The following is a 72089-nucleotide window of genomic DNA, read 5'->3' on the forward strand; positions in this document are numbered from 1 at the left end:
CAGAGCCTACCTTCATGTTTGATATTTACCAAACGTCAATAATGCATGTCTTAAAAATGTGTTCATCTCTAAAAGCTGTCCTTTTTTTGTTTGGTCTCGGTAAAATGTTATCCTGTTTCCTGAGTCGGTGAATGGCTTTGATCAGAAAGGAAGCATCTTGTACATACTGGTATTAAAATGATGAAATTCTTCAAAGACAGATAAGAGCTTGTTGCACCACTAAAATAAGTATATGTTCTAAATAAAAGACTCAAAAAAAATATTGAATGAATAAAAAAAAAGGCTTTTTCGTGACCAGCATGACAGTATTATGTATAGAGGAGTTTTGTACAGAGAAATTGATTTAGTTTTATTATTAAGGATGGAGCAGGGAAGGGAATTCGTAGAAAATATTACACATCATATCTGGAAATAAATCTGTCAGAAATTTGAAACGGTGCAGGATTTAAAAGAAGAATACCACTTATGCACCTTTATACTTGCATGTCATCCGGTTTTCTCTCACAGTACAAAATAGGTGTGTTATATTAATTGGCCACTCTAAATTGGGCAGTTCGGCTTGTCACTGTAATTGGTGAAAGCTTAGATGGTTTGAGTTTCTGTGTTGCATTAAATGAACTTGAGACCTGTCCGTGAGGTGGATAGGCATCAGCCCAAATTTAACCCTGCAAGGATTGAGATACTGATAATAGAAGGAATGCACTGCAATGTTTAACGCAAACAGATACATCATTTAAGCAGCTTATATCATGATCCTTAAAAAAAAAGAGCTTTTATGATTATTCTATTTTTATGCTCTTCAAACCATTGAAAATGTAATTTCTTGGTGGGATTAGGGTGGAGATGATATTTAAGGAACACAGATTAAGGGAAAGTGTGTGAGACTGTGATGTGTATTATATACACTGGCAAAACTACAGGTGAGATTTTCAATCAAATCAAGATATATAGCCTATAAATAAAGGCAAAAAAACAAAATTTTGGGTTTTCAGGCCCTACTTTCTGTTCTTTGACAAGGCATTTGACAAGCATTTTTTGAACAATAAAAACACTCATTGCACATTCCTTTTCAAAACTATTACTCTTAATACACAGGATACTCTTCTTCATCAAGGTCATGACCATAGGCTTTATTTTATGCATCTGTTGGTCCTATTTTATCTCTCAGAACATAGCAGCCCCAGTTGGCAGTATGATTGATGTGAAATCTCCTGATACAAAATGTATGTGACAATTGCCTATACCTCTGCAAGGGTGCCGGAAAAATGGAAAGACTTATAGTGGAACCAGGTAAAACCATAAACCAGGGGACCAGGGGCCAAAGGCGCACTAATGACCAAAGTACTTACTGTAACTCAGGTCTAAAAAAAGAAACACTTCTAAGGTGGAGGACACCAGAATCGGTTATTTCTTCGTATGCCAACATAATTTTTTACATTTTACATTTTATTGAAAAGAAGCTTTGTCTTAGCTGTGCTCCTCTAACCTACATCACAGCAACATCTAGTCACTGACTGGCTGTTGCTATGTGACTTGACAAAAAAGTTTAGATTATTTTAAATCAGTTGTTGCTCATGGACGTAGGTGTCACTGTCACTTTGCTGCAATTGTCATAATCGTGCAACTAACATCACTAAAAGTGTGTATGTTACATCCCATGACATTATTGCACTTTTGAACACCCCTCCACATAGCGATAACATGTACATCTCTCCATTCGGTCGCTGGAGTCCCATTTGGTGTGAACCATTATGACATATGTCCACAAAGTGTTGGTCTTGAGATGTTCTGAAAACAGATGGGGTAAAAAAAAATCACCTTTAACAGGAAGAAAACCTCCAGCAGAACCAGCGTCAGTGTAAGCGGCCATCTGGTGAGGCCGACTGGGGTTCAAGGAGACAGAAGCAGACATACAGAAAGAAGCAGAGATACAAAAGCTAACCGTTTACCAGCTCCACAGGCGGCCCCATCCAAGAAGGACATAGCCAGGCAGGCGAGCTCCAAGCCAGCTCCAATGTCACAGAGACAGAGGGACACTAATCAAGGGGAAGGTTCTGTTGAGGTGTGAGAGGATTAATGACTTTGTCTTTTTCAATGACATCATGGAGCTGTTTCCATTACACCAAAATGCAAACTGTTTGTTGATGTTGCAATCGATCAGCAGCGCTGTGATGTCTGTGTCAACTTAGTACTTGTGGAATGACAGGCGGTGAAGCAATGATGCACTAACTGCTTTATAGTTTGTATAAAAAAGGACAAGCACGAATCCTTGCGGTGCCCTGTTGATGCTGTTAAACGCAGGGGACATCGCTGGACCCTCCTGCCTATAGCTGAAATATGTTTGCTGTGACCATTGGATGTTGCATATTGTGAATGACACATAATGAAGCCTTGAGATAATGTCAGTTTGAATCAGTAGATGCATTTTGGTTTAAAGTAAGACCAGTTTTGCTATGTGAAATAAATCAATTTACCTTGGACTTTTTGACTTTTATAAACACTGTGTCTCTTAATTAAACAAGTTTTTAGAGTAGAGATTTTGTTCTTATGTTGTCTGTCTTACAAGTTTGATTTTTTGCATTTCTTGTTTTGCTAGAGCTGTTATTTTCAGTATTTTCTCTCTTTTCTCCATATGAGAGTGTGTTTTTTGCTAAATAAATGTGTTCTTCACTTTTACAACTTTGTTTTTTTTAGGAGGTATTGCAATATATCAGTAAGATGAACCACAGTTATGGTCTATCTCTGTAATTATCATGCGATTCGTACCATAGTCTATTATTAATCATTTTTGAAGCACAGTAGTCCATGTTGATTAGAGTGGGGACTCCTATTCTGACTAGTAACTCAAATCTAATTATTACAGGTGCTGTGAACACCTCAAAGAGAAACATTTTAAGCCTTTGATTTTAAAAATTAAATATGCATAGAAGAAAGTTGGGAGTCAAGATAAATACTACCGTTGATTCTAATTTTCCTTTTCCTTTCATCATTTCTACTTTACACTGACTAACATTCTGATCACATATTTGCCTCAAAGTTGAAGCTACAGCCATCTACCCCACTGAACTGAGGTTTGAAAAACATTGGAAGACATAGGAGTAAAACCTCTTAGGGATTCAATATATGCTTTCTGTTACGTGGAAAGCATTTTCAGAACAAAATTTTGAGCTTCTGACTTTACTTCACAAAACCAACTGTGACAATTTAAATGCTCTTTCTTTTTTGTCATGATTATCATTTCCAACATTCACTTTATCATAACATCTAAAGCATTTTTCTCTTTTGTCTCCTATTAACATGAACTCCTTGCTTATGACCTGGTTTAAAAGCAAAATGTCACTAAACCAGAGGTATCTGCACAAACACAGTCACACTGACATGTTTTATGCATGGGGGTGTCTTATTTCTGTTTGCAAGATCAACTTTAAACATTCTCTGTTTCTTTGTGTCTCTTATATCTTTAGGACATCAGCCGTCTCTCAGTGCACTTGCATTCTCTTCTTGTCATACCAGAGTCAAAACAGTCCCCCAGCAGTGTACAGGGACATGCAGGGTGTCTATATTCTTGCTCTGGGTTGTGTATTCATTTTCTTCTGTTGTACAGATAAAGAGTGGCTGGTATTAGTATAATTAGAGCAAATAACATCTGTGTGGAACATTTTATTGGATTACGTCCCATTACCAGTACTAATTTTAGACTATGAATTAATAGTATTTTCTCTATTCTCCAATATATTTTTTGTGAGCCCTGTCATCTTGGAGCCTTTATTTACGGTACTTTTTTTGCCCTCCCATGGTTTCCTAGGGAACGGTTTGGACTTCAATTAAACTGGGATCTAGATCAAGCTGAACCTTGCCACAACCATTCTGAGAAGGAAGCTCGTAGAAACTAATTTTAAGACATGTTCATGAGTGCTACAGTATTTATGAGTACTTTATGACATCATATAACATTCAGTTTTGAATCAGATCATGAGTCATTGCTGAACTGCACCTCCCAACGGAGGAAATTTGAATACAAAATAGGTTTTATGAAACACCCACTGAACACCTGATGGATAAAAGATGCAGCTTTCTGTTCTGTAGATGTTATTAACCTTTTGTAGTCACTGGCTGTTGATTATATGATAATCTTTGTAAATAAGAGCCGCATACAACCAACCAAAGACAGGAATATAATTAGACTGAATTTTCTCATCTCTTTTTTTTCATGTAATAAATACCCTTTTCTCATACTTTGCATATTAAAAAGTAAAAATAAAATGGATGGGATATTATTATGGGTCATCTGAGTCTATCTCCGCCACAAATGTACAAGTGATCACGTTTTTGTACTTCTTCTATTATTAGATTTACTTTTTTTGTATGGGTAAAATCATGCATGTTTAATAGTGTGCATGTCAATGTCTATCTGCTGTAATTTATCATATTCTAGACTAACTCGCACGCTAAGTGACTTACAAAGCATTCAAAGCCCTGGATCTTTTGGCATGTTGTCTTGGTACTAATAAAGATGTAGCTCGATTTCAATAAGATTTACTTTACAACTCTACTTTAAATATGCTATAACAGTGGAGTGTTGGACAGTAATTGAGTTCATTTACTTGATTACTGTACTTAAGTATATTTTTTTTTTAACTATCTACAGTATACTTTACTTAAGTATCTTTTAAACAGGCTCCTATAACTTTCACTCCCCTATATTTCAAAGTCAGATATCATACTTTCTACTCCACTACATTTCTAGAAAACTAGTTGTTACCTGTGCCTTTTGGCTCNGCAAAGAACAAATGCTGCAAGTTGCAAACACAACTGGATATTAAGAAAAGCTACTAACTATATCTGCATAACACATATGCTTCAGACCACCAGGGGGAGATGATCATCAGGTCATATGCCCAGACCACAGACATTACTATGAATGAATGTCTAGTGACCAGATCCATTGCAAAAACTTAAAGAAAAAAAGGCCAAGTTTTTCTTTGAATACTTTTGAAACTCTTGACCAATCTGAGCATCTTGTTTGTCTTTACTGAGAGTCGGTTCCAATATGAGTTTGAGATCATCTCTGGCTATTATTCTGGAACACTTTCATTATGTGGAGCCAGTTTGCAGCTTTTTTAAATTTATTGTTATTTTTGCAATTAGCAGAATTTTCCCTTTGCATGTAATTGCAGTAGGTTCTGTATTTGTAGTCCATTTGTTCTTTGCTGCTCACTATTTTCTGTGAATGCAGGATTTCTCTTTTGTGACATTTCTCCTTTGCATATATCTTAGTCTAACCTTTGCTAGTCTATTTTTTTCTTAGCTATTCTCTTTTATCTTTCCAACCCTAATCAGATCAGAAATACTTTAATTGTTGTATTTGAAATACTTCTTTAAATTGACTGAACATTCATGTAATTGCAAAGGCATCTTCACTCTGGGACCACTATAGAGATGCAATAAAAATAATTTGTAAACCTCTTCAAGTTATCTTTAATTACTCAGATCTATTTAGCTTAGGATTTTTTCTTTTTACTATTTTTCAAGGCTGGACTTTTAAAAAGATGAAATTGTCCAGAGAGTTGTTCCAAACAAAATTTCTTTTTGTTTTACACTTGTGTAACAAAACGATAAATAAAATCTGTCTAAGTCTAAGATTTAGGTTAGTGTTTTTTTCTTGTGCTGTCATAGGCCGATATGTGCATGCTTTGGCCATTTCGTTAATGAATCCAACATAAATGTTTCTTTTTTGCTTAAATTGAGAATTCTCTACTCCAGCCTCAAGTGTTTTGAAGCTTCTAATAGTTTTTTTTATTTTGGAATTGCCCTGTATTTACCTTCTTCCATCCCCCTGTCCACTCATAAGCTTCTGTACTCCTGCTGAAGATAAACATCCTCATAGCATGGCTCTGCCACCACCATATTCCTTGTTGAAATATTGGGATGTGAGATGCTGTATTTCTATTTTATTTTTATCTAATTTCTTTATTTGATCAGGGACAATGCACAAAAAAACATTAGTCTAAGAAAAAAGAGATCTCATGTGCCAGAGTATAGCAAAAATGCTAATTCCCGCCCGCAGTGTTATATTTACAAAAATTCATACAATATATACAGAATAATACATGTAAGCATCACTTCATTCACATCATAAAAGCACTTTCCACTCTTGCTTACTCACAGTTTACAGCGCTCATATTACAGTTATTCAATGGTTGGTTCTTTCACACAAAGTTTATGCTTTTTAACTAAACCTTTATTTTTGGGTATACCTGTAATCACAGGATATGTATATTTGCTGAATACAATGCTCTGGTATTATAACTTTCTACCATTCACCATTGCTGGGTTCCTTTGTCTTTGTTATTGCTGTATTTTCTCTAGCAAGACCAGCTTTACTGTCTCACACACAAGCATATTCACTAATGAGCAATAATATTCAATAATGAACTTCTGGAGGCACTTGGGGGTGGATTCAAACACACAATGCATTTTTTTTAGATGTGCAAAAACTTTATTCAAGCATTTATCTTTTTTTTTGTTATAAAACAAACCATATTTGTATTGCATGAATATTATTTGATGTAACTGCCACAAAAATAGCTGATAACAGTAAAGCATAGATAATTTTCCATATTTAAGTGTGAGTTCTAAACAGCAGTTTTGAAAAGAACCTGGTAGTTCTCTTTCTGACTTTTATTCTTCTGTTTAAGCATATAAATGATCTTAGCATAAATTATGTTTAGTTATGTCTGTAACAGCTTTGGAACCCTGGAATAAAATGGAAAATTGCCCTATTTTTTGTATTTAGACAAAGAGGAGGAAATTTATAACAACAACAACAAAATCAATACAGGGGATTTGAAGGGGTTCAGAAGAAATGTCAGGCTCAACATGAAGCTGGAGGCAGCAGGATGTATGACTGAGCATGGGATCCTAAATGCATAAGATTGTACCCATGAAGAATGTTTGCTTTTTTCAAAACAGATATATATAACATGAAAAATACATAAGTATATACTGTAGTCTGGAATAAACTTACCAGTAAGAACAAAATATTTTCACTACATTGCATGCAAACATAAACTCTGAGCTCTGCATTTGCATCTCAGTATTTTTAATAGGTTTGAATAAAAAATGAATTAATAAATAAATAAAACTTGTAGCTATTATATATTGTGATATATTTATATATCATAACATTTGGTTATTTGAAATTAGTATTTATTAAAAGGCCAATAAATAAATCCTCATCAAAACTTCACTTCCAATCCTTAAGCATCCTGTTTGATTCTTTTCTGTTTTTTTTTGTTTTTTTGTTTTTCCAGACTTGAAGATCTAGCTTTCCAAATAACACGCTTATTTTACTCTAACCAGAAAATGGGACTTTGGATGACAGAGCCAAGATTTTCTTGGTTTTCTTGTTATTACACTTCTAACAATGTCTCTAATGTCTCTAGTGACTTGACACATGGAATACAACGCTTCTTTAAATATTAGGGGAGCAGAGGTATGGTGAGACTATGAGAATTAATTAGCTTCTCAATCATCTGTAATTGGAGTTTCTCAGTTTTGTGTATCTATAGGTGTGCATTAGGCAGGTTAGATATAAAATTAGTGTTCATAATCTGTATTTTAAAAACAATGAAACAAAAAAAAAATCTATAACACACCCTGGTATATGTCATTGTGTTTTTATAAACTGGTGAATGATTGATTGGACTTGATGAAACCTCACAAAAGTAGAGACCATTTCTCATTTTTTTGTTTATAAAATGTTCTACTGTTTTGATTCTCCCCTCAACAGTCAAAGTTCCCGTTATGGTTTATTATTTTAATAAGTGTTAGATTAAGTCTTTTTATTAATGTTTCTTCTTCCAGTGGTCATTTCTCCTTCCATCTTTTTGATCCTAGGAATCCATCTTATCCTCTTCTCCCATCTAATCATTTCTGTCATTCTTTTTTCAGTTTTTGCTTGATGATGCTTATACTCTCTGGTTTACTTATTATACAGTAAACTCTACAATTCTACCTCAACTGTAACTCCTCGTGTTACCTATTAGGCTACCACAGGTGAAAGGTGAATTGTTCACTTACTCCTGTTACTGTAATTAAGTACAGTTTGTCGGGTTCTTTTACTTATAATTAATCTTGTCTCTTCAGTTATCATGCAGTGTAAACATATTTTGATAAAAAAATATTTTTGAATAAAGACATATAAAAAAAATCATCTTCTAAGATACACAAGAAAGTGAGGGTAAATAAAAAAGGGGGATAATTTTCTTTGACAGTATACTGTAGGTTGACATGTAAATGCACTTTTTTAAATAACTTACAACTTGATAAAAATATTCAAATTAGTGGCAACATGTTGCACATTTAAATACTGCTTGTTGAAATCAACAGGTGATCATTATCTGGTTTAGGTTTGACTTCAACCATATAAACGTGCAAATTATATTTTATTAACGTGTAAATGACATCATACTGTCTCATATAAGACTAACATTTCTTTTTGTTTGCACAGGAGACATTTTGTTCCTCTCAGAAAACAAACAAAAACAATTTTTTACTTTAAGCAACATTTAAACTAATTTAAATGTTGCTTTAAGTAAATGTTAGTTTTTTTTTTTTTTTTTTTACAAGTTACTTCACTTTAAGTTCAATTTTACAATGGTAATTTTTTAATTCAGTACAATTTTATCAGAGTTACTGTACTTTTAGGGGATTTCAGAATTCAGGGCTGTCCGTTGACAGCCAATCTATGAGTAATAAATCTGCAAGAATTTGAAGTACATGTATGAAGAAAAAATATGCATAAAAAAATAAGCTCAGAATCATTACACAATTTTGAGCCCACAGGTTTTATATTTGTCAGATTATTTTTTAACATTGAATTACATTGTTAAATGGTAAATATTATTTAGTGAAATTTTAAAGAACATGTTTCATTTCAAGAAGTCAATGATCAATCTTGATATGTCCATCAGAAAACTGATGATTTTTTTCAACACTATTAATCTAAAGGACATCTATTTTGATTATCAAAGTTTATTGATACTCTGTGAAATTACCAAAATGCTTGAAGAATAACATCAAAGCATATTTTCCATTGTATGTAAAGGAGAGCTTTGCTGTTCTTGCAACACTGATAGCTCACATGGTAAATGAGGGAAATTATAACGTGCACAAACATTCACACACATCAGCTAAAAACATGATGCAGAACCCTGGGAAGGAGAAAGATAATTGCATAATTAGCAGCTAACAGTTGTGGCCTTAAACTTGACTCAGTTAAAAGGCTAAAACATGAAGTCATTAATTTTCCAAAGAAAGAAAATGTGCAACTTGAAGTTGTGTGGTTTTCAGAACTATAACTTGTGAATATGTGGCTTGCTGGGATCTTTCTTTGAATATACATTAAAGGAAATAAGTTTTCAGAGTTCTTTTAGATCTTACTAGTGATAGATAACTACTGTAGTAAAGATACAGTTGAATCAAATGTTAATTTGGTAAAAAGAAAAAGGGATCTACATATTTTTTTTTTTGTTCTCATTGAAACAGTTCACACTGAAAGATTGTTGTAATGCTAGTCTTCCAGTACAGTTCTTCTGAACACTTGTTCTTTTTTTCCTGGAACTTATCCTTTATTACTAATTTATCCCAGGGTTCAGCTCTAAAAAGAAAAGGGCTTACTCAGATTTGTCTGTGCACTCATAGTGAGTGTTTTTTTTCTTTATTTTATTTTTATATTTTTTTTTTACTTTACTTATTTTGTCTTTTTTGCAAGCTCCATTCTGGAAAAACTCTGAACTGGCACATAACTGTAACTCAGTCTCACTCTTAATTTTGCTACTGAGTTAGCCAAATTGAGCTTTATTTCCTGGGTTTTGCTTGATTTCTAAAATAAATTATGTAGTTACATGTAATAATAATAATCATCACTATCATCATCATCTAAATCATCATTATCCTGCATAAATTAAAGTGAAATGTTCTCTGACTCATATATGTTTTTGCCAAATATCTCTAATAGTGAAGTTCTTCAAAGTGCAAAACTTCTGATTGAAAGTCAGATAATTGGCTGAGACAAGAGAAAACAGTAATAAAAAATGTCCCCATAAAAAAGCAGCCAAATTGGAGTCTTTGTTTCTAAGTGGCTGACAGATAAGTAAAAAAAAAAAGTACTTTTCCTCCATGCAGATGTTTCTATATTGTCACATTAAATTTAAAAGTTAGGGCATAATTGTGAAGTGGCAAAAAATACAGTTTGTTTTTACAAGTAAAATAATGTATAATTCTGGTCTCCAATTTTACTTTGTCCCTTTTTTATCTAAAACATGTACAGTAAATACATTCCAATAAACACCACTGTTCTCTGTGGGGTCTTAGAGGGTTATTAGGGCACATGGGTGAACAAACAAATCATTGAGAGTGAGAAGCTCAGCAAACAGTGCAGTGATAACGTTCTGAACACGATTATACACCTTTTAAGAGGTTGTTTTTTTCCGTTTGTAATTTCAGCTCACAATAGAGCAATCTGTCGATGGAGCTCTGATGCAGCAATGGAGATCCATCCTCCTAACCACATTTCAAGTCCAATGCAAATCAATAATCAACCCCTATGCATCTGACTTGGAATGTGCTTAGGAGAATGACTGAGCATTTACACAGCACACAGAAGAAATGGTATGAACTGAGTGCCGATATTTTCCATTGTAATGGGGAAGCTTGTCAAAGTTGCCAGCAGAAGGAATAAAATGTAGAACAATCCTGTAAAAACAAATGGAAAAAAAAGGTTGGAGTCTCACATATCTTGCAGCTGGAATAGCAGCACAAGTACTTGTGTGAAACCTTAAAAATCATAAATCTGTTTCCTACCTCTTATGATTATGCAATTCTTTGTGATGCTGTATCAAAGAAAAGTCTAAGTCATGCAAGTTTGCCCTATACCAAGTACCTCTGTACACCTTGTTTATGCTGACTTCCATCTACTTGCTGAAAAACAAACTATTTGAAAATATGCATCCTATAGATAAGCAAATAAATACAAAATCTTTGTCAATTTAAAGAGCATTCCAATAAACTGCTAACATGCTAGTATCTTAATTGTTCTTATCTGGGCAAAGGGAAAAGAGGCAGATCACAGGAAAACAGAGAATCATGCTGAGAGTCAATAAGGGCCCAGGGTGACCAATTAGCCAGAAAGCAGTAACCGAGACTAAGGAAACGATGGAATCTTTGTGGACGTATTAACACCAAGCTCTAGTATCTTTTTCCCCTAAGACAGGTTCAGTAATGTTGGAAGAACTAGTGGGTGAAAAAATCTAAGCCTGGTCATGCATCATTTACCTTTGGCAGGTCTGCCTGTAACAAGTGCTGCTTGCAAATGCATCCCCCATTTTTGTGAATGAGGTGAAATACCAAAAAGGCACTTCACAGTGAAGTCTAAGGGCACCTTACTGCACAGTGTTACAAAAAAAATTCTTCAGCAGACTAATTAGCCTATGTTTCTAGCTGTCATACAGATCCATTCTGCCACCTGCTGGTCTACAACATGAAAACGCCTATCTACACATTTTTAATAAAGATGGTGACTGATAAGCGCCCTGCTGTAGGAAACTGCTGTATCTCGTTTTTTTTGAACAGCAATATTAGTTTTCCAATTTATGGCACACAGATCCATCTGTTAAGGTGCTATAATAACCTGTCCGCGCGCTGAGGGGCTGCGCAAAAGGCTGCCAATACTTTGGGGTGGCGCGTGTCTAACCCCCCCCCTCCCCATCACCCCAGCTAACTTTGAAGATGTGCACGCGATCGATTGGATCTGATTGGCACGTGTTTGTTCACACCTCACCCCCAAATGGCTAAGATAAAGTGAGATAATAACAAATGTCAAAGCAAAACTGGAACAATGTATCTAACGCAAAACTAAATATTTTACTCACCTCAAATCATTGGATGCATTAATGATACACTATAATTATGTAGCATAATGAGTGAAAATATTAATGATTTCATAAAATGGGATACTAATTCACCCTATGTTCCATGCAAACTCATGATTTCCCCCCCTTTATCTCCTAAGTTCAACATTTGTAAAGAGGCATAGTGGCCATATGGCCGTTTGTCGGCCAAGTGTGACTTCTCACCTTTACATCTTGGTTGATGGAGACACTTGGGGACGCGTCAAAGTTCAATTTGGCACGGGCTGCCTGCAGGCCCTGATAAATACCAGCTTCTTGTCTTCAGTCTCACTTCCAGAAGGGATGTAACTCGGACCAGATCAGCGTAAAGAGAACATGGACACTAACGCCACCAACCCTGGATTATCAGCAGCGGATTACAATGGAGCCAATAATCCCATACAGCATAGCAATTTGTGGAGACCGTGGACTAAAACGGAGGACAAAACCGCGCAATTGATGGTGAGCTTTTATACAGTATATATATATAAAAAAGATAAATATGCAATGTTTTGGAGGATGGTGGCAGACATTTGGTTCTCTTTAACTTCCAGACCTTCTCTGTGCATGGACAGATCTCCAGCCTACAGCCCAAGATTCAACAAGTCATACACCCAGTCAAGTAAGAAACAATTTCTTTTTTTCTTTTTGATCAAAAATATCTCATTTTTTTCATAGAGTTATCATGAATCACATTAATTATAATTCTTTATGTATTAAGGTTGTTCTGGCCAAAGTCAAGATGTTTTGACTATCTGTACCGGGATGCAGAGACGCTCCTGAGAAACTACCCGGTCCAAGCCACCATCTGTCCATATGAAGACTCCAGTGATGAAGAAAGCGATGATGAGGAAGAAGCTGTGGGAAAGGAGCAGAATTAAATGTGAACAGTTGAAGAAACAACATTGCTATTATATTTATATTTCTTTTAAGTTATTTTTGTACATACATGCAAATAGACTTTCATTTCTTTAACTAATTAACATGTATATACCTAAATTATTCATCCAACATTCTAACTCCCTGGCCTTTTTTTTTTTTTTTGGTTACTGCAATAAAGTATTTTATAAAAGTACTACTCTGGTTGCAAATTTATTACATTTAATTAGATCATCCCTGAATATTTGGTAAATAATAAAGTTTGTGTAAATTAATTTTCAGTTACCCTTACTTGGAAATAAGTATATATAGTTATGTTTTTTTGTATTTATAAGAATGTCTATTTTCATTTTACTGAGTATAATATCAGCTTGCATGCTGAAGTCCCCCCTTTACATCCTGTTTGATGTCACCCAAGGTGCTAAAGCTTGACAGATGGAGGATGCTAACCCATCCAGGAAGGAAAAGTTTTAGCTCAGACAGATGACAGAACAAAGACTCTCAGTTATCATGAAATCAAACATTTCTTGACACTTATCCTCTTTCAGATTAATAAAACACAGCCTGCTTTTTCTAGATTGTGTGTTAAATAAATAAATTAGAAGAACAAAAATCATCTATTACTATTTTTTAAGTGCTAGTTTGGTCATTTTAAGTAGCTGTCATAATGGAGATATGTACATATATGTTATGGTATGTTACGTGAAAGCATTATAATTAGGTTCAGGTTAGTTAGAGTAGACATCTAAAAAGTATTTGTGATGTGAATATACTTATCCTTAACACATTATCTTTCAACATCAATAAGTACCTTATACTTTTTTCTCTAAGGAATCAGACTTTATTCTAATTACCGTATTGGAAATGTTCCCTATCAAGAGTTCTGTGGTTTTGCGTGTGACAAAGTTGGTATTTTTCGATAAACCAACAAAAATGGTTTGCAATGTGTCATTTTACACTCTTTTAACAAAGTGTGCAAAAAAAAGAACATGAAAATGAATTTAGTTTTAAAGTGAACAGGTTCCTTCATGCAATTAAAAATACTTTTTAGACTGAAGTAGCTTAGCTTTACAAACTAAGGGCACCCTCTCTAAAAAGGAATACAGTAGTTAAAGGTATAGTGGAGGATGTTCTTTTTCTGGGTGGATCATCAAAATAAGTGGTCATCCTAATTGTCATTCTGGTGATATGTTTACATAAGGCCGTCCTACGTGCTCATCCCCATTTTCATTTACTGGTGGTGAGTCTGAGCTCTTCTTTTGGAAGGTAAGCATGTATGAGTGATGCAAACAGCAACTTTTAAACAGAGCAAGCACGAGGAGAAATGTGCTTGTGAATGCTCTTGCACGCATATAATAATTGTTCCCTCTCAGGAGCAGGAACGGTTGTTTATTTGCATTTTTCATGTGCGAAAATCCTCCACTATACCTTTAAAATGCTTGTTAAGCCTCTTTTAAAGACCAAAGTAGCTTAGCTTAACAAACTAATGACACCCCCTTTCAAAAAGGATTGAATACAGTAGTAAAAATAAAAAAAAGTTCAACCTTGAATTTTGCCCTCCAATAGATAATACTATCGTCCCTTTCTTTCAGTGTTTAACCTTCTCTGAGACATAGCTGTTATCGAACCTTTCGTCATGAAAAACTGTATGTACTCTCTTTCATCCTATAGACTTGAAAACTGACTAAGAAAATATTTTAATGTGAAACGCAGCAAAATAATCTATTAAACACAGGTTATCACAGGGAAGACACGAGGAGCTACCAGTGATGTTAACTTTTTACTTTTCTACTCCCACATCAGTGTTCTTTGTATGCTCTGACTTCTCAAAGCTCCATTCAGTTGTGCCAGATGGTGGCTAACACAAAGATAGTTTGGCAAAGGTTAATTTTTCTGTAAAGGGCAGTTTTCCTTTCCACTGTTGCATTATGCATGATCACTATGTTGGATTGCTTCAAAGTGAAAAACCCAACGTAAGCAATAGTCCACATCTAGTAGGAGTTATTGCTGAAAGCCAGTGACTTTTTGCAATCAGATGGGTTATTTTTAGAAAACTTTTTAACCTTTATAAATACAATGCTAACCCTAACTGCCTTCTTTGATAACTAGAATAAATTTTGTATTCACAGTGTGTGCTCAACTTGGAATCTATTTTTCTGATTTGATTTGAATTGGAATTCACTTTTTATGTGATGCTTTGCACCAATTCACATGTTGTAAATTGGTGCAACAATTATAAGCTGTATTAAAATCCAAGATTTATTTCTTTATAAGGTAAGAATTCTTATGGAAAAATAAGACAATTTTCATATTTAGTCGGCTGTAAAATAATTATAGGCTACTATTAGTCTAATATCTAATCTCAAGCAATTAAAACTTTTTTTTACCTTTTGCAAGAAGGTTACCAGACAACATCATTTATTAGAACATCACAGAGGCTGCAGTAAACAGTTCAGTGTACATTTGTTGAAGCTTGGAGACTTCTTGCAGACCTGAACTTTTCAACTCAATGTGTCAGCCTTTGCTTTGCCAGTCCATGGGAACTTTTCCAGGGTTGCCTTTAGGTGTTTGGAAAAGTGTAAAGTTCACACACCTTTTTGGTGGGAAACATGGTGTCCTCTAAATGGGCCACTGGGGGTTTTAAGAGGTCACATAGATAGTATTAAACATTCGGCCAATTTTCTAACTGCATAGAAAGAAAGAAAAAAGAGCAATTGAGTCCAACCAAAGTTCCTACTGCTTTGCATCAATACTTACTGTTTATCTAAGATAAGATGAGGATGAGGTTTTCATGCATTTTACAACTGCTGGGCTTTCTGGAATTCCCCATGTATGACTGTCAGAACTAAAGACTCAGTTACCTATGGGGGAAAAATCTGTCCACCTGCCTTATAAAAAGCAAGCAGTGATGATAGATTAATAATCTTAAATGTGAACTTTATTATGATACATTAAAATGGCAAATAAAAGGTATGAGTACTCAAATATTATAAAATCATAGTTAGACTTTATAGAATATTGTGACTTTTGAAAAGTTTCAACCTTTCCAAGATGCAAAAAATTTTAAAGATTACTTTTTTATTTAAAACATTTAGAATAAGCCAGGAAAAATCTCAGAATTAGTTCCTGCATGGTAACTGAGGGTAACATAATCAGTGTTTTGTAACTGCAGCATGACAAGTCTTTTATGCAGCTATGGAGTGTGCAACTGCTGGCATCCTCCTGTGAGCTTTAACCATTGATTGTGGTGTGATTCCAGACACCAGCATGGTGACAAAGTGTGAGTCGGCAAAGCTGATGGCCCTGCTTCCCATGGTCACACTTCAAGTCAAATTCCAGGGAATGCAGAGGACATAATTGAAGAGTTGTTTCTTCTTTGTTCAGTTGTTTGCATAAATTCAGATGTAGGTTGTTTTTTTCTGTTAAAAAGGTGTGTTATGTTAATAATTTACTTATAAAATAAGCATTCTGAAAAAAGCATTTTGTGCTAATGTCCCAATGAAGTATGGCATGTTTGAAAGCAAATAACTTCTATCAATTCAATCTTTAAATAGCCTAGCAAGCCTATATTAGGCTTGTCAGGCTTGTCAGAGGATTGTTGTACATTTAAAAACCAGACCAATTTTTTGTTACTTACCACTTTAGTATGTAGCAATAATTTTATATACACCTGTAATAAAACACAGATGGCCCTTGCATTTAGTGGTGTTTTTGCATTTGCAGTATTGGACGTCTATCCTGTTGATGTATTTTATGTTTTGTTGTTACAGTCACAAACTTATCTATGTTATATTTATATTTTATGTTACAGGCCGATGTGAAAAGTGGAAAGAAAATAAAGATATATAAAACATTTTTCAAGTGAAAATGTAAAAAGTTATCATCACTGTGGTTTATTGTGACATTTTTAACCAGCATTCATTTTAAGATTATATACAATTACACAACATTTTGTTTTGTTTAAAACAACAGATTTATGAAGGCCTTTAAGGTTATATAATGAATATTATAACAGCATCATAGGGAACGCAACAGAACAATTAGGTAGGAAATATTAAGAATATTAAAGGTTATTGAGTGATAAACTACGCTTTCAAAATATCACAGATAACTGTTAATTCTATCATCTAAATACAGAAATTGTATGTCACAACTTTAATCTTACAAAGACTGGGGTATTGATCAGAGAAAGCCAAGCGTTACTAAAAGAAGCAACCAAGTGACCCACCATACAGTAAATCACTCTGATCTGCAGAGATCCAGAGCTCAGGTTGGAGAATAAATCCACATGACAATTGTTTAGTCCTTGTAGATGAGTGACATGAAGAAATGTATGCTTGAAAAAAAGCCAAATTGTAAAGGAAAGCTCTATGTTTACATCTTTAACAGAGAACTTACTCTGTCTTTGCTCCTATTTCATTCCCAAATCTTTGTTTTGTGCATAATGAAGATGATAACTCTTCTAAGTAGATAAACTGCTTTGGAAAACATTATACTCATAACAGACAGGTATTATTGGGGTTTAACAGGCACATACATGAATGATAGAAAATAATCCTAACAAAATAAAATTGACGGTTTGACACAATGTGGGATTCATGCAAAATGCTGTGTGGGCAAAACATTGTGCATTATGTCATGATTTTTATTTTCATCCACTTAGATATGCGCTTACAACTAACTTAAATATCAATAAAACCATTTTGTATTTCTCTTTCACAGTTCTGTAAAATGTTTTATTTATCACATAACATCACATTAACATAGATCAAATTTTGGGGTTGTAATGAGTCAACAATAATGGTCAAAATGGTAGGAAAACCACTGCAATAAGTTGAGTTCACTTCTAATGCACTGGTCTATGATTATTTTTGTACAGAATAGTAATATTAGAAATGTAATTAAATTCAGTGCAATTTTGGATTCAAAAGCTTAGTTGACTAAAGTGCTTCACAGTGGTTACTATGCTGCCTTTGGATAAACAAGGAAAACATTACCCTTTTTTGTTATTTACGTAACATAAACTCGGCTTTCTTTCCAAATCTCCCTTGTTTGTATGTTTAAGTTGACCAGTAGATTGCGTTAATTGTATTTCAATTAAAGGTGTAAAGTTATAGAACAACTTAAATGAAGATTTAAAACAAAGCAATAGTTTAATACAATTCAAAAGAAAATATAAGGAGGTCATTTTCAATAGAGATAGACATATGAGTGAGAGAAAGCAAAAATGTGTGTATTGAAGATAACAACTTGGTGTAAGGGTTTGGAAAGACAAACCAGCATAAAAAGGGAAATGTTTAGGTAAATATTAGTAACTGCTGACTGCCACTTTGACTTTCACTTGACTTTGATTTTTTTAATAACAGTAGGACTGTAAGTTTTTATGTTTTTAGGGGGTAGGAGTTAATAAGTTTTCACTTCTTCCTACCCCATTTTGAGCATGATATGTTAATTGAAACAAATATCTGTATTTTTTCTATTCTTTTTTGTGCACTTCTTGTTACTGTGCACTATTTTATTTTTTTATATTTTTATCATGTTCGAATAAAATTTCATTTCATTTCATTTCATTTCAAGTAGCTTAACTTAAAAAAAAAAGTACTTATTGTAATAGCAATGTGGTACCGCCTGGAGGCAGTGTTGCACTGAAGAAATAATTAGCAACATACGAATTTCAAATTTTAATAAACAAAGGTGGAATGTTGAAAAACATATTATTATTATTATTATTATTATTATTATTATTATTATTATTATTATTATTACTGTTACAACAACAACAACAACAACAACAACAACAACAACAACAACAACAATAATAATAATAATAATAATAATAATAATAATAATTATTATTATTATTATTATTATTATTATTATTATTATTACAATAATTACAATTTTATTTTACCCAGACTTGTAGCTCTCAGCCTAACTTTTAAAACCAAAAATGCTGTTAATGAAACAAATATTTAATATCTGAAGTAAAAAAAAAAATGATTTATTTATATAATATTTGTATTTTCTATTTTTAGCAAAAGTCATTACATTGTTTCTTAATTGAATTTTTTAGCAACTTAAATATCTTTTCATCTTCTTTAACTAAAATAACCCTCTCATTGTACTGTTTATACTTATTATCCATCATCCACACTGTTCCACATATTTGTCACATACAAGCAACAGCGATCAAGCTTCATCAGGAAAGTGTGAAAAAAAAAAGGTTGAGCAGTGGTTTTGTATTAATAAGCCAAGAAACGGGGTAAATATTTTCCTTTTGAAACAAAATCACAAACATCCCATCTCCCACACCTACATGATAGAGAAAAAGCTGATGTGCTTCTTTTGCACCTCGCTATCTTACCGTCTACTTAAATAGTTAGTTTGGTCTTTTCTTCCTGAGATGGAGATAATTACAATTTCAGCAACGTTTGTCAGGTGATTACCTCATAATCCCCTATTTCATTTGATAAGTCACGCATTGATTTAACTCAGAGTTGGACCTAATGGAGTATCTTTTCCACCACCACAGTGATTTGTATGCTGGGCCAAAAGGGCGTCTGTGGATAGGAGGCAGAAAAGCAGCCAGGTCTGTTTCTCTTTCTTGTTGTTGATGGTGAATGATGAGCAACAAGGAGGCCTGTTTAATCACAGAAACCTGAATGTAAACAGTAAATTACTGCAAAGGCTGATGGCTGGAATAGTCCCTTTCTCATAAAAAAAAAAACCCACTGTTTTCTTTTTATAATCTCTGCTGCTGCACCCAGACAGGATAAAGAAATGATGAAAGATAAGATGAGAGAAGGGAAAGAGGCCTGTTTGGTATTCACCTGTCTCTCTGGATCAATAAAGGTAATTTGGTCTGATTCCTCCCCGTAGGCCTCTTAGCAGACAGAAGGGGAGAAGGGTCAGGCGCTGCTGTGCTGAAGGGAGCTGGAATAACTTAAAAACACACTCCACAAATTATTCAAACTGCTTTTTCTCTGCCTGGACGGGAGATGCACTGTTGGTTATCCATTTGATGTGCAACCTGGGAATGAAAATGAATGGTTTGGTTGGTATTTGTGTCATTGGTGAAATTCAAAACCCACTGATTTAACCCCAACTAGGATAAATAAAGAAACACCAAAATACCTTTTACTGGAATCAAGACTTAAAGGACTTTAAAAAAGATAAAATCATAAAACCACCAAAATACTTCCACCATTCTGTTAGTAATTCCTTAAAATGATTGTAAAAAAGTGCCAAAAAAAAGTTTTGTAACTCGCACCTGTTAATGTACTTGGTTATCCTTTTTATTCACCTAGAAGAATAGTAAAACCCCAAGAAAGAAACCATTAAAGAAGCACCATCCATCACCAAGACAGTAAATATGATAGTATGAGCATGATCCGTGGTAAGCAGCAGGTTTGACTTATGAGGCAACCAATATCAGCTTTTCCCCTTTATTTAAAAAAAAAAAATAAAAATAATATTCCATAGGCATTTTGTGAAACATGCTTGAAATTGCTTCTATATTTATTCTCAAATAAATTAGTATTTAAATGAAGTATTTGATGTATTTGATCACTGTGATTACCTTTTCGTATTATTAACATAATACTGGGAAACCATGCTATTTCTATATCGTGATCATCTCATCCTCATCTATGCCAAATGCATGAGAATGTTACCAGATGCACATCATTGAAAATGGGACCTCACTTTTGTAGTTATAAAATAATGCATCCTTCTCAACTCGAAATAATTTCTTTTGAGATGAAGAATGAAATATTTTCCACCAAAACAACTAAAAGTCCAGTTTTGTTTAGTTGCTTAGTGTTTTATTTTTAAGCTTTTTTTGATCTTGTGATAAAACAGCTCAGCGAGACTTTTTAATACCTGTAATAAAACAAAGATGTTTTTTTTTTTCAGTGGAAGAGGAAACAGTCAGCTTCCATCACTTTGCACAGAACCAAATATGTCATATAGAAAGAAACGTAAACCACAGTAATATCTTTCAAAGCTCCCATTAGGGTTACTTTCCTCTTTTGTCCAGCTTTTAGATTTCTCCATTCTAAATCTCAATACCTTACCTCTTAGCTCCTTTATTGCTCCAGCTGATCTCATCTGCTGGTTACAGACATGTACGGTAGGTTCTCATCTGTAAGGCAGGTTCACCACTCCGAGAGAAATGCTCCATGTCAGAGGCGGCCATGGGGGAAAAAAAATGTCCCAAAAGACATAAAATTCACAACGAGTAAACCCCATCACTGGACGGTGATTACTGCCCTTTACTTTATGTTTTGTCTTTTAATAATAAACTAGGTAGCATGCAACGCAGTTACACATTAACAACAGTTTCACATTGGTGAGAATTTTACATACACTCATAATGGCAAGGAGTATAATTCTACCTTTGAACCTTTTAAAAAGCATTTGAACGCTTCCTTTCTCTGCTTTTGGTACAAATAACACGGGTACTAAACATTGACTCAGTTATACCATGCACAATTATATGGTTAAGTGTCACTTTAGAAGTTGCACATCAATGCAATCTTATTTTTATGCCCATCCAAAAGGCTGCAGAGTATTTCTGGAGGACTATTTATCCAGCCTGTTTTGTAATGTTATCTGAAATGGTTGAATTCCATTTTGCAAGCATAGTCCAATGTTTGTCTGTTTTATCCATTTAAAAATCAGCATTGGTGTGTTTTTGTATTCACTGTATTGTTACATAATCTAGTTTTGTTTGGGTTTCAGATTTCTAACTCCTGATTTGAGAGAGCATTTAAGAACTTGCAGTTTGACTTAAGCCTTCTTTAATCTTTCATTTTGCTCAATACACAGGCAGCAAACCAGGTCTATGCAATAAAGATAGCATTATTGCAACACCCACTCTTATCAGTTTACTGGATATTCTACACTGAATACATGCTTCAGGTTGTCAATTTTATCCTAGAGGACAAATAAAATCTCCATGTAGGCGGATGCAAAGTTTTCTCAAGGTTGAAGATTCTTATTTAGAGGCTCAGCCCTGTCTATGTCCATGGCAATGTTCAAATTGCTTTACTCTCAAGAGTCGCACTGATGATCTACCATCTTCTACAGGTTTCTGGATGTCCTGATCCTCCTCAAAGTTTTTTTTTTTTCTGAAGGAAATAGTCTTAATTACTAGTTCCTACTTAGATGCAGTTAAGTGTTTTAATGGGACAAAGACTCAAAGCACAAATTAAAGATTGTCTAAAAATGATTAAAGCAAACATTGAGCTTTTCAAAATGTCTTCCCAAACGAAATGGCAGAAGACACACAGTATTCAATGTTTATTGTATCCTGAAAAGTGACTCCCTCACTACAGGCCAAATATGTAAAAACACATAATGTACAATATATTCTGCCTATTTTTCTGCACTGAACAGTGACACATTGACTGCAGAGAGGACACAGAGGTTTTTATTGTATTGTGATCTTAGAGGACAGAGGATGAGGAGGGTGCAGGTGTATTTAATAGAGGTGAGGAAAGGGCAACTGCAAACCTTCTCCAATACTTTCCATAGTGTAGCTTGATTGACTTTAAAGAAAGATTGTGAAAAATTCAAAAAGAGATCAGATTCAGATATAATTACTCTCTTATGACTGAGATTGCAGTTGTTTTCATGTTGTTGTTTTGACTCCAAGAAATGGGTTTAATATATTTGTACATTTTTATTAAATTATATTATATTGTATATCATATTTGAAACTAAGATTTTATTTGACATGCTCAGAAATGACATAAACCAATAAATTATTATCTACATGTAATGATTATATTAAAATGAATAATTATATATATATATATATATATATATATATATATATATATATATATATATATATATATATATGTGACATTTTGAGTCAGGCTATCCAAAGTGAAAATAAGGACTGAGATAAGAAAGAAGAAATAATGCTAAAGCAATATCTTTCAGAAATTTGATTAATAGTCTACTTTGGCTTTCCACATTCAATTTCAATTACCTTTCAACATCATTAATTGCTTCTAGAGGAAGCACATATTGATGGTCTATCTTGTGCGGGCTGTTTGAGGCTGGACTTAGCTGACAAGTCATTTCTATTCTAGTACCCTGACCTAATCACCATATCTTATTATCATTCTCATGAAAACACTAATTACAAAGGCAGGGTGAACCTGATTTATGCTAATGGAAACGTGAATATGCCACGGATGCATTAATCTAGAGTATAGGACCCTGTGCTGGTGTTAAGTGTGATTAGCATGTGATTACCATAGCATGGGTTATATCTACTGGAAGCCCTGTCTTTGATGGGCTGGGGCTGGGGGGATGCGGGAGGGGGGTAGTCTCTCTTGTCAACAGCAGGGAATGAGACTGATTTTTCAGAGCCTGTTGAAATATTGTTATATAAAAGGGGTGATTTTGATTGTTGCATTTTAAACAAATCACTGAATTTTACTTTGAAATGATGATAGTGACTAGTTTTTTCAAAAGGTGGATCGGAACGGTTAAAAAAGATCTTAGACAGAAGCAGTGGACATAACTTGGTTACCTGGTGACCTTGTTTGACAACAGAACAGGTATGAAAAAAAAAAACATAATAAATAAATGAAAAGTATGTCTGTCAGCAGCTCAACTAGGGAATTGTCTGTTGCTCGTTGGTATGCTCAGTCAAGGGGAAGTAGGCGCCCACTTGAGCGGTGCTAAAAGTAAATACTGTGAGATAATATGGCCTTACAGCATGGCTGGCTAATGATGCTGACTTTGAAATCTGATTCCAGATTGCTATTTGTTTGTTTTTGTTGCTTGTTTTCATTTGAATAAACCATAAAATCCTAAAATTATTTCCAGCTAAAACTACAAGAAGTTTTTTTTTTTTTTTCCTAATTTCTTAAAAAAAAAAAAGTCTTCAAAATTCAAAATGAGAATGAGAACTCTATCTGGGATAAACTAAAGCATCTTGTTATTCACATCCACAAACCTTTAATTCTATCAGTTAGGGTCCTTGTAGAAAAGGAAAACAAATCATTTAAATTTAAATGTTTTGTCAGTCAAATAAAAATACAAATTTTAACACAAAATGTGGACTTATTGAAAAGTATAACACCTGGTTAAAGGCTGTTATTTTGAAAGGGTAACAACAAATCACTTTTAAGCCGATTAGTGAGCGTAATCATTTAACAAGCATTTTATCAAGCTACTTTCTACAAATATCTTAGAAGTAAATATTTCAAAAGGCTGCATCCATTCATTCTAACATGACTGCAACACTTGTTTGCCTAAAAAGTTTGAGATTCGCATTTCCTTCTAACCACTGGAAGAATTTTTCCAGCCTAGATTCTTTTTATGAGTTTTTCCCGTTTAAAGTAAAAAAAAAAAACCCCTCAGATATTCAGGTTTATAAATGTTGCACAAAGAACTTCTTTTACTTTTCAGCGAACTGTTGATTAAACATTAGATTATGAAAGATTAAACGGATTAACCCAGTAGATATCCTTCTCGACAGCTGTTGCGAATCTTACTCAGAATGGTTTTTGCTGGGGCTAATTAAGGTCATCTGATGCAAGCTCAAAAAAATTTTCCTTATCTTTTCCTTTTAAGTTTTGCACAAAAATGCAAAGCTCTGACAACAGGTCAAGACAAGTTTTTATTTCACAAGCAAACAAATTAGCTTATTAGTAGTATTTATACAACAGAATAATAGTAATTGTAGAAGCAGCTTTGTTCATATCACTTTACTGCATACAATATATATGATCGTTATATAGTATTTAATCTTGCATTAAAAAGTAATCACCAGTCTATCTTAATTGAAGCCCACAGATGTTCCAAACACTTTACTCTCCGAAGTATCTTCTCTGTGCCATCTGTTCCTGTCTCCAGCTTACACAGTGCAGCTTCCAACAGGCATGGGATGGTGCGTTTGTTTTGGGAGCTACGCAAGTACAAAGAACAGGGGCCAACTCTCTATCCCTGCTTTGATCCATCTATTCAGGGGAGCCCAATACCCCCCACCCCCCCTGCCCCAGCTTGCACTTGCCTGGGTGGTTTGTGTGTTGCGTTGTGCCCTGCACATGGCACTCCAGCAGAAGGAGCCCATTGACGAATGAACAGATTGGTGTTGAGTGTACCTGATGGCTATCCCCAAACTCCTCTACTCCCACCCCCTTCTCTCCCTCTCTTTAAGCTATGACAATCCATGTGTCTCCATCTTTGTAATACAAATTGCCACTGTGTAGTCGATTTAAGAGAGTGGCAGAAGCCATTGTTGTTTAATCTGTATCAAAAAGGAGAGGTGATGCTGAGTGTGATCCTTTTCTTAGGGAGGATTAGGCTTGCTTTTTCTCCGTTAGCCTTCTTTTGGTGGGAGTCTGGAAAACTGGGTGAAACTAGCCTGCAGGTTGGGTAAAATATGTGCGTTTGGAGAGTTTGTCTACGGCTGAATCCATCTTTAGCTGAGCTGAGGGTCATCTGGCTTTAATAGGTGTTCTCAGGTGTTGGTTTTGATGTCTGCAGCTCTGTGTTGTTTGCTGTTGGGAATCAGATCCTGGCTTTCTCCATCCCCCCTCTGCCCCGCTTCAGTCCCTCTACACCGCAGCTAATACCACACTCATTACACCTCTATCGATCGGCCCTTTCTGCACACTAAAGGGCAAGGAAGTCCTATCCTCTTTTTCCCTATCCTTTGCCATTTTTCTTCCTATCCTATACCTTTGTATAATCTGCTCTTATTTTTGTGCTACAAGCCTACATCTGTCTCATCTCCAGAAATCATATTCAAGTACCTTTTCTTTTGGCTGATTTGTTTTTTACAATGGTCAGACCTTTGTGCAGCAAAGTAAAGAATTGATATTGTGAACCTCTCCTCTTCTTCAATCAAGCTATATATACATCTCTTTCAGCTTTTTCTCATTTTTTCCCCTCTCCAACTTGTAAGAGACTTTGTGTCTAGTAAAAAACACCCAATTTATGACACAGATCTTTGTAAAAGTATGCAGCCTTGTGTGGTCTGAAATATAAACCCTGAATAGTGTCTTTGAGGTGGGTCTTATGTTACAGCATAATACAACACGCTCTCTAGATACAGCACTGTTGTGTTAATGGATGTTAATGCACTAAACAACAATGTTGTTTGTTTTTTGTCTGAATTGCAACTAATTAGTCTCCAGTATGGTCTTTACTATAGATGTTTGTGGAAAAACGTAAAAAATAGTCATAATGTAATTTTTTCTGTTTGGTCTGTGTTTTTGATTACTATACATTCTTTGATTTAGATACATACATTCTTAATTTTATTGTTAAGATAATGTTTTTATTTTTCAACCTGTCAAAATTAACAGTTCAAGTTAAATCATTTACAATACTTTGCTGTCTTTTTAACTCTCTATTTCTGTTAATGCTCATGTTTCTTTTGTAGTATGTGCCATGAACCATCCCTGTCAAATGTACAGACATTTTACGCAGAGAAAGATTGTTCCCATTGTCTTTTTAAATTCTGCATTTTTTCTATAACATACAAAATACAATCCAAAAAATAAAAGTCCATAAAATAAAAGTTTGAAATCAGCATTGTTTGTATATTCATAGAAGGAACAAAATCAGTCACAATAAATCAACAAAATGAAGACAATAATCAGCAGTTCTGAGAATGGCAGTTTACTTATGCCCTCTGATTGTTCCAGCATAGCTTGAGAGAAAGCTTTCTCAGAATTTCATCACATTTTCTGTATAATATTTATGCTTGGTAGGGATATGTTTTTATGACACTGTTTCCGGCAGCAATTCCAATCAGATTTTAAAAGTGAAAGCAGAAGTGGGCTTCCAAACCTAAAGACTGCCTTTCAAGCTATTCAAGCAATAAGCATCTCCATCATACTGTTTGGCTCTTTTGTTTTGATACTTTAAATGTCCCCCCCCCAAAAAAAAAAAAAATGTACTCAAGAGTCTCTTTTAAATCTCTCCTACCTATTTGTACTTCTATGTACAAAAAGGAGAAGATATATTTAAATTTTCCCATTTTCTTTCTGTTGAGAAGCTCATAGACATTTAGAGATAATTTTAAAAAGCCATGCCGGATTTTACTTAGCTGCAATCAAAATGGTTCGATTTAGATTTGTTATCTCAGTTCTTTCTCTTTTCATCTAAAAGGGAGCTTCAGATCTAAAAGGTTCGAGGTTAATTAGGTAGTGAAATCTCAACACAACAAAAAAATTATATTTCATATAATTAAATAATTATCTAATCATATAATATCTTATAACGTTTTAGTGTCTTAATATATTACGTATTACACAATGTTGAGAAATAGGACATTAGGTAAAGAATTAATGAAATTTTGGCAATCTCACAAATTAGAAATATCTGTAAAGAAACAATTGTACATTATTGTGACATAATTTGCACTGATCCATCATGTTTTTCCCTTCTTTTCCTTTAGCTTGATAAATTACGCTTTTTTTTTTTTAGCTGGAGAGCCCTTTACTTAGGCGTTTAACATTTGTGATTTAGAGATCTGAGCATTATACTTTGCATGATGCTAAGATTATTGCAGATGTGTTTTAAGCCCTGAATTTATGAATTTGATCATAGATTATTTAATGAAATGCTTGTGGAATGGTATTTTTGCTACAGCAGTTACCCAAACCTATCCATACTTTCATATCTTTCAGTCTTTACTACTGCATCAGCCCCTTCCTAGTGTCTCAACTGAACATTTCAAAAAGCTTAAGGTCAGGGGTGCTCAAGTACTGCTACTATCCTGCAACTTTTTGATGCATCCCATTTTTAACACACCCAAGTAAAATGAATGGCTCGTTATCATGTCTCTGCTGAGCTAAATGATGGGGATTGAGCTTTTAGATTCAGGTGTGTTAGAGAAGAGATGCATCTAAAAGTTACAGTATGATAGCTCTTAAGGACTGGACTTCAGCACCCCTGCATCAGTCTATTCAAAGTCTATTCTAACATAAACATCTTTGAGTGCTTGAGGTTAATTTCTTTTCAATTGGCATGGTCCATCATCTTTAATATACATGATAGGAGAAACCATATGATAGTTTTTGGTGCACATCAAAGACTTCCTTCAACAGCCTTCCCTTTCTGTTGACAGAATTTATTTGCATTTCTTCTGCTGTAGTAACTCAGCAAGGGGTTGTCTGTGTTTTGACCCCATAGATCCCAAACCACATTGATTGTTAAACCCTAATTGCTTGCATACCGTACAACAGCATACGTTCTTGACTTTGTTTCCATTCTTCCAACACCCCTTTTTGATTCTGTCATATATTCTTCTCTTATTTCACCAAATCTAAACAGTTCAGTTTCATGATGGAGAGCCATTCGGTGTGCATAGACTCAAAGGTGCTATGTCTCTTGCTGTTATGCAGGTTAGATACCTCTGACCCCCTGCTACCTCTATGTCTTTGTTTCACGGCTGACAGAGGGAGTGCCAGAGCTCCTCCGGCTTGGGTGATTTATGACCAGCAGCTGCTCTTGTAGCCCATGACCCACACAGCTGGGTGTCAGATGTGGTCTCCTCTGTAAGCAGAAACTTATCTGGCAACCAAACATCAGTCGACGACCAGTGAGAGAAGGAGGAGGAACAGAAAAGAGTGAACACCAAGCAAGGAAAAGATGGACTCATTAGATAAATTGCTTGAAAACTGCAAGAGTTTGTGTAATATAGTTAAAATCTGTTTTAATAATGAAAATAAAGTATGTATGTGTTGACAGAGTTAAAATAAGACGCCTTACAGAAAGAAAATTGAATGCAGCAGCTGGACGCTGCATCGATTTTTTGACGTGCAGAGAAAGCAAAATGTTTGTATTATTTCATAAGCCAATTAGCTGTTAGGAGACTCATCTCCCTGTGTGCCTATTGACCCGCAGTTTGTGGCTGCAGCTTTATTGTCTTGGGGGGTGCTCTATAAAAGATCAATAAGAGGCGGGTGATTGGATTATGGGGTAATCAATAGATTGTACTAATATATAACCAGAGTGATTACAGAGTACTCACTAATAGGAGGCATTGGAAAGCTGTAAAAACATCACACTCCCACTGGTGGTCAGAAGACAAGCGCGATTTCTAAATGTGTGTGTGCAGCATGTCTGTGTATAGATGTCTTTCACCAGTGTACATTTAACTGTGGGGTTTTGTGCACACAGATAGGGAATGGTACAGTGGTAAATGATGGCTTGATCCTCTGAATTTTTCAGCCATGGAAGAATAGTATAAACAGATGGTGTGTGAATTTTTTTCTCAGAAGAGGCTATCATTGGATCCTGCTGTAAGACAGAGGTGTGTTGTTTTTTTTTTCTTTTATAAAGTAACACATGGGAGAAGTATTAGACTTATTAAGTGGGTAAAAAGGGATGTTTTTATGGCTTGGGACTTTGTGGGAAGCATTAACTGATTTGTCGTTTGTAATGCAAATCTTTCATGCTCTAATTAAAAAAAAGTGCAATGAAGATAAAACAATGTTAATTTGCAATTTTTCTGACAAATCCAAACACATATTGCCAAAAGATATCCAGTTTTTTTTTTTTTGTATTAAGCATTGATTAGTGAAGGTCTGCCAAATGACAAAGTCAAGTATTGGTTCTAATTAAGACACATGCCATGTCAGGACTGAAAATTTTATGACTTTTGCAGTGACGCCTTTAAGAATTTGCCTAATGTGGAAAGAAAACAAATAAGTACAACTTGGACATCCACACTTTGTTTTGAAAAAAAGTTAATTGATCCACAAAAATCAACATAAAACTTATTTTGTCTAATCTTTTTTTTACTAAGCCTGTGCTGGTGTACCTCTAAAAAAAAAACTAAACTCTTTGAGATGATAACCAGAATGGATCTCCAAATTGTAATATTCTTAAATTAGGTAAAAATTTAGCTCAGTATTGTATGTGGCCTCCATGTGCCTGTATGACCTACTTACAACACCTGGGCATGCTGTTGTTGAGGTGGCTGATGGTCTCCTGAGGGATATCCTCCCAGACTTGGACCTGGGATCTCCTCCACCAATTCCTGAACAGTCTATGTTGCAATGTGACATTGGTGGATGCATGGAGACATGATACCTGAAATGTGCTTAGTCAGATTCAGGTCTAAGAACCGTAAGCTAGTCAATAGGTTCAATGCCTTCATCTTGCAGGAACTGCTGACACACTTCAGCCACATCAGGTCTAACATTGTTATGCAGGAGGAACCCAGGGCCAACCGCATCAACATATGTTCTCACAAGGGGTCAGAGGATCTCATCTGAGTCATGCTACCTCTAGCGAGCACATGGAGGGCTGTGCGGCTCTCCAAAGAAATGCCACCGTATACTATTACTGACCCACTACCAAACCGGTTAACCTGGAGGATGTTGCAGGCAGCAGATTGCTTTACAGCATAGGATAAAAGTTAAAAGGATAAAATAAAATAAATTAAAAGAAAATATTAGTGAATTTTCCAATCCTGGTGTTCCCTGGCAAATGCCAAGCATCATGCACAGTTTTGTGCCGAGTGCACAACCCCCATCTGTGGATGTTGGGCCCTCATACCATCCTTATGGAGTTGGTTTCTAACCATTTATGCAAACACACATTTGTAGCATGGTGGAGGTCATTTTGCAAGGCTATGGCAGTGCTCCTCCTGTTCCTTGCAGTGGAGGATGCTTTTTAACATAACTATTAGCTTTACATTACATATAATGCATACAGTACATGCAATTATACCTGTCTTGGTATCAAAAATGATGCAGTTCAGCTACTTTCTATTATAGCTGTTTGAAGTATAAATAGCATTCACCAACAGAAATTGTAGAGAAAAATCACCTTTTATATTACACATTGTTCTATCATATTTCTTTCAAAGCTTTCTGATTTTAACGTTACATTCTGTTAAATACCGTTGTTTTCTCAAAACAAAAACACAACATTAATCACCTGTCTGCGAATCATCTTTAGATAAACATTTCTTACGTCGTATATGCTAATAAATGTCAGAGTTTGTAATGGGCAGATGTTAAAAGAAGAAGGCCGCCAGCTGGTAAAGTTGTCCATTGTCTGTAAGGCTGAGAGCAGAAACGTGACCAGCAGACTAATCTTGTTAGGCACTTAGCACCCAAATGCCAGAAAATAATGATGTAATAATAATGACAAACCTTTTAACAAGTAATTATCTGTGTTTATCAACACGTGCCAAGCCATTTAATATAATTGGGAGTATAATATCTATCAATCTTGTCAACAGGTTTAATAATTTCTTTTGATTTGCCAAGCATTTAAAAGCTCAAACCACCATGATATTACTTTCTTCTCAGAATGACTCCAGCAAACTGAAAGAGACTAAGGTCTTTGTCTGGATTCTCTGTCCCCTTTCTTTTTCAAACCTCTATTCAAAATAGCAGAATTAGTGAGATGTGGTTAAACACCTTAAATCCTATTTAAGGTCTCTGTTTGATTTCTTCTTAGCTGCTTTGTCGCGTGTCTTTTGCTCAAATACGAAGCAGAGATCAGTTTCTGCCAACTGGGGAGCTTTGGGGAAGTTTGCTCAAGAGTTTAGTTAGCTTTTAAGTGACAAATGGCGGATATAAGCCCTGGGTGTGTTGCTTGTAGTCTGATTGACAATAATTAAGATTAGCTATAGTATAATTCCACCCTTAGTGGATTTATGTTTACTTTTATTATGCTTTTGTTTTACATATTAAAAGGTAAGCAATTTTAATTACCACAGTTTTTTATGAAGCACATATTAGGCCTACATGCTTTATGTAATCTAGCGGCAGATTTTCAGCTATAAACCTTATTGCTTTTTTTCATCCGCCTTTCATTTTCTGACTGTTTAACAGTCCGTTTAAAAAGCTGCTTCCTCCCAGAGGACTCGTCTTTTACCTGTCATCCCAATCCAAAGCTCTAATCACCACACAAAGCGCAGAGGGAGCTCACCATGCACTTGTTAGCTCTCGTCCCAATCTTCCACCGCATCCCCTTTGACACCCACACAACCTCCTAATTCCCCCCTATTATGTTCTTATGTTTCTATAGTCTCCTAATGAGACAAGAAAGAGGAGTATCAGGTTGTGTCCATTGATGCGGTACACCCGTGTGCGTTGAATGTGTGTGAATGCCTGCAAATGTGTGTGCTGGTTCTCTGAGCCATCTGCCTGTCGCAGGAAGCATGCCATGTAATAACAGAATCATGACCGTGGAGATCAGAGCCCCGGCAGGGAGCCTTGTATTCATGGAGCTTTTAGAGGCAGCCATCCCGTACTGATCAGACACGCCCAATGGGTCTCTCCCTTTTTCAATGCTTCTTTATTTGCACCCCCAAAGATGTGCACCCCCTAATTCCACATCCCCAGTCACATAGGCAGCAGACTCCTCCCTACTAGGGGGTTGATGCTGTCGCATGGGTCAGAGGTGCATGTTGGAGGTGAGGTTCAGGCAGCAAGCCCATCTGATAGGACCATCTGGACGAGTGACCTGACATAATTAGTTATTAATTCTCCTTAGAAGGGGAAAAGAGGGGAGGTGGTTGCATTTGTGCTCTTACGTTCACAAATGCTGTCAGCTCCACGATTATGGACATAACCGTGATTCATGTGTTATAGAGGAATGAGGAGCAGATTAAAAGTATTCTACTGATCTCAGCCTGCATTTATATAAAATAAAATGTGTTCACAATTAGATTCAAATTAATTGTTTCTTCCTTTGAGTATAGTTTATATAGAGGTAGTAAAGATGCTCCGCACTTTGTTAGCCTAGACAGGGTTACATTTACTTTTTACCCTCTGAGGTACTGGTAGGTTACTTGAATGTAGGAAAAATATGTATCTACATTTTTTCTCCATCCTCAATCACTAATTCATGTTCTTAGAAGAAGCCACAATTATAATTGTTTTTATATATTAGTTGGATAATCATAAATTACTTTTAGAATAACGTATGAATGCAAGCTAATGATTTCAAGCAAATTTACAAATGTTTTCTAACAGTACATGTATATGCGTTGTCAAACATTTTAATACAAAATAGCACACAATCTTATCTTATCATTAAGAATCTGACCATAAGTCCATAAATGTAACCATTTAGACAGCCATACACTAAGAAAATGCAGGGTTACAATATTAAGATAGACCTTATTGATCTCACAGTGGAGCAATTCACTGCATATTAGTTATTACACACGTTTTTGCAGTTATAGTGCCGCATTATAAAGTCTGATGGAAGCAAGGATGAATGACCTGCAGTAGTACTAGTTTTTGACAAATGGGGTGTATATTTTTGTATTCTAAATTATATTCCAGTATACATTAAAATGCAGTGAACAAAACAATTACATGTATATTCAAGCTGTCCTATCACATTTTATCATTTCATCTTTTTATTAAATTACCTACAGCTTTTTTTTTTTTCTAATAATATTCCTTTGCCCCTCAAAAATGTCAGAATTTTATTGTCCCACAACAGTATATTTATTCTGTCATAAAGAGACTTTTGGAAAAAGTGAATAACAAGTAAAGCCCAGACAAATAATGAAAACGCAAAAAGTGAAAATAATGAATCAACATTAATGTTAGCTATTACTACAATGTTTAAAATAGGGAAGAATAAATGAGAAAAGTATGGATTGATGCATATGGATAGTTATTCTGGAAATGATCAAAAGTTGATTTGGATTTTCCCATTTTTTTTTTTTTCATAAAAAAATACATCTGGCGCTCAGCCCCTTTTGGTGCAAAGTGCCTAATGCTGCCATCCAGGACTATACTAGTACAGTGTCAGCAAGCTGCCCCTCCTGCTGCTCTGCTGCTGCAAGGGAATCTCCTCATTGGCATGCAAGGCTGCGACTTGGAGCCATGGAGCACCGGCACCTTCTCTCTGGAGACTCTCTCCTTTCTCTTTCCTCTCTCCTTCTTTCTCCTTGTCTTTCTCCTGCACCTTCCCTCTCCTGACTCACACAGCTGTCACAATATCTGCTCAATGTGAACACTGGAGAGATCGCAAGATTAGAAGAGCCTCAATGATGTGAAGCTCTGAGAGCTGGAGATTTCAAATAGGACAGGACTGAAAGGCCTCTTGTGAGAGGCGTTAAAGCAATCTTGAGATTTGTAAATGGGTTTTTATTCTGTATGTCACACAGCTGTAAATGCACCTGGGGATTTTACTGAAGCCATTTAAAAAGGTATGTTTAAATCACATAAAATGCTCTGACAGCATCAAAATTTATTCTAGACTGGTTTTGGCAGATGGATCTTGTGTTTACAGCACAGTGAGATGGACCAGGACCCAAACAAACAAACAAACATATGCAACACATTGGCATGTGTTGAGCATTTTACTAAAGAGTTGGAATGAAAGATGACACAAGAGAGCAGAGAGAACTGGAGAGTGAAGACACGGTTCCTGTGTGGCTCTGTGGATTTGGAAAGAGTGAAAGCACTGACAAGAGCGCTGATACCAGCCAGATTCATGCTGTGGACAAATCAAGCGTGAAATCTGGAACAAAGGGATTCATAGGATTGGAGGGCATTAAACTCACACTGTCTGAGCCTGAGGTGTGTGTGTTTGTGTGCTTAAGAGGCTCAGGATGTTGTATTTGTAGTCTTTTTAATAGCCTTATTGCAAAAGGATTAGTGACTTTTAAATTAAGGTGGTTCTGTTTCACCATTAGAAAACTACTTTATCCTTTCAATATATTTGTATTTAAAATGAAACTACAATGAAATCATATAATTTTTTTCTGATATATGTTTCTATTCAAGGCTTTAAAATAAGGCTGATTTTTGAGTCTTTTTGTAAGTACTAAAAAAAATGACACAAAAAATAATCTATTGTGTCAGTGAGCTTCTTTTTGTCTTGTGTTGGAGTCAAAATCTTGATTCATTTTTAGCAGTGTCTTAAGATTGTTAATCAATTGTGTGAATTAATTATTTGAATATAGCACTGAATTAGTTAAATTTTTATTAGGTACAATATATAGTTATCGTGTAATGCTTCCTTAGTTTTCAAAGCACTAAATAATTAAAATAACTACCGGTAGTCACCAGCGGCAGTTCCCTGAGTCCCCTACCCTGCATGTGTATAAGTTAGATGCAGTATATTTTGACTCTCTGAGATGTACAGTAATTTTTTTAAATCCCTTGCTCAATACTGTGATTTTATCTTAGGTGATGGGCTAATCTCCACTATTCACTATAAGACCAAATCACTAGTTCTTCATACTTAATAATTAAAAAGCAGTTCTTTGATTTCAACCTATTGGTTTTTCATTATGCTTCTCCTGCTGCCTGGATTCAGCACCAAGATGTTTTAAATCACACTGAACTGGCCTAAACGTTTTTTGTCAGCTGATTTTAAAAATCTATGTCTGACTCTAATGAAGTCAACCCCTATTGTTTGTTTACCAGTTAAATAAAGGACAATTTTTAATTCTCCAAAAAAAAAAAAAAAAAGCAGATTTAAAAAGAGGCAGGTATGTGAATATTTTGAGATTATATATTATATATTGAATTATATATTATATATATTGAAACCTTTCTCAACTTAAACAATATTTTAAAGAAATTTTCCATTAGTGGCATTTAACCAGTTTATTAATGTGATTTCGTTTTTTTATTTCTTTTCTTTACCTGATTTGTTTGTAATTGCAAAAACTATTGAAAAATAATACAGTATGTATTAAAGGATCAACGTGAAAACTTATTAATGTCACATAGCTTTTTAGATCATCCTTGATATATTGTCATCCAGCATTTATTCTTATATTTAAAGCAATAATGATACAGAATTGTTTATTTTGTGTTACAAAATAAACAATTATACTTTACATTGTTGTAAAGTATTGTACTCTGTAGTATACCAGATTGAGATTCTGCCCAAAATAGAAAGCTTATTCCTGACTCAGCCGATCAGATCGACCAGATGACCTCAATATCCTAGTCCAGCAGATCAGAACATCTAAATGTCCTCCGGTGCAGTGAAGCTTGCTGTTGAAGTGTCGCTTAGGGTTTTGCATGAATGACTTTTCCCAGGTGTCTGCTGGTGCCTTACGACATAAACTGTTTCTTTTCCATATAATTGTATGGCTTTGCACCTTACAACTGTTTCTTAAAGTGTAATTTGTACAACAGGCAATTTCCACTCTGATTTATGGGGGAGAGGATTTAAACAATTAACATGTCATTCAGAGTGAAAAGGGTCATAAAGTACGCACATGAGCAGAAAACATGTTGAAACATTTTCCTTTGCGCTGCTTCGAAGCTGCTTTATAAGCATGACTCCTCACTAAGTGCCAGACTGAGTTATAGAGGCTCTGGTAGAGAAACTCTTTAATTGTCATATGAATATGCAATTGCGCCTCGATCCCGGCCCTGAAATCAATCAAGTGGACATTCGGCAGCCATTGCAAGCCTTGCCACCTGCCCTCCCAAACTGTGTGGTTTTTCATGGAAAAAAGGGGGCAATTTGCCTTTTCTGGAGTTGGAAACCTTGATACAGTATTTCCATCTTTATTTCACATAAATTCCTCTAAGACTATCCATCACATCTTCATCATGTCTGCCTGCTAATGAATGTAGACAAAACTAGCTTGTTTATTTTTAATACCATATAAGGGCTTTTTATAACAGACAAAAAATCATTTTATTTAATGCCTTCAAAAATTAAAGCTTGGAACCCTTTATTTGCCACTATGACACATGGTGGGGAGGGCATCATGATGTAGGGCAATTTTAATCATCAGTGAGAGGGAAACTCTTCATAGTTATTGGGTGGATGGATTGAGCTAAATACAAGGTAACATTGTAATGAAACCTGTTACTAAAATGCTAATCAGCAAATGGACTAGGCTTGGGTTCAACTTCCAGTTAGACTCAAACACCCAGTCAGAACAATATTGGAATGACTTAGATCAGGGGTGTCAAAACCAAGTCTTCGAGTACTGGTATCCTCCAACACACCTGAATCAGGTGGTCTAATTATCTCCTCAGCATGCAGTCAAGGGCTGTATCCAAATATCCACCCTAATTACTATATAGGGCACTCTATAGTGGTTACACCATTTTAAGTGAGTGTCTGAACACCTAGTGGATGAAAAAGTAGTGGACTCAAAATTTCCCATGATGCACCTTGAAAAGTAGTGATCATCCATGGTCACTAGACAAACAGATATATCCCGGAATGTTTTGCGAGGAGAGCTCTCCTTGCTAACCTTTATGGGATTTGTTGTGACTGTGGCCCCCTGTCGTCAAAGGCTGTCGCTATCCCACAGTGGCGACAGTGGCGACTAAAAACAAAGATGGCGCAGGCACAGGGCGGGGGAGGCACATTACCTACGGTGAGTGAAAAATTGTTATAATTTTTTTAAACGGTCAACTAACTGACTTCGCTATAAAGTCCACTATATAGTCCCCGCTCTTTACAGTGATTGAGGGATCTCGGGTTAGGGCAGACATTCGGACACAGCCAAGTTATACAAAGTTCTGCTGATTATAGGATTATTTGATTCAGGTGTGTTGAACGAGAGACACATCTAAAAGGTGAAGGACATGGGCTGTCAGGAACTGGAGTGTGACAACTCTGGTTTGGATCGCAAGAGTTTGAAGTATTGAAATTGCCTACTTAAAGAGTTTATGCAAGTTTTTACCGAGAAATATCTTTAAAAGTATCTTTTTATTTGGCCCTGTACAACTAAAACATCATTTGATTGGCACTGACACCTCAGTAGTTCAGTGCCAATGCATCTACAAGTCTGTAGGCTCCAACCATCCATCCATTTTCTGACACGCTTAATCCCAGGTGGGGTTGTGAGGGGTGCTGGTGCCCATCTCCAGCTGTCTACGGGCGAGAGGCGGGGTACACCCTGCACAGGTCAAGTCTGTAGGCTCTTTTCCTGAATTTACTGAAGGTAGGAAGTTCCTGCGCTGTTCGGCAGATGTGATGTCAAGCTTGTCCATGTTGAATGGGCCCGACCTAGCAAACGATTAAAGCGTTATATTCATGATGGATTTTGTGGATACTCAGAAGGGACACCAATGGTAACTCCATGCAAAAAACCCAAAAAAGTAAAGAACAATAGCCTTGTTAAGTTTGAGCACAGGCTACGAGACCACAAGTAGCAGCATTATTAGAAAAATCAATAATACCTCTTTAAAGACCTCATAAATCCATTTTAGAATTTTTGTGAAAGTGAAAAAAACAATTTTCTCTCATCTGATATGACCAATCAAAAGATTTTGCAAAACTAATTTTACATCCAGTTAAACGTACAGAAAAATGCCTCTAACTAAGTAAAAAATTTGTTTTACAAAGCGATAGGTCATGTGGGCTGTAGGTTTGCCACCGTTTTTAGTTTTCGATGGATTAAATGAATCAGAAAAAAAATTGTTGCATTATTTCACTAAGTTTATTATAAATCTGGTGAGAAAACTGTTCATCTTTTTTTCTACTTTAACTTTTCCTTACACTAATTATCAGTTTCTTTCTTTGGGCTGGACAATGATCTGCAGGAAGAAAGCATGAAGTATTTAGGGAGCAAAGTCTGGGCAAAAAGCCCAGAGTTTGGCCTAATTTGTAACCAGCTCTACATGTGAAAGGCTTCAGGGCACATCAGGCAAAAGCTTCAGCCTTTAGAGGGAAAAAAAACTCTCTGATTTTTAAAGAATCTTAACAGTAGAGACACTTTCACACACACACTCTTTTTATGAACCTTGATGATGTCAGCAGCTGAGTGTTGGAGCATTTTTGTCTCCCAGAATGACAGCAGACGGGGGAAATCTGGCAAATCATCACAAAGCTACGTCAGTGGTGAGTGATGGGAGGTCTGTATCTGGGCCAAAAATGTGTCCAGTCCCCAGAACCTCTGATGGTCAACCAGACTGTTCTCCAGCAACACATGAATATGTTGCATACATTAAAATACTCCAGAGGAAAATTGTTCAGTTAATGTGAAAAATCGACTGCATCAAATGAGGGGAACATTTTGCAGCAAATATTTAGAAAACTTAAGGTATGGTGCTTTACTTTTGTAATAAATCACTACTCGGCATTTCTAAACAACATAATTACATTTTGTCCTTTAATCCACAGCTTATCTATAAGCAAAAGGTGTACAAAGAGCATCCTGGTAGCAAGCAGTGATTTTGTTTGCTGTCTGACCACAATTCAAAAGTTGGCTGTTCATGCAGATGGGGATATTGTTACTTTTTAGATATATTTTTTCACTGAAGAAAACAATATCTGAAATTTAAAAATGTTATGTACTACTTAAAGTATCCATCTTTTACCCAATTGATTTTAATGTTATAGTGAATAGGACCAAAAATCCCAAAATAGGATGCCATAATCTTGCTCTTCTTGCTAAGAACATTAATTGTTAGATTAAGACCCCGTTACACAAACCCTTAAATTTTTGGAAAATGCTACAATTATTTACTATTCTAGTTAGTCTACTAGTTTCCTGCAAAAATATGGCTATTTTATCACATCATTAAAATGCTCCATGTTTGTAGTCCAGCAGATAGAAAAGGTTAACAATTATTTTGTATTTTCCACACAAAAAGCCAAAACCTCTCCTAACTTGAGACATTTGGCCAAAATGAACACTATTTTTGAAGCCACTACTTAAAATTGTTAGTTGAGCTTCTTAAATAATTTAAAACTTTAGATCCATACAATAAATATAAACATCATATTGCAGGAAAAGACTGATTTTTGCAGGAAAGAGTTACTAAGCAAACAGCTTTCAACCTAAGCTGACAGGTTTGGTAGTGAGAACCACAATCAGCAAAGCAGCCAAACAGCTTGGGGCAGCTCTGTAGGTGCTGCAAAGATCCAAAGCTAAGGCAAAATAATTTGATAGTAAAAACAGCCTTCATAGGAGAGTTGATAAAGAAACCCCTAATAAAAAATCAGGAAATTATTTTAAATTGTAGTTTCGCACAGTTTTATCAAAACATGGACGAAGGATGTGTCGTCGATTGAACCTTTTGACCGACGTGCAAAATGTTCTTCATGCCAAAAAGCTTTCACTGTGCAAAATGCTAAGCAAACACATTCTAAATGATGAAACGTGGTGGCATTATCATGATTCGGGGGACCTTTTTTTTTTTGGAAACGATGGCAAAGTTAATCAGAGTGGAAAGGTAGATGGATGGAGCAAAATAAAGGGAATAAAGGAAAAACTGTAAAATGTTGCCAAAGATGAGAGACTAAAGTAGAGGTTTACCTTCCAGTGAAATAAACCCCCAAAAAGTCACATAAAATCCCTTGAAATGTACGGTCCTTGGAGCTTAGTTATGCATACTGTTGTTTACCTTTGTAAATTTGAAAATTTGCTTGATGGGAAGAAAATAAAAACAAAGAAAAAAACAACTAATAAAATATTTTATCATTCTTTCTTTACTATTATATTTTACAAAATGGATAAAAATTAAATTAAACAATAAATGATAAAAATACACAACTAATAAACTTAAATACTATACATACATCAATACTTCTATCAAATATCAGAGGTCTTGTGCAGTAGCATTGAGTGTTCTGTATGTGAACGGCAACAAAATCCACATAGATATCTTATGTTTGCAGGAGTTTTCAGGTTTAGGTGTATTTAATTTTGTAGCCAATTATATAATACATATTTTTTTCAAATGTAAATATATATTATGCATTGTATATTGAGAAAAAAATCAATTGAGAAACTAAAACTTAAAAAAAAAAAAATTATCAGTAACTTCTATCCTTCCAATTTAGAAATTTAGAAAATTAAGAAAATGCACAGGTGGAAGATTGTTTTATAATTTAAAGCATATCCAGCAGCATGGTAAAATTAAGTATACAAATAATGAAAATACACTGACATGTATAATTAACAAATTCTGCCTGTCAGCCACACTCTGCTGGTCATTCACATTTTAAAGGCAGATTTTTATTTTGCTTTTCAACTTCAGTTATTTTTTAATTATATTTAATTTAAAATGGTAATAATGATCTGATCCAATCAAAGAAACTGTTTTATTGGCCCCTGAAAATATGTCTATTTTGACTAAAAATAATGACACATGCAGAAAAACAGCCCACTGACTAATAAATACAAGGAAACATTTACATCTTACAACAGTGAAATGCTTGTCTGCCTGCAGGTCTTTCTGGTGCTGCATTTTAATGCTTTTAAGGAGTTTGGAGTTTCTGGGTAAAGGGGCAATGGAACAACAAGTTTTCCTAAAGTCTGTGGAAATCACATCCTGGACAGATTAACTTAGATGCTCAACGATGCGTGGGAGGATTGGGACAGAAACATTTGCTTGATGTTTAACCAGCCTTCTGGTGGGAGGGTAATACAGTTCACTACCGTTAGAATAACAGCAATTTTCCTGTAGTGGAGCACACTTGTTCCCAGTGCCCAGCAGTGTATAAACATTATTTCCTTTGAGCTTTGGAAAACCATCCTCTGACAACAAAGTAAAGAGAATAGAACATTTTAAGGGCCTGACATTTACAAGTAGAGCTCAATGGGCCACCGGGAGAGCGTCAGTTCAGTAACAAGGTATTTTGCATCCCTTTGTCAAAATGTTGTCTCTTGCATGAAGCATCTGGTGAGTGATGCTCACATATACATTGCCATTGGCTGTAACATCCTCATCCTAGACAACGTGGCCAATCTGCACCAGAAACTGTCAGCTGCCATTGGTTATGATGACTGAGGTGGCCTTGTGTCCTTGCATCTGGTCTGCCTGCATCCTCACATGAGATGCCACATCATACTGGACTCCCCCACAAGCCAGGCTAGAATAACTCCGTAAGTTCTCTGGGTCGTACAGGTGCTCCAGGGAATAGCCGGTCAAAGCATAAGCTGCTTGTCTGTCCATCTGCTGCCTCTCCTGGGCAGGATAGAGCAGCGGACTCCCATGGGCCTGTGCAGGGTGGGGGGATAAATCTGTTGGCATATAGTCTTTGGTTAGAAGGAGGCCAGACCTAGGGACACCATCAGAACCGGGACTGCTTAGACGAGACACGGACACAGGGCTGGTTGTATTTTCATCATTGTCATGAGGGCCAAGTGCCTTGATGCCATCTCTGTGATGGAGGCGCTCCGACGGGAGGTCAATGCTGGGAGCTCCGGGACCACGACACACCACACTGGGCATGGGAAGCTGAGTATGATGGGGTATGGAGGAGCTGAAGCAGGGACTGTGAGTTTTGGTGAGGCCTGAGACATCCAGAAGCACCTTCTGCTGCTGCAAACGATTCTCTTCCTCTTTGATCATTTGTTGTGTTGCTCGAATCAGGGTTTCCATCTTGCTTGGTTCTCGAGGACTTGATTGGAACTGGTCACCATGATAACGCTCACCTGAATCGCTGGTAGAGCCACCTCCATCAGGCGAACTCACAACACTGTCTTCATCCCAGTGAGCCCGGCCTGCATAGAGAAATAAAAGACTACGTGTGAAAAATTAATAGAGGCATTCTTATTAAAGATAAACTAAACATGTAAAGTCCTGCTTTCAGTGCATATGGTATCATGATCTGATGACTTGTTAGAGGCACAGTGGGGGTTGTTTCTCTGTTTAAGGATGTGAAATGTGAAATAACTTGGCTTTCAATTGCAGGCAATTTTGGAACAGATGGTAGCAATCGTCACACTGGCAAGAGACGGCGTAAACAACTTAGCATATCCTGTAATAGCATTTGGAAGCTACCAGAAGAAACAAGGCCAGAGCTATTTTCAGAGACAGATGGTTGTGGTCTCAACCCTAACACCTCACCATGAATGGCGCCATGGTAGGATGTGATTTCATAGCCCTCACTGTTGTCCACAGAGAATTTTGGGAGCGACAGGACAGAACGTGTTGTGTCCCACCACATCTCTCTTCCCGACTGAGGGGTTCCCAAGAAATAGCGGCCTCCTTGGCATCGGACACGGTCGCAAGTGGTGGTGTGAGTTTGGGTGTGGGTGAGATCATCTTCAGATAAACCCAGACTGTAGCACAAGGACCCAGAATCTGGATATAGTCTATAGGCGCAAGATGCCTCAGCAGCCTCGCTTGGATCCAACAACTGAGGAGAGGCTGTGTCTGTCAGAGGGCTCCCTCCCCACTGGCTGTCTTGGTCCGATTCTGAACGCTCTGGGTTGAAAGCTGCAAATTGCTGGAAAGACACAAAATCACAGTTTGAATAATTTAAGGCTGTTCCAGGAATGCTTTTGGCAAGCAAAAACAACGAGCTCCTCTGATATATGCTCCATAAAGCTTTTACCTGAGGATAGGGTGATACTCTGGATTTTGCCTTGGATTGGGTCAAACGAGACTTGCTCGTTTTTCTGTCCTCGCTTTGACTGTCAGCATAGGGGAAGGCTGGTTTTGTGGGACTCATTTGATCTAGGGAAAGCTGCATTCCTTTATATTCAGTGTCCCTTTAAACAGAAGTAACATACATGTTAGACATCACAAAAATAAACTCTATCCTATAGAAATGTAAATTACTGCAGGCTATATTTTCCTTTGGAGAATTTTCATGTCTAAAACAAAACAAAGGACAAAGTTATATGGTAGGTAGTCTTTGTTGGTGTTGCTTTGATTTTTTTTTTCTTTTTATTGCTTCATCCATGTATCTTATTTGAAGCACCTATAATTATCACAATACTCACAACTTATTAGACTTGTCAGTTCACCATCTTACTTATTCATATAGGGATAGATTTTATGTTACAGCAAAGGGATAAAGCATGTATTAAAGCATTTGCATTAAAAAACAATAATTTCCATAAGTATTAGCATCATAACCCTTGATGTAGTCTTATTTTATTGTTTAAGTAAAACAATTTTAGTCTTAACCATGTGGAGGAAAATATAGGATACAACATTTATCAGATAAATCCATAATAAAGAAATAAATATGTATGATCTATACTTTTTTTTTTTTTTACCTAACCTATATTTTCTGGAGTCTTATGTTGGAGCTAAAGCTTTAATTAGCTTACTTACTTAGCAACTTTTTGCATATTAATAAATCTGGGACATTGAACCAAAATAATCTAAATGAACTGAGTTGCTGGGGGCTATATCCTCAGAGATCTGCAGACTTTCCAACAGAAGCATTTACTGTCTTAACTCCCCACTCTGTTGAATTAAGTCTGTGGCTCTGTTGCAGTGGTCAAATTATATCAGGAGAGTCCCAGGTTGAAGATATTGTCCTGCACAATTAGGAAAACATAAATTTAAATAGACTAAAACATGAATATGCTACTTCAGTTCAATGGTTTAAAAGGTGCAATGTAGGATTATATGAGGGGCCACCTTAGTCCACTGCATTTAGCACAGACTGGGTTAGAGGAGCCATAAATATAATTTTGCGAACAAGTACCTAATGCAGAAAGGGATATTACTTATGGATCTAACAAGTGATCAAGAGCTCTAACAGTGTGCATGAAAAATGACGCTAGTTTGGAAACAAGCTACGGTAATAAACTCATCTTCAAAATGTGGTTGTTTAAAAGCAGCTTTAAGTATTAATCATTTCATAGCAGTTATGCAACTACTGCATAATTAGTGCCATGTTAATTAAATTACACACATTTACAAAGTTTGCTCATGTCTCAGGCTTTCTCTGTGTTACAAGAAAGTAAATATTTTTGAGAATTAAGGTTTTAATGGTATATTTTTGATCATAAATTATTCCTAAAATTGAATCACAAACACAATTGTAATAATATACAGTCAAAAATTTTAAAATAATTATATTTTGCAGATCATATCAAGTTCCATTACACATATACACATAGTAATATTCCCACTAACGAAAACAAATATTCAGCTAGATGAAAGTAGAGTGTACATTCTATAAAATAATATTTCATAGTTTATGTACAGTGATATGAAAATAACTCTCACAAAGTAATCCTCCAATTAGTTGACAGTCTCATTCTCTTAACAGGTGCAGGCTATAGATATTTAGACAACTATGAAAAGCACCCTGTAAAACAGGAGGCTAAAATGTGTGATTCTTATTCATTAAACATCTTAAATCCAAGTAAAAAAAAAAAAAAGAAAGAAAATAAAAAGAATAATTTGAATTAGCTCCAAAGTCCTATTGGCTTTCCTTTTTAATGTCACTATAAACACTAGAACCTGTAGGTAGCAGGTTACCACTTGTTGGATCAAATAAAAAAGTACACATTTTAAGTTTTACCAAGCATATGTCTCAAATAGTTAATATGTGGTGATAAAGATACTGAATATACTGAAATGATACTAAAATTGGAACGTCAACAGATTCGAAAAATTACAAAAAAAGATTAAAAAAGAAATTTCCCAGAGGCTGTGTGAACATGCAGTGGTGAAATTCAGGAGATCTGATTCTTCAATCAAGCCAGTGAAACAGACATCTAGTGATGACAAAACATATTTGGATATTCTCTAAAAAATATAAATTTTTCTGATTTTTTTTTTCTGATGGCACAATCCTGGTGTTTTGTATTAAAACCAGTGATGTAATTAATGATTAATCAAAAGTCAATACTGTAGAGAGCATGCTTAAAATCATTGTATGATGCAATAAAAAGCAATAAGATGAAAAAATCAACTGAGAGGAGAGACTTGTTTCTAGCACACATTTAACACAAGCAACCAATAAAATGGTTCATTTTGCTCACTTAAGACAATTGTTTACATGCCTACATTTAGCTTTTGTACCCTATCCGCCACTGTTCTGTAGCTGCACAATCCAGTGTTGCTGTCGAGGGAGAGAAAAAGGCTTCCCGTGTCAAATGTTCAGCAAACATGAGCCTATTCTTAACTGATCACATCAACAGTATGTAATAGCAGCTGCCTAGCATTTTAAACCTTGTGACCCAACCCTGACCCTGTGGAGCCAGTCTCTTTAATATGACTCCAAATATGAACCAATTCTCCTGTATGACATCTTGGGGGGAAGGCCATGTTTGGATAGCCTGTGCAGTGCCTGAGCAGTATTTGCTCTTGCAGGTACAGTTGCAGTGGCTGGTTCTGAATCCTATCTTAGTTCTGGCTGACTAATGTCTCAACCGATCATGTTGAGTACAAACCTAGCTGTGTTAGCCAAATTCCACTTTGGGGTCATGGTCAGAGCACCTTATATCTGTAAAAAAAAAAGCTTGTTGGGTCATAATACTGTCTAGGTTGAATAGCTGTTTAATAAATTGAAGTGTCTGTTTTTGCACCTTTTTCCGTGTATGAGTTTTTACACCGTCATGTTATACATAATTATCTCCAAGCAAATTCACTGTCATTTTAATATAGTTACTTTGTTTTCTCCTTACTATATTGAGAAAATCAATACCCATACTGCAGCCATGCACATGCATCCACCTACAGACTCAGACAGCTCCACATCACATGCACTCACACACAAACTCAAGGATCAACCAAACTTAACAAGTAAAATCCAATATGTGCTACATCTATGAGATAGCAATTGATTTCTAGGTTACTGTTTGATTGATTTAGCTTTCCTTAGACTGCCCAATCGATGGTGACAGTAGAGGGTTTTTGATGGGGCTGAACCCTGATGTTTGTTCTGAATGTCTCAAAGGGGCCTGAATGTGCTTTGTGCTTTCATAACAGAGAACTGCCTAAAACTTGCAGCCCCAGTGGTTGGTGGATTTTTGTGTAAAGGCAACAGATGGATAAGAATAAGGATTGCTTTGGGAGACAAATAGCTTCAAGAGTGCTTATTTTTCAGCTAAATATCTAAAGCACAACATTTTTTTACTCTGATTAGATCCTGACTTGTGTTACATTTCACAGCTCTAATTTCTTCACACAGACAGAAACCTAATCTTTATGAAATAAATCAAACAAATACTTTAACACATATAAAAAAAAATGATTTAAATTTCCTAACCACTGAAACTTACGTGAGAACGTAGTTGACACTGACGATACAATGTGGTCTTGAAGATCGGCTATTGTGGACAATAGTGGCGTAACTCTGGACCCAGACCCAGCCACCATGCTTGGCGAGGAAACGGTAATACTTAGTAGTGACCTGGCCTTTCACCAACACTAAAACAGAGGGGAAAAAAATTAGACTAAGATTAACTATTTATTGGGTTGCATTCTCTGGGTTCTTCATTGGGAAGTGTGACTGTTAGCACAAATCAAAAGCTGACAAGAGGTCAAATTATCTATAGTGAACATGAAAGCCCAACTTACAAAGGTGATGAGCACAGCGGAGATGGAAGATATCACAGCTGTGGACATGATGGTACAACGTTTTCTCTATTAGATCCTGTGGCTCATAACCCGTCAGCTCAGCTACCCTGAATAAGTGTGTAGAAAGAAAAAAAAACAACTTACTTTTGTTACAGTAATTGCCAAATGTATATTTCAAAATAAATGCAATTGCAAAATTCTAAAGAAAAAAATTATTTTCCTGTCTCTGTACCTTGAGTCCAGAAAAATAAGCTTCATGTCCAGACTGGCCCTGAACATAAACATGTTACTATGGAGTTTTATTTCTGTAACAGCGCTGGGTGGCAGAGAATGACCCACAGCCACCAGCCCCACATTCTGGTAGCAGCCCTCGAAAGGTGACATGTCCAGACTGTATTGACGGATCTTTAGGTAACCACTGCAGTGGATGACCTGTGGTGAGGCAGGAACATGACAAGAACTGGGGTGAAATAATCTCTTAAAAATATGCAACGCAGCATAAATAGCAAGATGAAGTGAAAAAATATTCTGCATAATTTACACAGTAAAATAATTAATGGGTAATTGTTAATATACAACTGCTCTGGTCCATAGTTGAAATAAAGTGCTATATAATAGCAGATGACAACACAGACAGATATATATAAAAAAAGCATTTTTCAAAAGACGAACATTTCAGCAGAAGGAAAACTTTGGACACATGAAAACTAGAGCTACAATCACACTGCAGGCACCATCATGCAAAGAGAAAATAGACCAAAAACATGTAAAAGACGATAACAAATGAGTACATAGAAAACATTATATATAACATTATATATATATNATATATATATATATATATATATATATAAAGATCTATTTGATTATGTTATCACCAATTGATTATTACAATCTATTACTGCTAATACAAAAAATAGAAGTAATAAAATAGTCCTACTTTGTATCCACCGCTTGTTAGTCCTGCGTTTCGTTTTGCAAGCACACATTTCATCCGCAAAAAGAAAGATCGCTCCACCTCATATTCTAGAAAAAGAAGAAAAATATTTCTGTCACTTTTTCAAATGGGTCTAATCTAAAAAAAATAAATAAATAATGCTTATAATAATGTATTTTTAAGACCTCATGTAGGCCTAACTCTAAGCGTATGATTCCTTATTATAAAACGCGGCTGAATACCTTGCACAAAATGTGAGTGATAGGGCTGATGCGGCGTTAGTACAGCTGTCATCTCATCATGGTCTGCAGGGTGGACATATTCATAAATGCTGTTCCCGGTCAACTCTACCTGTTGAGAACAGCTCAGGTAATCAACGGAGAAACAGGGATACAAACTGATCGATAAAGGAGGGGAATTTAGACATCAAAAATAATACAGAAAACAGACCTGAGACAGTCCTAAATGGACCGACGCTGTCTCTGAGATATACATAATCTTCCCATCTGGAGCAACGACGAATATGAACCCATCTAACGTCTGCCAAGGAGGAATAAATGCATTCATAAAAGAAACGAATAGAAAATACACATAAGACTTAAACGAATAAAAAAAAAAATATTAAAATTAAATTATCAATCGTTACTATTTCAGATTCAACTATGCGCACTTTCTTTGGCTTCAGACAATGATTACACTTACCTGTAATAAATGGGATCCGAGCTCCCTTCCAATGTTATCCAAAGATCTTGTTCGACTTGTGTGACCCCAAGCCTCACCAAGACCTAAAACATATAAAAGCTGTTATCATTATTATTATATTTGAATGCTAATTAATAATATTGCGGAAGGTATCATGAAAAAAAAAAAAAATAGAGAAGCGCAGAATACGCTCACACAGACACATTAAGTCCCGTTCTTATAGGATAGAAGCTCCAATTTAGAACAAAAACTATTTTTCTCCCTCATTGACAACAAAAAGTGCATAAGCTGAAAGGAGGCAATAAAAGCTTAAGTAATTACCCATTTAATATTATTTTTTTCTTGTTTTAAAATTTATTGTTATAGAAAATGTATATTTAAACATTTTCATCCTAGAGAAACAGAGGCGTAAAGGAAGTCTAAGCTGCTGCTCATAAAAATCATTTTGTTTTATTATCAGTATTGTTTAGTCTGGTCATCACGGTTAAATCTTCCCTGCAGTAAAGGAAATAAAATACAAATATAGCTACTCTACCCAAATTTAAACGAGTGTAAAGTAGAATATAGGAACACTAATCCTTTTTTATTTTGGCTCTAAAAAAATTTGTTTTTCTAAATAAAGTAAAAATAAAATAATAATAATAATAATAGCGCTGCGACATGAAAATATCAGAAACTAAATACAGACAAAAAAAAATGATTTAGTAGGAGCCTGTTCAAAATTTCATGGCTGATTTATTGCTATATTTTCCTTCCAGACGAGAAGCAATGGGAGAAAAAAAATCGCTCTCTGCTTCTGCTTCCACGGCCTTATAGGAGACAAGACTCCTCGCTGCGCCATCTTCCTAATTGCTGATTGGTATTCTCAGTCACACATTTGAAGAAACCTGTAGAGACCTGTGTAAAAAGATGGTAGCAGATCGCCTCATTTGGAAGCACTGAATTACAAACAAACTATAATGCATTTGTAAAGACTCCCTGTAGATCAATGAGGCTGCAGCTCACGCGCTTTTTTATAGACTAAATCCCAGCATCAATATATATTTTTTTTTTTTGCATTATTATATAAATCCCGTTCGATTTACAGTTCAATAAATTCATTTACTGGATTTGAGTCATAATATTACATTTTTGTTTCTTTTGTTATTAACATTTTAAAAAATCTAAACGTAATCTAACGGTTTAAACGTCATTTTAATATATTTTCTTATGTTTTATAGTATTATTTCAATTTTCTCCATAAGGCCCTTTCTAATGTAGATTTTTTCTTATTTTTAATACAATTTGAACGGTCTGATCGAATCATTTCGGTATTTATTTGAGTGAATCTAAAAATTTAGTGAAATAATTGGACGCGGGATGGTTGGTGGCTCACCCTGCGGGAAAACAATCCTCATTTTCAGGTAGCTGGTAGTCAGTCTTATTATGGAGGCTTTGTCGAGTTGGGAGGTGATGGCAGACGGTAGAGGCAGCATTTTAGCCAGTTCATAAAATTCACTGTTTTCCTTTTCCCGTCTAGTCCTTGCGGCAGTTTTGGATTTCTCCTTCATTTTCGGCGCCTCTGATGTCCTCACACGTCACAGATAATGTCGATTTAGAGCAGCAAAAATCGGCCTTGCTTCGTTTTCATCGTTGTTTCAGATCGGCTTAAAATAAAAATGAAGAACGGATGCAGGAGTGTGAATCCAACGTTCGTAAATATCCCCGGAAATCCCGAATTCAGCCTCCTTGTTTCAGCCGCTGGCCTTTATATCCATGACCTGAGAAACAGATGAAGCAGAAATGCATTTTTTTTTTATTACTTATATTTCATTTTATTCTGGTACATATTTATACAAAGTGGAAACCTATACTCTTAAGCTTTGGTTTACAGAATTTCAACCTGCCATAAATTTCACCATCAATCAAAAAAAAAAAAAGAAAAAAAAAAAAAAAAAAAAAAAAAAAAAAAAAAAAGAAAAAAAAAAAAGGCAATCTGTCAGCATAAGGAATCCAAATGACTATATTATTAAACAAAACAATAACAACCTTTAAATCCAGAATTTAATCAATCAAAAGCACAAATTATGAAATATTTATTTTATTGTGTCATGACAATAAATTGCCATTTTTCTCTTTAAAAAAAAATAAAAATCTCGTTTGTATTTATCCATCTTACCAGTCATTATATGTTGGCTTTAATAGAGGCCTACATAAAACCCGAGGACATTTTCTGACATTTTTATAGGAAACAAAACAGATCGGATTGCAGCAGATCATAGTGTCAAAAAAAAGTGACCCTTGACTCGACACAGATCCTCAAATGTACACTCCTACAGTGTTGCAATCCACTCAAATCATCTGCGGAATTTTAAAAACGATAATTGCACGAATGAAGTCTAGTCTATATCAAAAGAGCTGACACATCCATTCCTACCCGAGCGGATAGTTTGCGTTTGCTGATCCCCTCACTTGAAGAACAATCGATCCTGTGGCCCTTAAACTGCAGCCTGCTGGGAATTTCACCTGTCCTGAACCGGGTTCAGTCGCAGTAGTCCCGGTTCAAAATTGCTCTGGGCTCCTCCTGGATTTCCACCTGGAAAGGCGAACGGGTCGTGCGCTGCATACACCTCTCCAAATTATAAGGACGCGCAACATTGGGTGCCCACCAAACCAGCTCTCCTCAACTATCTCCGCGTCAGCTCTCTGAGCGGCCGAACACCCTCCCACCGTGTTTCTCTCATCTGCTCTGATTGGAGGAAAGAGTTTCAAGTCGTGAGGCGATTGGTCAGTGAAGATGAGTGTCAAGTTTTATCAAGCAAGTTACGCGCGGTCCGCCTTTTTCATTTGTCGAGCTTAAATGCGATCTTGTTGTGTTTTTGTCATTAAGGATAAGATGATGGTTCCAATTGAAACAGATAAATTCGTACCATAGCAGAGGGATTTCTGTCAGGTGAGGGGCTAAACATAAGGGGGGCGCCTCTAAAAAGTTATGTAAGCGTTTGCCATGGAGACAACCTAATATTGGACACAAAGAGTTAGATTAAGGCATCAGTCATGGTATCGTTATATTTGTTTATCTTTCTTTTTTTTAAATGAATTTAGTAACCACTAAATAAGTAGGCCTACACAGATAATAAAATAAAATAAAAATGGCCCTTGCAAAAAATGTTTATCCTCTAAGAAAATTCTGTCTTCAATTAGATGTATTATCTTTGTGAAAAATAACTAAATAAACCGAATATCTTGTTTATTTTTAGGATTTCCTTAAAAAACAAAGGTTACTTTACCAATATATAGCAATACTCTTTTAATAAGAACATGCGTTTTTAGATCATTCCTATTACAAACTTAGTGTGTGATTCTTGCTAAATTTATAAATATTTTAGATAAATGTAGAAAAATTTGGAGTGTGATAACATTTCATTAGTTTAGCCACATGGTCGATCCTAATTCAATAGAAACTGGGACAAAAACCCCAAAACAAGACAAAACACAAAAATATAAATAAGCAAACAAGACAAACACAAATGGATACAGTTCAAAAGTTTATTTTAATTATAATCTAATATAATTTTAAACTATTTTTTAATTCAAAAGCTAGCACTTTCCTCCACACATTTTTCATAAACATGATAAAATAAACTCCTGAAACTTCCCATGCGGGATTTATTTAATGTTAGACTCAATAAAATTTGCTGGTAACTTTTAAGCTAATAACTTAATGAGGATTAAAACCAACAAACCTGAAAATACCTAAATAACTTTAAGTTAAAATTAGCGCATTCTCAGCGGTGCAGGTGAAGATTTTCAACAGTTTCCAAAGCATTTGTTCTTCGCCTCTGATTATCTTTACATTTTTGTTCTTAATTTCCACATGACCCAACTGCTCACACTTGAATAAAAGTATAGGTCTTTCCTTAGTTTTATTTGTGATTTTTTTTTTTTTTTTTTTTGCGTGAATTCATTAGGTCATTTTTAATAAGAACAGGAACAAATAAACTCCTTATTTACTCCTTATTTAAAGGAGCACTAAAAACACAGATTGGTTATTTGCCTTTTAGAGCACCAGGTTCACATGTGATCTCAAGCTACAGACGAGGCTCTGTTCTCATTTTCTGTATTTAAATCTAAAATGGAAACACCCAGGTCGGATTTGCATGATGTTTTGCACCTGGAAACCAATAACCTCTTTAAATCTCTTACTCCCACATTAAAATAACACAATTGCATACAGCCAAGTCAAATCAACCCGCTCTGTCCTTAGTTATTTTGGAGCTGTACATGTCCAAAAAGACAAGTGCAACACAGTTTAGACTGCGCGTCAACGCTTCCAGAGCTCATGTAATAGTGCTGTGTTCGCCAAGAAACACGTTGGTGTGAGGATTAATTTCCATGATCAGATGAGAGCGCCGCGGCGCATGTAGTTTTTTAATTAGCTGCAGGGCGCTTGGATAGAAAAAAAAGAGGGTGGTGGAAGGGAGAAGCATGCGGAGGTGGAGGGAGGAACAGCGGGCTCTGTGTCGGGGGCGCGGACGCATGATGGTGAGCTCATTACGCACATAATTAGCTCTTAAATTGATGCTGCATCCTGTCTAATTGGAGACTCACCCGCTGCCGGGAGCAGATATTTTGTGTCGTAGTTGAACAGTGGTGAGCATGAGTGGTGCTTATAGGAGCCCTTCCTGCTGCCACCGTCCACACCATCAAACACTTAGCAAGAAACACATTTATTTTTGGATATGTTAAACTCATCAGAAGAATCATTGATACTTAAACTTTTTTTTGATTTTGAAATCCAACTATTCCTGCCTATGCAGCATAGTACACCCAAGGAGGTTAAGTCAGTTAAGAGGCGGAAGGACGAATCAAATAAAAATGTACATATATATATATATATATATATATATAAAAAATTATACTATTTTGTTAAAGGGGAAATAAGTATCAATCTTCTACCAGGTGTCCATCAGGGTAACATGTGGTGCTGGTTGTGTGAGATGTGGGGTGGGTTGTTCCTTATCTCTGGCAATCTATGGGGGCAAATAACCTGGTACAATCTAAACTGGTTGCCAGTCCATTTAATACACAAAAATAGCTTTTACTGTCAAGTTTGAAAGTAGGCCTCAGCAACAATTCATATGGTCTGTCAGTCCATTTCTTTTTTATATCTGTTTATTCTATATTCTTACCCACATGTTACCATTTAATGTAGTCATAGAGGGAAATATGGTTAGAAATGAAAGAATAAAAACATTTCAAGAAAGACTGGCTAGAATTATTCAGACTTTGGCCCGAGTTCTTGAATCATATCAAGAAATGGAATCTGGGTGGCCTGAAAAATAAATAAATAAATAAAAATAATAATTCACAACAGATAAACAACCATCCACACTCATTCTCACTCCAACTTTACAGCGCACAGTTAACATGCATGTTTTTAGACTGTTCCACAGACACAACTCAAGCATTCAATATAAAACCCATTGACCAGAGACTCAAGGCCATTATTCTAAGCCTTCTTGCTGCAAGGCAACAATTCAGACAGGTGCTCCACTTTCCAGCCTACCACCAGAAAAGTGTTTACGCTTTGGCCATCACAGGAGGTGGCAATTCTTAATGACTGAACTTGCAAATATAACATTAAATAATGATAACGTTTTTGTGTAATCTACCCACATTCCATGTATGTGCATATATATATATATATATATATATATGCACATACACATTTTTGAGTGTATATGCATTTTAGAAAACCTACCAACAAAATCTTATAAAAACTACTATGTGAGAGTTTCAAGCATGATTCACCTTTATCTCTGCAATGTCTCTACAGTCACTGAAAGCCTAGAGTTCCAATATATTTTTTCAGGTCGAAGGCGCCTGGTGAAAGATTTACGCTGCCTGGCCATCCTGTTAATGCCCTACCATAGGCCTTCGCAACAGGGAAACTCGCTTTGCTATCCTTCCAACCCTCCTTAGCTGCCACCCAAGTCTCCTTCGTCTTTCCATTTTTATTGTGCTTTTGCAAATCACGCTTCTCCCTGGGAGGCCAAGTGGGGGAAAAGGAAAAGGGAGGAAATGGGTTAGTGAAGGTTATGAAGGTTATTAAAGGAAGTAAAAAAAAAAAAAAAAGTGTGAAGGGGGTGAGGGAATACATATAGCATATGTCAGTTGTGCTGACTGAGGGGTTGTTTTGACTCTTCTAATTAGATACTGGATGAGCAACAATAGAAAAAATATTGTAATCAAGGAGAAATATATCTAATAACCCCCCCTGCAACTGACATGGGCTGGTTTAGAAGAGGTCTGATTCAGAGCTTTTTTTTCTTGAATTACAGTAATATCAAGTTAGAGTTTACCACAGTTCACATATGTGCATGTGAACTAACCATTCACACTGAGTTCTAAACATCTAGTCTGTATGGTTTTCAGATCAAAAAGTGTTTATTTCTTTGTGTACTTGTTGAACAGAACACATTTTACATATGTTCAATTCAACACCAAAACCAAACCATAAAAAGAATAATTTTATATTAATTTCTATATGGTAGTTAAGAATACCTCGGATAGACATTTATTCAAATAAATCACTGAATGTTAAACTACCTATTACAAGGGGGCAGTAAACAACAGACACTGTGTTTGTTTAAGTACCCATGTAATGTTGTGGGCTTTGCACACAAAAAAATGCCTTTATGTCTCAATCAATGAAGGTAAGGTGTGAATCAACCTTTGACTCTTTAATCACTTTATCGAATAATTATCTGATACGAAGAGCAGGGCAGCTGTGTTTTAATACATTAATTTATTACATTTATTTCTACAATTTAATATGCCAAATTATTTTGTCAAATTTCTGAAACCAAGAGTATATTATTTAGTTTGATTTAATAAACTTGTAAATAAAATACCAGCATGTTGAGGAAGAAAACATGAAAATATTTGACCCAAGTCAGATAACTTAAATTTGAATTCTGCTAAATACAAGCAAATATATAAAAACACTTTAGAATTTTTTTTTTAAAGTAGTCTACACCAAGATAAAGCATCCATCTTACTGTTGTAGCATTTAAGAAGAAGTAGTAAGTTAGGGAATCCTAATGAAATCCAAAACAGGAAAGTTCAAGTCTGATTACGTATCAGACACTGAGAAGGGCATGCAAGTTGAATAATTTAGCTTAACAATATACTACACCAAAATCTATGGAAGAATGTTTGCTCTGCAATAATTCAGAGTAAACATGCATGTTTTCACATTTAAAGGCAGTGCGCTCACTTTAAACATGTGGCAGCTGCATTAATCACAACCAGACAGACATCTGACACATACAGTACAGCTGTGTTATTTATGCATAGATCCGAATCACTATGGTAATCCATCATTTTATTTATAGGAACTCCACATCATTTTATTTTTTTTTCTCCTGTATTCCTTTTGATATCATTTTGAAAAACTAGATAACCTGATTAGGTGTAACATTCATGATTATGTTGCAGGAACTGAAAATGCAAGGGTTAAAAGTGTCTGTCAGAGGTGGGATATAAAGAATGTATGGAAAGACAGAAAATAAGATACTAACATGACGTTAAAAAAAAAGAGATGGAAAAGCAATCCTAAATGTGTTAGCAGAAGATTTCAGAGAATGGGTAAAAGGCAATGAGACTCTGGCACCATGTTGAGTTTCACTCTGTGCTAAGAGATTGAAACGGCTGGACATATGTAAACTGGCTTCATGTTTGACCAAGATTTGCCTGTTGTGTTTTCTCTAAGCTATTACCAACTCTTTGTGCTGTTTTTGTTAAAAAGATTGAGATGCTATTTAGTGCTCCCTGCCTCCTCAACATGGCATTTTACTTGAAGAATTTGTTTCAATTTTTATTTTTGCATTCTGTCCCTTTCATTAGCAGTAGGTTTTCTTTTTTCCCCCAAAAAAATTCTGTCTCTCTAAGTCTCTTACTGCCAGGCACTTCACTGAGCCCATCTGCTGTGTGCAAGCGTTAATTAACCACACTGCCATTTCCTGTGCACAGGCTGCATTTAAAGGTACTCGGAGTACACGATTCAGCCACGCAAGTTCATCAAAATGCTAATTCATCCCAAATTAAAGTTGTGATTAACATTATACAGTTTCCTATGCAGACACACTGATCTTTGTATGAACCCCCTGTCTTTTTGGGTGATGAGTATCTGGGGGAAAAAATTCAAGTGGAAAATACGAGAAAAGGAAACAGAAAATGCCTGCAGCATGTTTAAAAATTCTGATTGCTATCTCTGCACCTTATGAAGTCACTCAATTTTTCTGCAAGATAAATTTGCTCAGCTCTTTCTTCCAAGTGCTTTCTATATGGCCAAATGGCTTGCCACCCAGGGCGCTAATCAATGAGGGACTAGCATGATTAAGAAGGTTGTGGTAGTGTTGAAAAACCAAGTTTTTTGTTGCCTACTTTGATGTCCAGTCAGTCAAGAATGTGTTATTCCATGCAAGCGTTGTTAGATAAAACTAAAGATGCAAGGTTATTGGATTCTGCAACTTATGATCATCTGTCGTTCTAAATATAAAACACCAAAATAGTCAGACCTGGCCTAGATAAATTGCACTGAGCAGAGAATATTTTATACACAGTTTAGGAGTTATGAAACCTTAATATTTTTAAGCACACAAACTGAGTATTGCTAGTGTGCTTGGCCCTCGAAGGAGCTTAATATAGATTCAGTAAAACATTTGTCGGAGGCTTTATACCTCTAACCTAAATCTATTTTATAAGCAAACATGTTTTAAAAGAGTGAGTTTTCCAATGTTTCTAATGTTTTCTTTCATGCAAGTACTGCCACTCTTTCTACCTGTTCATCAGTGTGGGTTTTTTCCAAAATGAGATGTTTACACCCGAATAAATTAAAATTGAATGGAAACTGGTGTCATGAAGAAACGAGGCAATGGATGTTTATACATAAATATCTAGAAGTGCTTTAAATCTCCACTTCTTTAGTTTATTTCTTTCTTAGGCTTTTTATTTTACTGCATTTAATATGGAATTAACGGCCAAATAAAGCCATGTAAAGCAACACCTTTTCTCGGTAACCACATTTCTTGTTGGACATTTATTTACTCTAGTTTGCTAAAAATACCATAGTTTTGCAAAGAAAAAAATGTTGGTATTCCAGTTTCCAGTACCAAAATAGTTTTAGCAGATAGTTATAGAAAAGTCATTACTTAAGCTACTGTATGCACAATGCACAGTTTTCAGTTATGAAAATACTGTTTAGACTTCATTCAGACCAACATTTTTTATTAGTTAGTTCTAACCGCTAAATTCACAAATGGAAAAGTCTGTTGAAAAGTTTAAGATATATATAAACATATTTGGATATTTAAAAAAATAAAAACATTTAACATCAAATAAACAAAGCAATTGAAAAGTAACCAAAATAGCCTAATGTTATACAATGTAATAACTGCATGTTTTTGTCTAAACTAAATACAATAATCCAAGTCATTTACAAGAATGACCCAAAAGAATGAGAGCAAAACTATTTCTTAAAAAGATTAAATAATGTTTATTTAAAAAATATTCTAAATGTTGACCAAGAAAATATGCCAAGGCAAAACAAATTTAAAGAACTTGTTATTTAAAAATATCTTATGGGGAAATAAATGGGTTAATTCATAGAAAGTTTGAATATTTCAAATTAAGACTGATAATGAATAATCTTAAGCTGTACTGTTGCTATCATTGTGTGGCTCTCTAACCAATGAGAGAGCTGGTTTAATCTAAACAGGAACTGTGATTGCTTTTAATGTTTTATCAATAAATACAATTTACAATTCTTCTAAAAATTCAATTAGAAAAATATAAAACTATTTCTTGGATTTCTTGCAAATGATACGTTTTAAATGTTTGTGTATCTTCAGTGTCTCCTGGTCCTCCGTACAAAAGAAGCCATTAGTTTTAAAGTTTGAATTTCGTCTTTTCATCAAGTCCGAGTATTTAGATTCTTGACTTAAATTTTGGGTCTGCCGACTTGTATGGTAAAGAGAATCCAGTCGTTTCAATGTAAAAGAACAAAACAAAAGCATAAATTGTTTGTTTTTAAATGACTAGTTATGAATGTATTGTTCTTTTGAGTGTTGTTAGTTTCCCTAAAATGGCAGACATAAGTTTTACCACTGTAAAGCCTTTTGTGTGGCCTGAAATTAACAACAGAAGTGAAAAACAAAAACGGTCTGAAATAAAAAACTATTCCAGATGTCAAAATGTGAAAAGAATATTAATGTACTATTCCAAAGCTGTACTGTTCTGTCATTAATGTATCACTTAATATTGCAATTTTAATAGCTAAAACAAATTAAATGTTAAAGATAAAAAAAAATCCTTTTCTACTTTCTAAATTATGTCATCACAGAAATGGCCATTTATTTGGCTATAGGCCATTTACATCCAACCTAACCAAGCGATTACATCCCAAAGCTGTAGAAACTGTAAAATGTTAAGAAAGACTAATCAACAGTAAGGATCGATTTAATATTTTACAAGAGGAAGGCTATAAAGTAATCATTGCAGTGGTTGTTGGTAAAATATAACATTTTTTTCTTTAGAATCAAAATAGGTTAATATTGTCAATTATTGTAAAGGGGTTCTTTAAAAATCTCTCTCTTGGTATACACAACATACACAACATCACACAGACATGGACAGAAAGAGTGAAACTTCCCACGCTTTCATCACTCTTCCTTAAGCAGCGGTTATTGAGGCATTAAATATGTCCACACAGGAATCAGAAGAAGGCTGCCAGATCAGTGTTCTCCTCTGAGTGGGGGGTTCTGTTTGCATACAGACAGGTTGGGGGATTGTGAACGTGCACCGAATGGATCCTGGGAGCCGTAACTGGGTGCCCACCACTCTTCCTGCTAGTGCCATTATGGGATGTCACTGTGGGAGAACTGCAGCTCTTCAGTGGGATTACTGAGATTCTTGCTGAAATTGAGCGGAATTGGAAATAGGGCCAACAGGGATTCTCTCCCAAGCGATGCGTGTGCAGCACCTACGCAGAGACACATTGTGACATTCATGCTCAAACAAATGTAAATGTGCATTGACGCAAACATTTGACCACAAGTGGAGCTCTGATGTTAACACTTTTATAAAAAGGAGAGTTTGCTGTCAGCTTGTACCCCCCCACCCCCCACCCCTGACAGCATGACAACAAATGCAAAACAACTTCTGCAGCTTCTACTGTTTTCAGTGCAACTTTGGACGGCATACAATGAAGTGGTTAGATGTGTTTTTAAGCCTTGCTTGCTAAACAAATTCCTCTTTAGGAATCATAAGAATTTGAATTGTAGTAAAATTAACTGAACTGGCGCTACAACAGCAAAGCACATGCTTGTGTTGCAGTACATTGCAAAAATGTGTATACACCTAACCAGCTTCAAATGTTGTCAAACTTTCTCCATAAACTTCAAATTAATATCACTGTGTGTAGCAGGGCACACAAAGCAGGGAACCCAGAAAAAACACAGATTCATTTTAAAGATCGAAATTATTCAGAGCTTTTCACTAAAGATACAGCTTTTCACTAAAATGTGGCTCAATTTTACTTGAGTCACTGGAAAGAAAGTATAAAATAATTTCTAACCAGTAAATTAAATAGAGAGAGAGAGATGCATTTAAGATAAGTAAACAGCATATATTTTTTTTCTTTTTCCGCACCTAATCTGATTATTAATACTACATGTCAGCTTCAAAAGGCAACCCCACAGTCAATTGTTGGAAGAAAGGAGGAGGTTTAGCGTTTTGACAGGTAGAAGGAAACTGATCAAAGAGCTAACAAGAAGATGAATGGAACTAAATACCTTTCATCACAAACCTAGAGGAAAACCTGTAAGAGATTAGAAAATACTTGAATTGAAGGCAGAACTTCACCTTCAGAAAAAAAAGAGAGAACACAATGGAATAATTTAGGACAAATATATTGAAGACAATGAATATCCCTGAAAAAGTTAAGACCTAAATCCAATCAGCACGTGAGATACTGTTTAACTCCAGATTGCTTGTGCAATTTCGCAGAAAAAAAGGGCATGCAAATTAAACAATTCATTCTACATACTACATTGTGTTGTTCTACAAAAAATCCCTTTAAAAAAACAGTTCTAATAAGTGTTGTTCAATGAAAACATGAAAAAAGTAAAACAACTATTTTTGCAAGGCACAGCACAGTAATAATACTGCATGAGAAATGTTTGTTCATTTCTGAATTACTGAATGAAAAATTGGAAAATCTATTGGGAACTATGAAAAGAGCCATTTTATTGCTCTGCAACCTACTTTCTAATGTGTTTGAGGGTCAGTATGTTGAGCCCAGCCTCCCGTCTGAGGTCCCTTCTACTGTGTCATAAAACAAACTTGCTTGGTCCGACCCTTGTAAGGGTGAACATTAACACCCCAGCCACTAGCCCACAGGTCAGCCAGGGTTCAGCAGCCTGTGGCGGAGAGAAGGCTGGAAATGATTCTTCTACAACGACAGTAAGCAAACATGGCATTATATTCTTAACATCAAAAAACACTGTCATCCCAGCTGTTGTTTCCAATTTATTTGAAGTAGATATGGTCAAAATTGTTCTCTACCAACAGCACACTTTAAAAAACAGCAACAGCTAGTTTACCTAAAAACAAAAATAAAGATAATTTTGAAAAGAACAAATTCTCATTGATATGTGAGTATAACTAGTTAGCTTTTAACCAACCAATTCCATTGTTATCTTAAAGTAAGTTTGTTTTAAAGTGAGATGCAGTTTTTATCAGTAAAGTTCCTTTTACTGTGTGAAAACCCGTCACATTGCAGGTCATTTCAAGTGAAGGGATTCTGAGGAAAGTTAATAGCTGGTCAGATATTAGCGGATTTTAGTAATAGTAGTAGGAGGATTTTTATACCAAGACAACATCTCAAAGGTATAATTGAGGATTTTCGCAAATTTTACCTTTAAAAAAAATGCACATACACAACCCTGTACCAGCTCCCAAGAGGGAACACCTATTAAACACGTGCAAGACGATGCATGAGCCCATTTCTCCTCGTGCACACTCTGTTTAAAAGAGGTGTTTGCATCACTCATACAAGCTTACTTTCCAAAAGAAGATTTCCTATTTTTCCACTTTGTCAGACTCACCACTGGTAAGTGAAAATGAGGATGAGCACATAGGACGTCCTTACATAACCATATTGCCAGAATGATTGACAGTTAGGAGGACCACTTATTTTGATGATCCACCCGAAAAAAGAACATTCTCTACTATACCTTTAAACTATATTTCTTTACCAAACAACATTATGAACATCATCTACTTATCTGTCCTTGCATCCAACAGATAATATTTTGAACCAACTAATATAACCTATTTATTTAAAACAAGATACCTTCATATGTTACATAAATGCACAACTTTATTTTTAAATTCCATTGTGATGATCATTAAGAAATATTTACTTTGCTGTTCTTCGGCCACTTTGTAGTAAATTTGGCAGTATGCCTACAGTCATTGACTCATTTACACACTGATGGTGGCAAGCAGAGATGGCAAAAGTACTCACTTTCCATACTTGAGTAAAAGTACAGATACTTGTGTTAAAAAATACTCTGGTAAAAGTGGAAGTACTGATTAAACTTCTTTACTCAAGTAAAAGTAACAAAATACAGGCTTGTAAATTTACTTAAAGTATAAAAGTAAAAGTAGAAACCACCTTTTTCATGCCGTTGCCTACATTTTAAATGGATGTCTGCCAATAGGACTAGATTTCCGTTGTGTTCATTTTCAATCATCTCGTCGTCCATGCTACTATGCTAACGCCACCGCCACCAAGCTGCAATGATTTGCCGCGAATGAATACCGCCGAATCTGTCGATTCATCTTGTAGTGGTGCGTCAAATGCAACGTAGATTCCCATCCAATTAGATTGAATTTGGTATTGATGACGTGAAAAATAATAACGGTAACTCCGTTGAAATGATTCAAAACTAAAGTAACGAGCCAATTTTTTAAAATGTAAGGAGCAGAAAGTACAGATATTTGTGTAAAAATGTAAGGAGTAGAAGTAAAAAGTCGCCATAAAAATAAGTAGTAAAGTAAAGTAAAAATATCAGAAAAATCTACTTGAGTACAGTAACGAAGTATTTGTACTTCGTTACTTCCCATCTCTGGTGGCAAGCTAGATTGTAGCCATAGCTGCCATGGGGCTCACTGGAAGAAGCTAGGCTGCTGTACACAGAGCCCTATGACGACCATCAGTAGGCAATGCATGAAGTCTCTTGTTCAAGGACACAATGACTGAAAGCGACCCCCCTGCATCACAGCTGCCTCATAATTTGTGTTTTTCATGTTGGTGGCACAAAAATCTAAATGCCAGCACACAGAAAGCTTTTTACATTAATAGATGATATTTCATCTAATATGTCTAGACCCTGGTTAGTCGCCACAGTTAATGTCGTTCATATTCAGCCTTGTTGCACATCTTCAGTTGCTTCCAATGAATTGTTTGCAGCACTTTTCAGACCCAGTAACTACAAGAGGCAGAGCAGAGTAGTATATAACACCCTAGAGCATTAAATAGCCTCGAATGCCCCCGGACTGCAGGATCTGCTATATCAGACAGGGCTAAGTAGCAACTACTGAGGAAAGGCACGGACAGGGGACCTACAAAGACTGGTCAAACCTGACATGGAGAATATTACTATACTGGTATGACAAAATAAAACACTTTTTTACAAAGATAATTTGGTGTATTTTGATATATTTATTTAGATATATTGACATCTAGCAACAAAAATCCAAAGATTACAACCTGTTCACCCTATCTACTGTGTACAAAAGTCACATAAAAAAAAAAAAAAAATGAAAACAAGACAGAATGTGAGGATTACCAAGGAAACTACAGCCGGTAAGATTTATTTGTCCTTTTGGCCTTCCCACAAAGTGCTTATAAAGCCTCCCCTTGCAACAATTAGGGGAACATAGATCACATTCCTGGCTTTGCAGAGGCCAATAACACCACACAGCTTTGGGACATCTCATTCACATTGGGAACGTTCTGGAAGATGCTTTACAAGATGGATTTATATGTCCCGCACTGCTTTCTAGTGATTGAATGTCCATGTGCATGTGTTGAGCCGACTTTGTGCAAGTCTGTCAGGGGACTCATAAGGCAGGTTTGAATTAGGCATGAGATAGAAAGAGGATGTGTATGTATGTGTGTCTGCATGAGTGTTAGTTCATGTGTGATTTGGAGTACTTTATGGTGAATAAGCATGTAAACAGTGACCAGAGGCAGATGTGGTCTCATTCATGAAAGCCTGAAGATACAAAAAACAGCATCAGGGGAATAATTTGGGATCAAGGCAGTCTTATTTCTGTCTAGATAGACATTTATTAATCAAAGAGGGAAATTAAATAAAAAAGATAATGTCCCCACACCACCAGATATACAGCATCTTCTTGTTTAACAACTCCACTGGCTGATAATATTGAGTTACACTTGCTGAAATCAAACCTGTAAAAGGTTTAGATGCTCTTTTCATCTATGCTGCTTACAGCTTTACAAAAGATGCTGGCTGTGGATCTACACACCGCATATACCATAAAACATGAGCTGGAGAGTTGTGAGGGACATAAAACACAGTTCCCTTTAATGTGATATTGATTTACAAACCATGAGTTAAAACACCTCCTGGTCATGGCGCATTACTTCTAGTCCCTAACAAATCGAGCTTGGTGCTCAACTGGAGCCGATGAACATGAGGCTGTGGGAGATTTTGGATCCAGATGCCCAGGTTTCAGGTGTCCTTATGTCTAGACAGTTACAACATGATGACCAAAGAAAGAATTTAGGGAGACATTTACAAGGAAGCTTGGTCAAACTAGAAAAGAAGCCACTGAAACAGGGATAAAATTGCAAATCTCTGTGCTTCAGTGAGGTTTTAGTTCAATGTTTTCTCTTACCATAGAAATGTTAAGCTGCTTTAAATACCCAGTGAGTGCAGACGCTGATACCATGTAAGCATTTCACAAGATGATGTTGATTACCTCAATTAGTCCACAATTATACAAAATCATTGTCTATGTTTTGACCTCACATTGCAGAGTTGTGACAACCGGGACTATAACAGGCAGAAATTATAATAATTAACTTATTTCAGTCAGATAATGCTTTGGTAAGTTCAAAGAGGTGTGTTGCGTGATGAGGCACTGCCAAGGTTATTTCTTTTATAGTTAATTATGTTTACAGACAACATGTCATTGTAATTGTGGAAACACTGTACATCAGAGTTGATCAGGAATAGATGAAGCAGGATACAGGATTAGGTGCCTGATTTAGAGAAATGACAACATGTATTATAAGGCCTACAAAAGGCAAAAAAACCCCAAACATTTTTAGAAAAATGTTATTTTGCTTTGCCTGAAAGATCCTGATGATCGATGTATAAAGATACCTAAGAGCTTTTTTTTTCTCCCTGTCTAACATTTAATCAGACTTTACCTGTTTGGTTTTACTTTCTTTAAAATAAACCAAAATATGTTTTCTTATGTTCCAGAATAATGAAATAGAGTAGAGTTAGAGATTTTTACCCCTTTGTAAATGTAATAGTCTGTCATGGTAATATACTTAGGACATCATTTCACATGCTTTATCAAATTTGTTCTCACTAAGGCTCTTTTTTCCTAATTTAGCAGCATTCTCAGGTTTATGGGCCTTATTCTTACTTCCTGGTTAATGTCATAAGATGTTGTTTGAATATTTTTTTATTTATCATTTCACATTGTACTATATATCTTATTACTTAACAATCCCTTATCTTGCAGAAAAACCCTCACACAACATAAAAGTGTCAATTGTGCACATTATGGTTTCATTAGACATTTTAACTATAGTACTTTTTAAAACCAGTCTATACATCTCCAAAAATGTTGGTGCTTCTCGACTTATTCTAACAGCTTTAGCATGCATTTTTATTGGGCTTTATGCAAGGTTTATATACATTTTTGACATCAAAACAAGTATGTTTCTGGGACATTGAATGTATGATCGTCCGGAACAATACTATATGAAAACTAAACATTTATGTGCTGTTTTAAAGAAAATATAAGTTTCGACAGAGGAACTTTCAGACATCAGGAAATTGTACAACAGTATGAGCAAGACAAGTGGAGTTACCAATTCTTTTTTGATTTATGACGATGTCTTATGATATTTGCCTAAAAAAACACATTTGTGCACTCAGTTACATTTAATGTTGTAAATTAACCCCGAGGAATCCTAGCTTAGCTGTCTTAAGTTATGTAAAGACATAGTAATAAAGGCATGGAACTTTTTAATCATAAAAAACTAATAGAATGGTTCTCAAAAAAACATATGTAACCCATTACTCTTGCATTTAGCAAATATAAATGATAATTGTTTTTCTAATTGACCTACGATAGAACCTCTAATGTCTGTTTGGATGTTGTACAATAAATAACTAATAATAGTTTGTGTCTTTATAAGCAATGAATATAAAAGTATAGTTTCCAGTCAAATAGGTATACATTTCAATACATTGCAAATTATCTTTAAATATTGCCCATGTGTTAAATATTCATTAAATATAATTGGTAAATATTCGATACACCCACTATTTGAAACCACAGAGGGATCTAGTTAGAGTTATACCAAAAAAGCTTACTGTATGTCTGCATTATGATACAAAATATGTGGTGCCTATGTATATCTACTGTAGCATATGCGTGTTAAAGACGGTGTTTCAGAAAAACAGAACATACGAAACCAGAGATACGTAGGTGGGGGAGAGAAGGTTATTTAAAGCAGTGAAAAAGTAAAGCTAAAGGTTTCAACTATGAAACCTTGCTGATGAAATTTTTTATCAGCACATCACTGCAAATGGGATCTGAAAAATGTTTGGAATTACTGGGAAAAAAGCCAGAATCAATCCAGTAAATGTGTCTCCTTTTGCAACTACCATCATAAAATGTGTATAAAGAACACTGTCTTTCTTACTTTAAGTAATGTAAGTTTAGTGTTAATATTTTACGAAATTGTAAACCGTAATTTAATAAAAAAGGTGACAAAGGATTGGCTTTTTATTTACATTGGGGAAAAAAAGGAAGCAAAGATAGATATCCCGCTTTCAATACAGCAAAACTGCGCAGGTATTTTAAGATACAGCAAAGCTCCTAGTCTTTTAAAATGCTAATAAATAAAACCACTGCTTAATGGAAACAGTAAAGACTGTTGCACTTTTGAAAACAATTATCCTTAAAAGGAGCACCTCTTTGACTTCCTTTCAGCATGCAGGCAGGCTGAGCATGTGGTTGGTTTGCTCTGCAAGTATGGCTCCAATTTACATTTTAATTCACCTTAGATAAATGCTTCCACATGAGAATGTTCTCTTCAAGGACAATTTTTTTCTTAATTATTAGCAATCACCTATTTTTTTTTTCTTGTAAATTTCTACTGCATGTGTAGATTTAGATAAAGAATATTCTCAACACTGTAAATATAGGCAGCAAAGTATGTACAATTAGGCAATAAGACTAATGCCAACTCATGGAGCCGTTTTCACATCTAAGGCAAATCTTCTGCATGCATTCGCTTTTTATGTGCCTTCTTTATTGTAATGCAGCATTCTATTTTATAAACTCTCTAACCTTCTATTCCACCCTTAGAACTGACTTGTCACCCAGTTGATTTAGTGGAGCATTCATTTCCGAGCAGGCCAGTGGTGCAAATGTGCTCCCCGCTGCAAATGAATATTTACATGGCTGTTAACAGGTGGCAAGCAGTTTGAAGGTGGTAATTGCTCCATGCTGCATGAGTTAAAAGTAGATTCAAGTGTTGTGCTGCTTACATTTTTCCTACACTCCATGAAACTTCCCTTGACATGCAGTTTTTGAACAATATATCAGGCGTTACAAGAGCACTATATTCCCTCATGGTGTATTATCAGAGGATGGTTCTAATTATTTGTTTTCACTCATTACCGGGAATAAGCAGTTTTTGAATTTTAGTAATACATTGATGTTATGTTTTGCTTCTACAAAGGTGTTGTTTTACTAAAACCTAATTGAACTCAATCTGACCAGTTAACAAATTTTTAAAGTCTAAAATGTGAGAGAGATTTGTTAAGCAAATAAATCTTTATCTGAGACAGCCAACTCATTTTTTCTTCACTGAAAGAAAATTGGGTTTATTGCCCATCTGACAGCCGTGCAAATGTTAAAGCACTGGAATGCTCCAAAGCAGATGGGCATGGCGATCTCCTCTTGTTCACTTTCAAAGAAGATGACATCACCACATATGGCTGCAGTGATTGATCTGAGAGTGATAGCTGGCTGAATAAAGGCAACAGGAAAGAGAAATACACAGAGGACAGACAGAAAACCCTAATGTTTACCATGGCAAAGCAAACATGGCCAGCCAAATAAATATGCCAAAGATTGATTTATTGTGCTGCTTTTGTTGTTTTTGTTTTTATGAAATGTTAATTTTACAAATAATCTGGGGAAAGTACACGTTTCTTAATCAGGTTGTGTCTGTTTTAGATTTATCATAAAGGATAATCATGAAATTGATTGCTTACAGTAAACAGTTTATCAGTAGTTCATACACAGGCTTATATATTGTTTAAAAAAGAAATATATTGCAACTTTCAAGCTGTCGTCAGTAGAGAGAAAGATGATGATGATGTTGGAGAGAAAAGTAATAGCCTGAATGTGCAGCTCCTGAGACAGAACAGAAGCTGGGAGCTTGTCCTGTCCTGCTGTGTGTCTGGCAGATTGCTATGGAGCCTGTCATTGCTGCCAGCATGGTATTCAGCCACTACATGGCGTTCAGCAGGGGAGCTGAATAAATCAGTGGAACACACACAGTCCAGCTCACAGCTGACAATGCTAACATTGGCTTGGATCACACCTATACTCGGTGGTATCAGCATTATTTGGCTGATTTATTTAAAAAGAACAAAAACACATATGTAAAGGGCAATAATGCAACTTTATTGTTTAAAGAACTTTTTGATTATTACAAGAAAAGAAATAGGTACGAAATTCTGAATTTTACTTATCATGCTCAGCGTCTTGTCAGGGTTTTTTGTCTACAAGAGATAGAAATGTTTCAGGTAGCATATTATTTATGTCTCTGTGAAGGGACATGAAATACATTTCACAAGTGCATTAAAATCACTAACCTGTGAAACAAAGTTTTTACAGCTCATAAAATATAAACTTTCCAACAGATCAGGTGTCACACACTATGTCCTACATAGATCAAACTTAGGTGACAAAAAACATCTGGGGTTCCTTTCTTCTACTCATCTTTCCCCTACAGTTCCTATGAAAATAAAGCAAATCAAAATAAACTAATAAATAAACTATTTGTAGTTTTATACCCATCTTTGATACACTAGTTTCCAACACTAAATGTACCACTAAAGGAAGATTTGATCGGCATACTTTGTTAAAAAAAAATCCACTTGTGTCACTCATAAATCCAGTCTAGACTGTATGCTGCTTTCATAGCTCCCCTTTATTGGATCAACTGATGGTCACATGTATGCACATTAGCTGTGATTCTGACTTGAGGACCATTCAGAGATCGAAGGAAGTTTTTTCTGACTAGGTTTGATGAATTCCTTGGTATTTCACCTTTTTTCAAACCAGAAGTGGTGTAAGGAAAAAAAAAACAAAAACCTCTAAAGAATTTAAACCAATTTAAGGAATTCCCCAAAATCTACTGTGCAAACAAAAAAACATGTGGTGCAACCAAAATCACTGCACACTAAGGAAATCTCTTTGACTTGTCATCTATAAATGTGGTACCTGTTCTAGTTTAATTTTCTTGCATAAGTCAGAGTTGGAGAAAACCTTGCTGCTGGAGATATTATGGGGGGAGATGTAATGAGAAAGTTATCAAGAAAAGAGGACTTTAGAAAATAGCCAGGTTTGTCAGAGCAGACAGCATAAGAAAAGTAGGGGAACATCCACTTTGTTAAAATATTAACAGAATGAAAAAAAAAAAAGGAATTTCTAGGAAAATTTTACCCGAAACAGTCTGAATCACCTTCTTGATAATTTAACATCCAAGGCATTTTACTAGAGAACCTGGAATACTGGGTCTGCCTTTCTGGTATAGCACTCTATTGGTTTAAATACAACTTGAAGGAGAAGGACTTTGTGTGTCGGTAAGTAACTTTACATCAGAGACCACAGAGGTAAATGTTTTTCTCAAGGGTCCAAGTCTACATGTTCAGATCCATCAACCAGGTAACTATGAACCCACTAAATTACAAGGTAAATGCCTTAAGAGATCAATGTGTGGATGTGCTAACATTTTCTGCAGCTAAATCAAAGGAAAGCAGAAGCAGTACTTTTTTGACCAAAGAGAAGTTGGTCTTTGCTTTCTAAACAGAATTAAAAAAGTTCTCATTCCAACCCTTTTTTGATTTTTTTTCCCTTTTCATTTTAATCAATGAAATTAAAATTTTAATTCTTTATCCTTATTCTTAATAATTTGTTTTGCATTTATTTCAGTGTAATTCATTTTTCTTTTTCCTTTTAAGTACAGTATGAGGTAAAATTCATATCAGAGGTGTACAATACATTACAATACTCACAGTAGAAACAAGTTATTTTATAACTTGTGAATTACTGTTTAAAACAATAATCAGTAATTATAGTGAAGGTTTAAACAAGTGAGAGAGGAGTTAAAACTGACAGGTGTCTGGCACAATAGTAATAATTCATCTGTAAAATGTATTTAGAATATACTTCATGTTTCATAATGAAGTATATTCAGGAATAACGTAAACATTTAAAAACATGTATTTATTAATAAATTGAGTAACTATCTAAAACATTGATGTTCGATTGTTTTAAAGAATTATCCTTTTAGATAATTGATAAATAAAACATATTATTTAGACGATGATTAATTTATTATTTTACCTAATTCAAAGCAAATGAGAAGGTCAAATGTATCTCTAGTCAAGCTTTATATTATACATAATTTAATAGTTTTGAAATATAGGCTAATCAATCAGATATTTTGTTCTGTTGACCAGTATATGCATTCTTTTTCAATAAAAAAAAATAAAAATCATTATAATTGTAATAAAGAATTCTCAGATATTTTAAACTCTACATACGGTGTATAATTTATCTTTACCTAGATTATTTGCTTGTCATTTTTTAAAACTGATCTTGAAAAACATTGTTTTAACACAGAAAGATCCCTTTGGTAATTTTACCTTTCTTTTCAAACTTAATTTATACCAGTTGTAGATCTTAAGCATTTTGGATGTGAACCAGGTATTTGTTCAGAAATTATGGAGAATTTAATAAAGTTACTAATGTTCCTTTTTTAAATGAGCAAAGCAGAAAAATGTGGTAACGATTTCACACAATCTGTTTTCTAGAAATAGAAAACATCTAGATGTCTATTTCACCTCATTTTGATGCCATAATACAACACAGAAAAGCTTGAAAACCCTGCAATTGTCCCAGAAATAAGAGACTGCGCTCCAGGAAAGAGTGGTTCATGGGTTTGGAAGCAAAAATGGCTATGATGAGGAAAGAGGACAAGCATGTGTTTACACGAGACACCAACACAAGCCTCCGTAATCAATCTTGCAATCTCTCAGGGTGAAAACTCAGCCAAGAATCAGTGTGTGGGATGAAAGTCATGGTAAACAGCATGAATCTCTGCCAGCTGTCTATTCAAAATCTCTGTTTATCCGAAGAACTATGAATCTTTTTCCTGCAGTGTCATACGAAACATGAATGTTATTCACATGCTGGTATCATGGGAAATATGTTTGCATCTTACTAAAGGCCCACATGACATGATTTACATTTTATTTTGGTATCCACAGGGGCAAAACAGATTGGACGGGGAAATGTTCAGCTTTACAACATGAATACAAATTACATTAAAAAAAACTAACTTCTACTTATAATTCATAACTTCTTGTGCTCATATAGGAGTTATCTTGTTTCAACAACAAATCAAACCTCTGAGGACCAGTTAATACAGAGGTGTCCAAATCCAGTCCTTGCAGTCAAAGTGCTTAAAATCCATCCCATCACAGATTTTATTCAGATAAATGCTCTAATTTTTTATTTTATCATCAAGGTTTGCAGGAGCCTACAAGCATGAGGCTCCTGCAAACGAGCAGGAGCCTATAAGCATGATAATCCTTTACTATACCTTTAAGTAAATCCCAGAAAACATGAAGGCTATCGTGTTTTTAAAAGTGACCACGGACATCACTTTGTTTATAGAAATATATAAAGAAAATATGAGAAAACTACAGATTTATAGTTGCTGTTTGAGTCCTTAAAACATTATTTTTTATACCGGTTTACAATCCAAACATCCTTAAGTGTTATCATAAAATTATATGTTTTGCAGGGGTA

General features: G+C 35.4%; 1 protein-coding gene across 4 annotated transcripts; it reads right to left on the bottom strand.

Moving 5' to 3' along the window:
* Positions 1 to 40724: 40724 nt before the first annotated feature.
* LOC107081655 (single-minded homolog 1-like) lies at positions 40725 to 51295 on the bottom strand. 4 transcript variants are annotated; one of them, XM_015369837.1, is made up of 12 exons: positions 51153 to 51295; positions 50023 to 50407; positions 48648 to 48730; positions 48396 to 48485; positions 48188 to 48296; positions 47949 to 48034; positions 47241 to 47440; positions 47009 to 47115; positions 46711 to 46858; positions 43074 to 43230; positions 42584 to 42965; positions 40725 to 42237 (listed from the first exon to the last, which is right to left on the bottom strand). In XM_015369837.1, exons 2-12 carry the CDS (start codon positions 50195 to 50197, stop codon positions 41495 to 41497), a joined length of 2280 nt encoding a protein of 759 aa, XP_015225323.1. In that variant the 5' UTR covers positions 50198 to 50407; positions 51153 to 51295; the 3' UTR covers positions 40725 to 41494. The 4 variants fall into 4 exon arrangements, with proteins under 4 accessions (XP_015225323.1, XP_015225322.1, XP_015225321.1 ...); XM_015369836.1 differs by having other exon boundaries at positions 51099 to 51295; XM_015369835.1 differs by having other exon boundaries at positions 51064 to 51295.
* Between the last annotated feature and the right edge of the window lie 20794 nt (positions 51296 to 72089).

The sequence above is a fragment of the Cyprinodon variegatus genome, unplaced genomic scaffold, assembly GCF_000732505.1.
Source record: "Cyprinodon variegatus isolate N-32 unplaced genomic scaffold, C_variegatus-1.0 Scaffold38, whole genome shotgun sequence".
In the NCBI taxonomy this organism is placed as follows: Eukaryota; Metazoa; Chordata; class Actinopteri; order Cyprinodontiformes; family Cyprinodontidae; genus Cyprinodon; species Cyprinodon variegatus.

Coding starts and splice junctions, on each gene's coding strand:
- LOC107081655 (XM_015369837.1), bottom strand. CDS start 50,197: ATGAAGGAGAAATCCAAAACTGCCGCAAGGACTAGACGGGAAAAGGAA. Junction 47,441..47,948: donor TAACAAGCGGTGGATACAAA/GTAGGACTATTT, acceptor GCCTCACCACAG/GTCATCCACTGCAGTGGTTA. Junction 43,231..46,710: donor AGTGTCAACTACGTTCTCAC/GTAAGTTTCAGT, acceptor TTCTGTTTAAAG/GGACACTGAATATAAAGGAA.